The sequence below is a fragment of the Schistocerca nitens genome, chromosome 7 (assembly GCF_023898315.1).
Source record: "Schistocerca nitens isolate TAMUIC-IGC-003100 chromosome 7, iqSchNite1.1, whole genome shotgun sequence".
Classification (NCBI taxonomy): Eukaryota; Metazoa; Arthropoda; class Insecta; order Orthoptera; family Acrididae; genus Schistocerca; species Schistocerca nitens.
In genome coordinates this window covers 614,079,724-614,140,671 of record NC_064620.1, presented here as the reverse complement: position 1 = coordinate 614,140,671, position 60,948 = coordinate 614,079,724, and the positions used below count along the sequence as shown (strand labels likewise).

The following is a 60,948-nucleotide window of genomic DNA, read 5'->3' as shown; positions in this document are numbered from 1 at the left end:
CAAAAGAAAAATTCGGAGTAGGTATTAAAATCCATGGAGAAGAAATAAAAACTTTGAGATTTGCCGATGACATAGTAATTCTGTCAGAGACAGCAAAGGACTTAGAAGAGCAGTTGAACGGAATGGACAGTGTCTTGAAAGGAGGATATAACATGAACACCAACAAAAGCAAAACGAGGATAATGGAATGTAGTTGAATTAAACCGGGTGATGCTGAGGGAATTAGATTAGGAAATGAGACGCTTAAAGTAGTAAATACGTTTTGCTATTTGGGAAGCAAAATAACTGATGATGGTCGAAGTAGAGAGGATATAAAATGTAGACTGGCAATGGCAAGGAAAGCGTTTCTGAAGAAGAGAAATTTGTTAACATCGAGTATAGATTTAAGTGTCAGAAAGTCGTTTCTGGAAGTAATGGTATGGAGTGCAGCCATGTATGGAAGTGAAACGTGGACGATAAATAGCTTAGACAAGAAGAGAATAGAAGCTTTCGAAATGTGGTGCTACAGAAGAATGCTGAAGATTAGATGGGTAGATCACATAACTAATGAGGAGGTATTGAATAGAATTGGGGAGATGAGGAGTTTGTGGCACAACTTGACTAGAAGAAGGGATCAGTTGGTAGGACATGTTCTGAGGCATCAAGGGATCACCAATTTAGTATTGGAGGGCAGCATGGAGGGTAAAAATCATAGAGGGAGACCAAGAAATGAATACACTAAGCAAATTCAAAAGGATGTAGGCTGCAGTAGGTACTGGTAGATGAAGAAGCTTGCACAGGATAGAGTAGCATGGAGAGCTGCATCAAACCAGTCTCAGGACTGAAGACCACAACAACAACAACTTGTAACTTACACCTTATCATCAGCCACCTAGACTCTGTACACTGCCTGGCTGTGGCAAGTCCAGCAGATTACTGATAGAGATTCTGCACATGTTGCATTATGCCCTAGCAATCTAACAGGCTGTATGTAAATAATCATCCTTACAGTTACTGAGAAACCCTGATACATCAGATGGTTCCAGTGGCCTGAACAAAGCAACCTTCAGATTATGAGGTACTTATCATCTATATCCCAATCTCTTTCACATGTACAAGTAGAACAACAACTTTATCACCCACTGCACTGTGATGTTACCGCTTGCTGCATTTGTGATGTTGTGCTGTGCGCAGGTCAGATAACCTGAAATACACTGGAGATGACTCCAGCACTCCTGACACCAGTTGTAGTAGACCAAGAGTTCCGGTTAGTTTGTGTGCCAGAATGGATAGTGGTGAGGGGTCGAGGTGAGGATGCTGTCTAGTTAAGTCTTCCTCGAAGTAGTACTAACAAAACATGTTCTTCAGTTTGGCTCATGTCTCTACATATCAATGCTGCAGTGCACTGGTCATGCACTGTCTTGGCACGTGATCGGTCACTGTGTGTAGTGTGCTGACAGTGGCTGCCTGATCTGCAGCTACAATGTGCATCTGACACAAATGCCTAGCTCAGCAACACACAACCCAGCACAGCAGGCCATGCAACAAACTGGCAGCATCAACAGCACTATGTGGCTGGAATGTTTGCAAGGGAAGTCATCCTCTGGGGGAGAAGTTCCATCTCAACAATCGGCAGCGAGAGGTGCCACAGCATCCATACCAGTGGAGACATTGGGTATTTTCAGTGCACTGAACTCAAACCTCTATCTCCTTAGGCTAGAGGTTGCTGCTGCTGGTGCAGGAAAGAAGGACCCACTCAGTGGTACAGTACTAAGTCCCAGGACAGGGGTCAGTACGAGGAGATGATCCCATCATGGTGAAAGCCTGAAATGGCAGCAGCTGCTGGCTAGTCTACATCTCCTTGTGCCTAGCATGGCTCTGTTAGCCAACAGGCATTGTTGGACTTCTGATCCCTTATTGGAATTGGCAAGTTTATATACAAGTCAGAAATTCAGTTGCTGTGATGTACTGCTTCGGGCCACATACATGGCAACTATTTCATGAACTGAAGCTGTAGTACTTGTCTGGTCAGCCTGCTGAGGCAATGCAGTGCCCAGCCTGGTCCATCCCACAATGAATAAAGGTCCTTGTTGCTGCAAGCTGCATGCCAACATACTGTGCCTGCTGCATGCCTTTGGCTTCTGCAGTGCATTACCATTAGGCTTCCACATAGTCACCAAAAAACTGCTGACATGAAGGCACTGTGTTAGCCAATTTTGCCTACTTTAAGGTTCCTGTTGCCTTGTATGATTATTTTATGAATAAGTTAATGTAACTGAAATAACTAAAGTATTTATTTAGCAAAGTGAGAAGTTAAAATACTGTACAAAGTTGATATCAGTGCAACAAACACATTGAAATTCTTACACTCATTTCTCAGCATATTTATTATTAATTGCATTTTTCCCTAGCAATAAAAACTTGTATTAGTTGCAATGTGATTTACACAAAATGAACGAAAGAATATAAATAATTTTCACCTAAACTTTACTCAACTTCATGGAAGATACAAACCCAGAACCTTCTCTTCCATGGACAGTGCTCCTAAAGCTGTGAGGACAAGTTGTGATATGTGCCAGCAAGAATCACTAGACAAGAGCATTGCCTATAAAAGATGGGGTTCTATGTTTGAGTCCAGATCCAACACAGAGTTTTAATTTTCCAGGAAATTTCATAGCAACACACACAATGCTACAGGCTGAAGATTCATTTGAGAAACAATCCCCTACTCTGTGGCTTACCCATTTCTCTTCAGTGTACTTTCTTCCAACAGTGCTAATCTTACAAGGGATGCAGAAGAATTTCTGTGAAGTCTGGATTATAAGAGAGAGGTGCTGGCAGAAATGAAGCGGTAATGGTGGGTTATGAATTGTGCTTGGGTAGGTCAGTCAGTAAGAGCATCAGCTACTGAATTCAGAGTTCTGCATTCCGATGCTGTTCTAGTGCAGAGTTTTGATTTGCTAGTTTAATTAACCACACAATTTTTGATTTCAATGACGTCATCAACAACAAAGCTAAATGTTTTGTGATCAGGGCTGGAGTAATGCCCAAGCAACACAAAAGGTCACTCGGTTCATCAAAATGATGTGGGCACCAGAGGCATTCCTAGTGAAAAATTTGTACACATGGTGTATCACAATTAACAGCAAAACAAGCAATTTTCACAGTTACTAGATTTAGTGTAAATGAAAAATATGATGCATTTATTTCAACAATTAAGTACCATTTTAATGTAGCATTTCCCAAAGTAAATAGACAAAAAAGGCAGCAAGATCAAAAACCAGTGAAATACTAGAACAACTAAGAAAGCTTCAGGATGTGATAAGGATGGGTGAATCTGAAAACTATAAAATGTTAAAAAAGAAGTATAGAAAAACAATAAGAGAAGCCAAAGCAAGAGCAATTGACACCACCATAACGAACTCAAAGAACAAGGCAAAGGCAACTTGGAACGCAATCAATGCTGAAAGAAAGGAAAAAGATGGGTCAAACACAGAAGAAGGTATTAGATCAATTAAAATAGACAACACAGTTGTCACAGATGGTATGGATATAGCAAACATACTGAATAATAACTATATCAGTGTAGTAGAAAACTTAAAATTGGAAAGAAATAGTCAAAAACAGATGGGCATTAAGGTACCAAAAAGATCATGCAGTACTATGTTCTTAAGACCAGTCATGGAAGATGAATTGCGGAAAACTATACAGAAACTGAAGTCCAAGAAATCAGCTGGTGGTGATGAAATATCAAATCATGTAATAAAGCTGATAAGTGAGGAGATAATAACACCACTGCTGAACATAGCAAACTGTTCTTTCAGAGATGCAGTTTTCCAGAAGAACTGAAGATAACGAAGGTAATGCCAGTGTACAAGAAAGGGTATAAAGATGATCCCAACAACTACAGACCAGTTTCACTGATATCAGGTTTCTCAAAAATCCCAGAAATGCTTATGTATACCGATTAGCTAACTATTTGGACAAACATAACATTCTCATACATTCACAACATGGTTTCAGAAAGGGTAAATCTACAGAATCAGCAATTGCCAGTCTAACAGAATACATTTTACAGTCCTTAGATGAGAAAAAGGTTGTCTCTGCAATGTTTCTGGATCTCTCAAAGGCATTTGACACCATTGGCCATGAAATGCTGATACAAAAATTAACCAACTATGGCATTCGAGGGCAACCAGGTGAATGGATAAAATCATACTTGTGCAACCGCAAGCAGTATGTATCATTAGGAAACTCATACCAATCAGAAACCAAATCCATCAAATATGGAGTGCCGCAGGGTTCGGTAATGGGGCCAATGTTATTTAATGTGTTTGTTAATGATATAGGTGTTGAGGAGGAAGAAAAGAAAAATATTATATGCTGATAACATGACAATACTAAATAGTGACCAAAATATAGAACACTTGAGAGAAGAGCATACATATCTGCAAATATCACAGCTCAATGGCTGTTGGAAAATGAACTCGTTATAAATCTAAAAAAAACTATGTATGCAGTGTTTAAAAACAAGGAAAAGGCTGTAGACATGGATTTAGAGGTTGATGGAACAAGGCTGGAAGAAGTAGAATCGGCTAGATTCTTAGGTATTCTTGTAGACAATGAACTGGGGGGGGGGGGGGGGAAGCAACAACAACATATTAATAATGTCTGTAAGAAACTGAGCTCCGTCATATTCCTAATGATGCAGCTATCACAGTATTCAGACAATAACCTTCTGTGTACAGTGTATCATGGACTTTTTGAACCATTCTTACAGCGTGGAGTGACTGTGTGGGGAAACTCAAACAAACAAGAGACAAAACGAGTGTTCACATTACAAAAAAATTAGCAATTAGGACCATTTTAAGAAGAAAGACCTCTGAAACGTGCAGAAACTGTTTCAAGAATTTAGGTATCTTAACTTTTTCATCATTGTATATATACAAAACAGTAATGTTCATCACAAAAGGTAGTGAGGACTGGATTACAAATGCTAGTGTACACACCCACAATACAAGAAGGAAGAATGAAGTATGGAGCATACCCCACTGACTGGCAATGCTAGAAAAAGGACCCCAGTACTCTGGTTTCAGACTACTAAGAAGTCTGCCTAAAAACCTGCAAGATAGTGTACTTCACAATTACTTTCCAAAGAAACTAAAAGACTATCTCATTGAAAAAGAGTTTTACAGTGTTGCAGAATACTTATGCCATTAAATTTGTATATATTGTTATTCATTAGCAATGATGTAAAAATGTAAGCTAAAGGTGTAGAAAAATGAATGTTAATACTCTGACATGTCCTATATTACACATACATTTACTGTACACAATGTAATCTTACAGGATCAAATAAAATTCAATTAAATTAAATTCAAGGTTTATTTTTAAAGATCTAACCAAAGCACATGGAATGGCAACTATTGTGTTACGGAAGGAGGGAAAGGGGTGGGGCACAAACTAATGTGTTGCTTGTGTGGAAAAATGTTCCAAATTGACCCTGTTTAAGCTCGTTTGTTTTCTCAAACAGAAATGGAATTCATAGTCCTGAACTCACTTTAGTCATGATAATGGCACTTGCTAAATCCATTTTCAAACTTGGGTAATAGTCTCTGCAGTATGCTGTATGAGTAGGCCTGCCCCAGTCTTGTCATGAAACTAACATTATTTCTCGCTGGAGCTATTCACTGCTAAGCATAACTTATAATTTTTTTGCCAAGTCCCTTGGGAGATTAACTCTGAAAAGTTTACAAATACTGAAGAACTTAAGAATACTGATGATTCTATAATTGTGAATGCAGCTGAGTTGCCACCCGAATCACTATGATACTCTGATTTGCTGCTTGCATTTATGCTAAAATACCCATCAACTGTCGTTTTCCCTCACAGCCTTCTGCCTACGGGCTGTCCCATCTCCCTGATGTCCAATGTCCCAAGTCTACATCAGAACACGTTACCAATACAATACAAATTACTCAAATGAAGTATCTTTTGACCAGAGTAATTGTGGCACAGCATTCACTTCATGAAAACAAGAAATGCAAGACTAATTGATAGATTTTGTGTTAATTGGCAGATGAGATTAACTGTTTTTTTAAAGTTACTCATAACAATGCAAATTTATAATAGAAACGGAAACATATGTAAATTGTTTGATAACTATGTATGTGTAATGTTTCCCTTACAGGAAATATTTCCTCTGTCTTTTTGAGCATTCAGAGTAGTGTTATCTCTCACCGTTCTCTCTCCTTTTACAAATTTAATTCTAATCTTATTGTTTATCAATTTTTCTAAATGAATGTATCTGTATTCTAACTTTCCTTTCTAAAGTGTATCATGATACTATAGTGCTTCAAGCTTGACATACTGTAGTGTGTCAATATGTTTCTTCCTACTACTTGATTACAAACAATTAATTGCGTAATTACAATACTTGATGCTTTTTGTGCCAGTCTGGTTTACAGTATTGGTATTCTAAGTAGAATTGCTAGATTTTTACTACCTACTATCCAATGATAACTTGATTTTTGAAATTTGGTACTTACCCTTTTTTATGTTATCAATTTTACAACTACTAGTGCACTTTCCCGTCTTTCATGCAAATATCTTTCAACACAGTTTTTGTACCAAGAAGTCATTATCACCAGTAATTTTGATTCTGCATTCTTTATAAGCTGGTGAACTTGTTTATTATTTAGAATGTTGGTAACCTTTCTTTAAAATTCTGCCATTGTGTCAGGATGCAAGATGCAAGCAATTATCCATATTCAGTTACTATTATCCATCAGATTGTCCACTACATTGCTTCTATTGTCATTGCAGATGTCCTCAGGATGCAGTTTTTCTGCAGATGTGGTCATAAACTCCAGACACACATACTCTCTTCCTCCATGTCAAAATATTCACCAGCATTCATGCCCATGACAGAACATGCCCTACAAACTGCCCAATTCAATTCCCACCCATGCAGTGACTCTGTCCAACACCTCTTTTCATGGGGTGCAACAAATCAAAACTGACAATTGATAAATAATAGCAAAATGAAAAACAAAAGCACTAGGGCTTACTAATGTATGAGCCAACCTATTAATAATGTGTTGTATTTTGTTTGTTCTGTGCTGTAAATGAGACTGATATACCCTCATCATAGTCTCATATACAGTACTGTGAATCAGAGTGATATACACTCATCATATTCTTGTATACGTGGTAAAGATATCTATTGACATGCTTTATTGAAAAGTTTACACTGTTATTGGTTTGGTTATTGATTTTGATGCCCTTTTCTTACGTGGTAATGAAAAATTCTTGATGGAATACTTATATTACTAAACTGTTGTCCTGGAACCAGCACCACTTGCAGGTTACATATCTAATGGTTTCCAGCACAACAAAAATTTAATTTTCAAAATTTCACATAATTATTGGCAGAATTTAAAAATTTAAAATGTATTCATAATCTATTCATTAAGAGGTATAATTTCATGTGAAAAATGTACCACACTGAGACAAATATTTCAGCCAGAAACAGTGTGTTTGTCTAGAGGCAAGGCAACGTAACTGACAGCACATAGAACCTGGACTACAATCACCCAGTGTTTGAGAACAAGAACACTTAGAGACTTCTAACAAACTTTACTCTTAATTTCAGACTTTCAAAAAACTTTTTCTCACTGACCACCCCCTCCCCCCTTCCCCCACAAAATGATGAGAGGAAAAGGTTTATTGCTTACTACATTTTTGCTTTTAATGTAATAAAACTTCACCATCAGACATGATGTTTTAATTTATTACTTCTTTACCACCTATTCTATTCACAGCACAGCTTTCAGACTGTATCCATATAGACTACTGAATTCACCCTGTAAAATTATATCATTGTATGACACACAATTCTAGAGATATGACAACATTAACATTGAGATGTGTGAAAAACTGGCTTTTACTTAAGATAGAGCACAAATCACCTAGAGTATATTCAGCCAATATTTCATAACAGGAGCACTTAGTGACTTTTAACAAATTTAAGGATAATTTCCAACCTTTCCTAACTTTTTCTCACATATATGCTAAAGGTCAGATACTTAACACATTAACAAATGGTGTATCTCCATAGGATCTTGTTCAGAAAAAGTCATTCTGTAAATTGTAGTTTAGCTACCAACCACAAAGATAGCAGCACAAGTTTTTACAGTCAATAGATCCATCTATCCATCTGTTAGCAGACAGCACAAGTGGTGGATTTGGAAGTTACACCACTAGAGATGTTAACAGTTTTGTTGATATACTGAGTACAATTGTTGGTGTTTTTTGTTCAAAACACAGAATTTTATTTGTTTATACGGTTAGTTCAAGTCTAGTGTGGTCTACCATGGACTCCAGTGATGAAGAGAGTGTTGGTGAGCCAAGTATTTTGACAGGTAATGGATCCAAAGATGAACATTTACATCAGATCTAGTGCTGCAGGTAAGATTTATTTATTTCTTTTATTTTTTATTAATTACTCTTAACTATTGTAAGTTTAATGTGTTTACAAGCTTTCATTGCATAGAAGGTTTGTATATTAGGTATTAAATATGAGCCAAAACATGTTATATGGTCAGAAATACAGCCAAGCATGTGTGTAGCTTAGGTTGTACACCTGGGCATCTATGATGCCATAACAGCAACTAAACGTAAACAAAAAAAGAACAATAAAACCTATAGGCCTATTGTGAGTGGTTGTGGCAGAGAGGCTGGTGGAGGGGGCTGGTTTGGGGGGAGGGCACCGATAGGAATGAACTACATGAGTGGGGGGACAGGAGGCTGACATTTTCGGGTCATAAATTATAGTAACTAAGAATAGGCCAAAAACATTCGAACACCTCGGTAAACATAAATGCAGGTTCACTGCTCAGCTGCCATTGTGGATCATAAATTATGTTAACTGAAATGACAGCTATGTGCAATTAATTAGATCCTGTATCAGCAAAACTAAGAACCCAAGTGAATGGTTTGTTCACATAAGGACCATTAAGGTATGCTAGGGCAAGTGGCCTGCTTGTTTAAATAAGAAGAACAATGAACCCAATGTCCCAGCACGTCCTTCACTCATACTTACCAAAATTCTTGCAATGTATTCCTGAACAACCTTAGAAGGTTTCCTGGTGGAATTCTGGTTCATCATATATACACTTCTCTGTGAGATACATTTTAAGTGTTTTTTTTAAAATTTTAATTGCATCTATTTTGTTAATTAAGTATGGTAGCTTGTTAAAATTTTTGTTTGCTTGCTTGTTCTGGTACACTCACTGTTAGTTTGAGATTTCACTGTGTTGTGCAATTATATTCCTTTCCTCTTGTTGCATGATCATATATGTCTTTGTTAAGGAGTTGTTTATTAGTATCTCTCAGTATATACTGTGATACATATAGTAACAACAGTGTCATAATATTATGCTGTACAAAAGCCTGCCTACAAGACTGTGTGGGTAGTATTTTTGCTATACATCTGTGTTGTGCTGAAGCAACCTTTCAGTGAATTGCCCACCCATAATCTTAAAGGGAGCTGTCTGATGCGATATTTTAAAGCTACTTGACCAGAGATTCGTCTGCTGAAGGGTTACCTACTGGGCTTGGGAAGGAAGAGAGTGGTCTAGCCCATGGTTGTGATGTAGTGGCGAGGGCGAGGGAGTGGGGGATAGGGGTTGGTGCTCTCAGCATTGCTCTCACAAACAGAAGGGAGCATTTTCCATGGATCTGAACCATTGCCACATCCCATGATGAACTAGGTTGAAAACTGCTGCCCCATTAGGCACGACGGTAGTGAAAGAAAGGATCCATTGGTTTCCTTACCTCAAAATGCCCCTTTCCTCCTTCCCTCTCTTCCTCCCAGACATGTACTGAGGTCACCAAACCACAGTGCCCTTTCTGGAACAAAGGATCCATTGTTCTAGTATGCTGAGGTCACTGGACCCCATCCACCAAACATGTGGTGACCCCCCTGGGCCAATAGTTATCAAGTTCCCCCTCATCTCCCTTTTTTTTACTATCCAAATAGTCTGAGTTCCATTTGAGGTCTGTACCATGAAAGGATAACCACGAAACATGATAATCATGAAACAGGAGCAGACGTTGCTGATAACAAGAAGAGTAAATAATTGCCATTTGTTATCAGAACTGTTAAAAATTATTATTATATTGTACATATGTGCCAGACTTACCTATTGTTTTTGTCCCAATAGAGCAATGTGTCTCTGATGCAGTACTAGTGGAAATGCTGGAGCAGAACATGCAGGTTTCAAAAAACTACTGTGTGCCCCACCACAATAACCCACAGGAGGACTTCTGTGTTTATTGGACCATTTTGTACTATCACAGCCACAGCAACAGCCACTGGAACTACATCATTTAAGTGGTTTCACGACACTGCTATTCATCAATACCTACAATCTGACTGCTAGAGCAGGTCTAAATGTGTGACTGTAGGCTTGGAGCCTTGAAGTGACTATGATGTATTAACTGAAGTGGAGGTTGTCTAATAGCTTGGTACTAGAGATGGTATATGTGGTATGAGACTATCTATGTGGTATGATGGAATACATTGAGAGGAAGATGGTTACCTAGTATGACCTGTCACTTTCTCCTATTTATGTCATAATGTTTGAAAGGAAGCCGCCATAGTCGATGTGGATGAAGAAGCAATGTAGGAAATAGACGACATTGGACAAATGGCTGCTGAAGACACCAGGTAAAGCTGATTCTTCCCAGGCTCCCAATACATGGAAACGGACCAACTTGAATAAATGGATAGTGAAAAATACCAAACCCACTCTGTCAACTGATATATCTTTTTTAGGGATAAATGTAAAAGTGGTTATGGTAGGGTGACACGTCCATCAAGTGTTCAACAATCCAAACTCACTTTCAAATTAATTCAGCAGAACTTTCAAAGTCTTGGCAATAAGCACAACGAGTTGGATGCCATTGCAGCAATTGATAACCCTGATGTTTTAGTTATAAGTGAATACTGGTACACAGATGAGCTTATTAGTGTATGTAAGCCACTTTCCATGATCTTTTGCTCTGCCTTCAGTAGAAAAGATAAACGTGGTGGTGGGGTAGCTATCTTTGCAGCGAGTGGTAGTAATTATAGTGTAATAGATGTAAGTGCTTTCAGCATTGAGGGTGTAATAGAACTAGCAGCAGTTAATTATAAGTGGGGGAAAGAGAAATTAATTATTATAGGCCTGTACAGACCTCCATCTGGTTGCCTAGATAGTTTCTTTGATGTTCTTAATGACCTGCTTGTTGACATTGACAGTAAACACTGCAATAAAAATGGCTGGGTTAACATAATACTAACTGGAGATATAAACATTGACTTGCTGCCCAATGACTCTGTATCTAAAAAACTAATGCTAATATTAGCTCAATTTAGCTTAACATTTCTGATAAACGAGCCCACTAGAGAGGTCAATAGTGTAAAATCACGCATTGGCAACATTATGACTAACATGTCCCACTTTACATGCAGTGCATCAGTTCTGAAGCTTGTCATTTCTGACCACCACACAGTACAGGTATTCATAGAAGCTGAAAATCTTCATGTAAATAGAAAAGAGAAACAATATGTGACAAAAAGAATCACCAATGATGACAATGTTAAAGATTTCAACAGTTTGCTGAAAAGCTTACAATGGGGTGAAAAAAACAGCATTACTTTCAGTGATTTTTTATCAGATTTTTATTATTGCTTCAATGTCTCATGTCCAAAAACGACCTTTACAGAAAATGACTGCAAAAAGATACAAAAAAAAAAAAAAATAACTGGATAAATCATGGAGTGAAAACAGCAAGAGAGAAACTTATACTTTTCGAATATGCAATGATAAATAATAACAATAATAATAGACTAAAGTTGAAATTTAAGAACTATCAGGATTACTATAAAGATCTTCTGCTAGAAACTAAAAGTAAATATGTAGCCACAATGTTAAGAAAGAAAGGGTTATAAATACAAAATCAAATGGGGGTAATGCAGGAGTAGGTTTAATAATGAATAAAAAAATAGGAGTGCGAGTTAGCTACTACAAACAGCATAGTGAACACATTATTGTGGCCAAGATAGACACAAAGCCCATGCCTACTACAGTAGTACAAGTTTATATGCCAACTAGCTCTGCAGATGATGAAGAAATAGATGAAATGTATGACGAGATAAAAGAAATTATTCAGGTAGTGAAGGGAGATGAAAATTTAATAGTCATGGGTGACTGGAATTTGTTAGTAGGAAAAGGGAGTGAAGGAAACATAGTAGGTGAATATGGATTGGGGGGAAGAAATGAAAGAGGAAGCCGCCTTGTAGAATTTTGCACAGAGCATGACTTAATCATAGCTAACACTTGGTTCAAGAATCATAAAAGAAGGTTGTATACCTGGAAGAATCTTGGAGATACTAAAAGGTATCAGATATATTATATAATGGTAAGACAGAGATTTAGGAACCAGGTTTTAAATTGTAAGTCATTTCCAGGGGCAGATGTGGACTCTGACCACAATCTATTGGTTATGAACTGTAGATTAAAACCGAAGAAACTGCAAAATGGTGGGAATTTAAGGAGATGGGACATGGATAAACTGACTAAACCAGAGCTTGTACAGAGTTTTAGGGAGAGCATAAGGGACAATTGACAAGAATGGGGGAAAGAAATACAGTAGAAGAAGAATGGGTAGCTCTGAGCGATGAAGTAGTGACGGCAGCAGACGATCAAGTAGGTAAAAAGACGAGGGCTAGTAGAAATCCTTGGGTAACAGAAGAAATATTGAATTTAATTGATGAAAGGAGAAAATATAAAAATGCAGTAAATGAAGCAGGCAAAAAGGAATACAAATGTCTCAAAAATGAGATTGATAGGAAGTGCAAAATGGCTAAGCAGGGATGGCTAGAGGACAAATGTAAGTATGTAGAGGCTTGTCTCACTAGGGGTAAGATAGATACTGCCTACAGGAAAATTAAAGAGACCTTTGGAGAGAAGAGAACCTCATGTATGAATATCAAGAGCTCAGATGGAAACCCAGTTCTAAGCAAAGAAGGGAAAACAGAAAGGTGGAAGGAGTATATAGAGGGTTTATACAAGGGCGACGTGCTTGAGGACAATATTATGGAAATGGAAGAGGATGTACATGAAGACGAAATGTGAGATAAGATACTGCGTGAAGAGTTTGACAGAGCACTGAAAGAGCTGAGTCGAAACAAGGCCCCGGGAGTAGACAACATTCCATTAGAACTACTGATGGCCTTGGGAGAGCCAGTCATGACAAAACTCTAACATCTGGTTAGCAAGATGTATGAGACAGGCGAAATACCCTCAGACTTCAAGAAGAATATAATAATTCCAATCCCAAAGAAAGCAGGTGTTGACAGATGTGAAAATTACCGAACTATCAGTTTAATAAGTCACAGCTGCAAAATACTAACACCAATTCTTTACAGACGAATGGAAAAACTGGTAGAAGCCAACCTCGGGGAAGATCAGTTTGGATTCCATAGAAATGTTGGAACACGTGAGGCAATACTAACCTTACGACTTATCTTAGAAGAAAGATTAAGAAAAGGCAAACCTACGTTTCTAGCATTTGTAGACTTAGAGAAAGCTTTTGACAATGTTAACTGGAATACTCTCTTTCAAATTCTGAAGGTGGCAGGGGTAAAATACAGGGAGCAAAAGGCTATTTACAATTTGTACAGAAACCAGATGGCAGTTATAAGAGTCGAGGGGCATGAAAGGGAAGCAGTGGTTGGGAAAGTAGTGAGACAGGGTTGTAGCCTCTCCCAGGTGTTATTCAATCTGTATATTGAGCAAGCAGTAAAGGAAACAAAAGAAAAATTCGGAGTAGGTATTAAAATTCATGGAGAAGAAGTAAAAACTTTGAGGTTCGCTGATGACATTGTAATTCTGTCAGAGACAGCAAAGGACTTGGAAGAGCAGTTGAACGGAATGGACAGTGTCTTGAAAGGAGGATATAAGATGAACATCAACAAAAGCAAAACGAGGATAATGGAATGTAGTGAAATTAAATCTGGTGATGCTGAGGGAATTAGATTAGGAAATGAGACACTTAAAGTAGTAAAGGAGTTTTGCTATTTAGGGAGTAAAATAACTGATGATGGTCGAAGTAGAGAGGATATAAAATGTAGACTGGCAATGGCAAGGAAATTGTTTCTGAAGAAGAGAAATTTGCTAATGTCAAGTATAGATTTAAGTGTCAGGAAGTCGTTTCTGAAAGTATTTGTATGGAGTGTAGCCATGTATGGAAGTGAAACATGGATGATAACTAGTTTGGACAAGAAGAGAATAGAAGCTTTCGAAATGTGGTGCTACAGAAGAATGCTGAAGATAAGGTGGGTAGATCACGTAACTAATGATGAGGTATTGAATAGCGTTGGGGAGAAGAGAAGTTTGTGGCACAACTTGACTAGAAGAAGGGATCAGTTGGTAGGACATGTTTTGAGGCATCAAGGGATCACAAATTTAGCATTGGAGGGCAGTGTGGAGGGTAAAAATCGTAGAGGGAGACCAAGAGATGAATACACGAAGCAGATTCAGAAGGATGTAGGTTGCAGTAGGTACTGGGAGATGAAGAAGCTTGCTCAGGATAGAGCAGCATGGAGAGCTGCATCAAACCAGTCTCAGGACTGAAGACCACAACAACAACAACAACAACATGTTAAGAAACTCTACTAACACAGGTTTAGCTGTTTGGAAATTAATAAATAGCTTTAGGGATTGTAAGGACAGATCAACAAGTGATTTTACTAAAAACCATAAAGGGCATATCATGAAATGTCAATGTCAGATTGCAAATGTTTTTAATGAGTACTTTTCTTTTGTTGGAAAATCTGTCAATGACCATTTTAAGAATCTTCAACATAGATATAGGGGCATTCCAATCAAACAAAGCATATACTTGGCCCCAACCAATAATAAGGAAGTCAAAAACATAGTAATGTCATTAAAAAATACAAAATCAACTGGCTATGATGGATTGTCTATCAGTATACTGAAAAGATGCATAGACAACATATCTGATGCCATGGCCACAGCAGTAAATGATGTAATTGCTTCAGGTTGTTTCCCAGATAGTCTAAAGACAGCACAAGTAACCCCGATTTACAAGAAAGGTGATAAATCTAAAATTGAAAACTACCGCCCCATCTCAATCTTACCTGCATTTTCTAAGGTAGTTGAGAAAGTTATTTATATTAGACTAATGACATTCCTGAGTAAACACAATTTAATATTTGAAAATCAGAATGGCTTTATGAGAAACAAGTCAACATCAGTAGCAGCAGCACAATTAATAGACAAAATAATAACGGCCATAGAGAACAAGGAGTATGTAACTGGAGTGTTCCTTGATCAAGAAAAAGCTTTTGATTGTGTCAACATCACCATATTACTTGACAAGCTGTGGAACCTGGGTATCAGAGGAACTGGCTATGAGCTAATAAAATCGTATATGAGCAATAGAAAACAATTTGTCTTACTTAAAACAAACAGTGGGTCTTACAAATCTAAAATTACTGATATCAAATATGGAGTGCCTCAAGGTTCTGTCTTGGGACCCCTTCTTTTCTTGATTTATGTTAATGATATGCAGTATTGTTCTCCTAACTGTACAAAAATATTGTATGCAGATGACACATCAATAGTGTGTAAACACAAAGACTATGAGAGTCTGGAGGTACTGAGCAACAATGTAACTAATGAAATAGTCAAGTATTTTATTGAAAGCCATCTAAATGTAAGTGCTTCAAAGACTGCAATGATGGAATTTAACACAAGGAAACAAATAGAATTTGAGATGAAATTATCCATAGGAAATGACATTGTAAAAAGGGAAAAATGGACAAAGTTCTTGGGAAATACAATCCAGGACAGCCTCAAATGGGACATGCATATTGATTCCTTAGCATGTAAGCTGTCAAAGAATGTGTTTGCTATAAATATTGTAAGGACATGTGTGTACTAAAAACTGCTTATCATGCCCTATTCTCATCAAACTTAAACTATGCTGTAGAAATATGGGGTGCAACAACTCAAGCCAACCTAAGTACATTATTAATACTACAGAAAAAAGTTATCAGAATTATTTGTGGTGCCAAACCTCGAGAATCATGTCGGAATCTGTTCCCAAAATTATGTGTGCTTACCATTATAGGTGTATACATATTGAAAGTTATATTGCTTGTGAAAACAATAAATCCAAATATCAACTGTGACCTGCACCAGTACGATACAAGGCAATAGTTCAGATACCATGTAAATAGCCACAGAACAGCTTTATACAAAAAAAAATGCACTTCATGCTGGGCTGAAGCTAGCCAATGCCCTAACAAAAAGTCTCACAACCCTTCCTACTAACAAATTAAAAGATCAGCTAAAAAGAATTCTAATTGAAAACCCTTTTCATTCCCTAGACGAATATTATATCTGTATGAAAAGTGCTTCATAAGTATGTCAAGCTCATAGTTTTAAGTAACCTACAACTAATATAATGTTGATAAAAACAGTATTTGTAATATTGTGATTGTATGCTACCAAATGTAAAATCCATCAAAATGTAAAATTTATTAATACAAACAAATCTTTAGTTTGTAATTTATAAACCGATGTATTCAGAAGAATAATCTGTATGATGTCCTGAAACTGTATTATTTCTAGGGATTGTATTTGATTATTCAAAGTTGAATAAATATTATTATGATTATTAACTTCAGGAGACACATGCATATAAATTAAATATTCAGGTGTCATCAACTTGCTGTACATTAGAGATCGCCACTAACAGGTTACATCATTGGTGTCTGGATATCAAAGCTGTATACTATGCCTTTGTAGACTATTTATGCAATAGTAGCATATATATGAGGTGATTATAACAATGTATCAATACCTGTATACCTCCTACAAAGTCTACAACAGTTGACCCCATAAGCAGAGAATCTGTAGAAGGGGAATATACAGACTGAATACACATGTATGATGCTACTCCTATAGAGTTGAACATGATTCTGACTGAATTTAATGCCTACGATGAACAATTATTAGCAAAACATTTTAGAACTGAATGAGATATGATGTAATTGGATATATAAAAAATCTACTCATCAAGTTACGGCAGCAGAACACACATACAAAAAAACGTTTTACTTAAGCAAACTTTTGGAGCCAGTAGCTTCTTCTTCTGGCAGAAGCATTGAAGTGGAAAGAAGAGAGCTGAAGGGAAAGGAAACAGGGAGGTTTAGGAAAAGTAATAGAGTTTGGAAAAGTCACCCAGAACCCCAGGTCAGGGGAGAATGACCGGACAGCATGGGAACTGTTGACAAATCATCAAATCCCATTTTAGAAACAAATCATTTATTAAGCATCACAAAGTACAACAATATGATATGAAACACCAACTGTACATATCAAAACATAGCCAGAGATCATCACAACTACTCCAAAAATGAACCAAAGAATTTATGAGACATGTGACAGATAACTTTGAAAGAATATGAAAGATACATGCATATACATATATATAACAACAATGAAACATTAATACTTTCATACTCTCCCACAATGTTATATATATATTTAATGAAGTAGACACTACACCAACAAGTTCCTTCATCATTTGTAACTTTGTGAATGGTACCCCTTTTGTCGGAATGTCTGCTGCCTGTCCACCATTTGGTACGTAGTTCACTTCAGTCTTCCTCTCTCTAACCAGCTGATCAATGTAATGATACCTTGTCTCTATGTGTTTTGATCATTCATAAAACTCAGATCCATTAATAAATTTGATAGCACTTTGGTTATCAATTTGTAAAACAGGAACTGATGACTCATCATCAGCTCCAATTTCTCTCAGAAGTTCGTCTAGCCATACAATTGATTTGCAAACTTCACTTGCAGCCACATATTCCGCCTCCATTGAAGAAAGAGCAACACACTGCTGTAATTTACTTTTCCACACAGCTGGCCACCCGTGGAACTTGAGCAGGATGCCACTTGTTGATCGTCTAGTGCTTCTGTCCCTACCGTGGTCATCGTCACTATAGGCTTCAATACTACAGTCTTTATCCTTCGTAAATTTAATGCCATCTGTAATTCTTGATTTAAGATGCCTAAATATTCGTTTGAGTAATGTAAAGTGCGCCTGAGTTGGTGAGTCTTGAACTCTTGAGGCAACATTAACAGCATATGACAAATCTGGTCTTGTGCCTTGTGTTAAATACATCAAACTTCCAACCATTTCTCGATACAGTCCAGTGTTATTAAAAGGAGGTGACTCACCTGGTGTCCATCCTGGTTCAATGGGTAAAGACAATGGTTTTGCATCCATCATATCGTGTTTCTCCAAAATCCTCTTCACATATGCAGATTGATTTATTTGAATACAGTTGTCAAACCTCTTGATTTGTAAACCCAAGAAGTAATCAACTTTTTCTACACTGATTTGAAAACATTTACCCAACTGTTCAATGAACTTAGCTGTGGTATCAGTAGAGCCCATAGCCAATCCATAAACAACATCAAACAATAATACCAGGTTTTCACCATAAAACATACATGGATCCAAACTGCTCTCCCATAAGTTACATTCAGTAAGAAACCCAACAAGACATTCATACCAGCATTTTTAAGCTTGCTTTAAACCATATAGACTCTTCAATAACTTACACACCCATCCTGTACCATCATCAAATTCCTCTGGTTGACTCATGTAGATTTCTTCCTTCAAAATACCATTGAGAAATGCTGTCCTTACTTACATCAAATTGCCTTATACACCAATCATGTTGAATTGCAACACTCAAAAGGCATCTCATTGCCACAGATCTTGCAACAGGGCTAAATGTGTCAACATAATCTACTCTAAACCATCAAGTGTATCCTCTTGCCACCAGTCAAGCCTAATATCAAACAACCTCATTATTTGCATTTAATTTTGTAGCAATGACCCATCAATTTCCAATCATGTTGTTTGGTTTAATTTTGTAAACTAATTCCCATGGTACATTTTTCTTTAGGGCATCCGCCTCTTCCTCCATTGCATTCTTCCATTCTTCAGAATTCTCTGACTGCAATGCTTCTTTATAGCTTCTTGGTGGCTCACAAAGAAACATCATTCTTGGTTGATTAACTGAATCATCACAGTAACAAGATTGTTTCTCCAAATTTCGCCATTCACATAAATTGTGGCTTCTTCTTTCCTCATTTCTTGTTTCCAAATTACTTCTAACTTCACCCTCAGCGTCATATGACTGGTTGTCAACACTTTCATCACTTGTAGCAACATCTTGGTTCATGCAGTCCTCTTCAAAATCAACATCTTCATGCTCAGTCTCCATAATATCTGCATTCTTATCTATAACTGATATTTCAACAATCCTTTTAGACTTTTGAGTACTGATAAGAGGTTGAACTTTAAATCTCTGCAAACACACATGCACCTTTTTTTAGGAAAATAAACACGGTATCCACAATCATTATAAACAACCACATATCCTTGAAGATTTAGCATCAAACTTCTTCTGTTTCTGTATAGGAAGCCAAGCATAGCATTCAGTTCCAAATATCACCAAGTTATCGAAACAACCTCCTTTGTTCCAAAATATTTCAATTGGAGTTTTACCTTTAATTTTTGTGGGACCCATCCGATTCGAAGTGTGTGTTGGAGCCAGAACAGCCTCACCCCACAATGCTTTTGGCAGATGTTGAGCAGAGCAAAGCCAAGAACATGCCATCTCACACAAGATTCTATTTTCCCATTCAGCAATTCCATTCTGTTGAGGCATATATGGTGCTGTGATTGAATGTTTCAGTCTAACTGAGCCAGCAAATTTTTGCACATCTTTATTATGGAACTTCTCGCCACCATTCTAATATTTCAACAATATCTTTCACAGTAACATCAACCTGAGTCTTTATCATTTTAATGAACAGTGGCAACTTTTGTTTAATTTCATCTCTGTGTCACAAAAATTATGTGAGTCACTAACTTCCTGCCTTACTTGCCTGTGAGTGGCAGCAGCAGTGCATATTGATAAGTGCACTGTCGTACTATCTCTGCAGCAACCAATAGTATTTCTGGGTCATTGTGTGTCTGGCAGTCTCTTCGCGACGGTCCTGCAGTTCAGTCAGGACGCAGCAGCACTTAAGTTGGGGGACAGCACCACTGAGGTGCTGACAGCTAGTGCTCACCAACTGCTGGCGACACACATGAACTGTCCGACGGAAAGAGATTGGAGCAGGACGACCATTGGTTGGTCGTCTCAACGGCCAATGTATATTTGCTCCTCTCACCATTTCTGGGTCTGGGCAGTTGGTCGATTGGCGTGGAGCAATGAGCAAGTCTCCATGGCGTGTGTCTGGCCAGGGCCTGACAGCATCCACATGCAGTCAGAGTGTGAGGGCTGTTCCCATTGCTATGAGGTCCATGGCTCACTGATCCCAGACACAAAAGATAAGTTATCCTGTCGCTTGGTCCATTGACTGTCTGTTGGTTGGGTTCTCATTGGATCTTCAATGGTTGGCCCGACTGCCTGTCTCACTTAAGTGAGCATTAGTGTTTGAATTCCAGGCCGATCCTCAAACATCTGAGCGCTTTTGGGTGTACTGGCTCTTTTTTTTAAAAAAATTGTTCATGTTATTTGTACTTGTATGGTTTCTAGCCTTTTTTATTAATTAGCGTTGGTTTGCTCTTAGGTCCTTCAGCCTACTTTAAAGAACTGTTTCACGTAAGACCTTGACCTTTAAAAGGTTTTAATGTTGTTGAATTTTAAGTGTTGGCCGTCAGCCGATTATGAGTTTGAGTTGTGCTCTTAAGGCCTTCAGCCTAGTTCAAAGAACTATTTCACGTAAGGCCTTTAGCATTTTAAAATTTTTAATGCTGTTGAATTTTAAGTCTTAGACCTTCAGCCAATTTTGAGTTTGAGTTGTTTCTAAGGCCTTCAGTCTAAGTTAAATAACTGTTTCATATAAGGCCTTTGGTATTTAAAAAAAAAGTAATGTTATGGAGTTTTTAAGTGTTAGGCCTTCAGCCGATTTCAATTTAACTTGTTACTTCAGCCTAACTAAAGAACTGTTTTGAGATAAGGCTTGCCTTTTTAAATTTCTGATTATGCTTCCGTTTTAAGTTATTGGCCTTCAGCTGTTTTTAAATTAAAGTGGCTTTCAGCTGGTAATTAAGTCCCAAAGATTAAAGCTGTGTGTTTAAAAAATTTACTTTGGTATCTTGTAATGTTTGATCAAATAATAAAGTTGTATGTTCGAGTGTAACTGACTGCCCCTTACTTTGGCCCCTTTCCACAATTTATACTATCTGTCTTGTCCTATGGAATTACTGGGACGTTTCAGTATGTTACTCTAAAACTGGAAAAATAATCCTTAAAAACGGCAAAGTATCGATGACCCTGCAGATCATTTTCTTCCATAAGACCACAAACATCTGCACACTAACTGTCCAGGTTTAGTGGGTTTCTGCACTCTTTCACCAAACGTCATCCAGTGATGTTTACCATTGACACACCCTGCACAAAAACTGTTATCAGTTGTAGTCTCTGCACCATGATCCTTCAAAAATTTGTGCACATAGCATTTATATTGATGACCCATTTTTTCATGCCAGCTCTGTAAAGTGTAATCAGTTTCAGTAACAACACAAGACTTTTCTTGACGAACAACCTTCACAGCCAAACGATAAAGCTCATTTTCACAGCAGGATGTGGCAATAGCAATTGCAATATTGTTTTTGAAAAATGTCCATGATTTGCCATCATTTTTGATTATTTGTTCTATTCCTGCAGCTTTCTTAACAGAAAACAAGTTACAGGATCCATCAGGGCAAAATCAAACATCTTCAAAATATCGTTCTGTCCAATGAACACCTTTACATTAATTCGGCCTGTACCAAATGCTTCAGTATGTACACCATTCATGGCACTATCCATCTTCCTCGGAGTTTCAAATTGTTCATACTTAGTGTACCAATCACGCCAATTTGTTATGTGATGTGTTGCACCACTGTCAATGTACCACTCATCACAGTCCAGTGTATTCACATCTACTGAAAAACTGTTTGTCTCACCACCGATACTGTTTCCACTGATTTTGAAGTATCTGTGTAGCTGCGGCTTCTTGAATTATCCACAGATGTTACATTAGTTAACAACATATCACAATCTTCTCTTTTGTCTACATTACTACATTCATTTAATCGACAGCCCTCTTTCTTACATTTAAAACAAATCAACCCAGTCTCACACTGTTTTGATAAGTGACCTACTTTGGCACACAAAAAGAATTTTCTGTGTTCATTCCTTTTATAATGAGGCGAATCTGCTTCAGAGGGGGTTTGTTTGCGCTTCTGTTGCAGTTCGTTAATCTTCATTTTCGACATCACTGCTGTAGCAACACTTTTGTCATCACGATCTGTTATTCTTAGTTCATAATTGAAACACCATTTTTGTAATTTATTCCATGTCTTTTGTTCAGTAGGTAGATCATGCCACATAATATAAATGTGATCAAACTCTTTTGGCAAAGTTTGCAAAAATGGTGCACAAAGGTCACCACTGTCAATCAGCTTGTCCAACAACGAAAGCTGAGTTTGTACATCATCAAATTTGGCTAGATGACCTTGTACCGGTTTACCTCCAGATGCTTCCCACACAATGTTATGGAATTTATGTCTAAGCAGGTCAATGTTTTCAGCTGAGTGCAAATTACAGATCTTGTGTAGCTTATCCCAAACCACTTTAGCAGTCTTGCATTCCCCAACACGAAGTAAAGGCTTGGTGTCAAGTGACAGAATTAGCCTTTTCCTTGCCTTTGCATTAGCCTTTGTCCACTTTTTGCAAGTTCGGTTTCGCAACTCTGTCTGCTTCCTTCTGGCCTAATCAGTTCACCACTTACGACATGAAAGATTTCGTCGCACTCTAAAATAGTTGTCATAATAATTCTCCAGCCCCCCCCCCCCCCCCCCGCAGTATTGTGCGCCAGTGAGTTTATCTATTTGTTGTCTTTCGTCGGCCATTGACTCGTCTTTGCACTTCTGTATCATTGAGTAATTCTTTTCCGAAATAGGCACAACTGTCGCACTTCATGCAAAATTTATCAGCCACGCACATCTGCTACCATGTTGACAAATCATCAAATGCCGTTTTAGAAACGAATCATTTATTAAGCATCAGACAGTACAACAATATGATACGAAACACCAACTGCACATATCAAAACATAGCCAGAGACCATCACAACTACTCCAAAAATGACCAAAGAATTTATGAAACATGTGCAGACAATCTTCAAAGAATATGAATGATACATATGTATACATATATATATAACAACATTGAAACATTATTACTTTCACAAGAACGAAAGACTGATTGCTGGGGATTGCATCAGATGAGATTTGAAAACCTAAGAGCTTAAAGGGAGAAGACAGGGTACTATGCAAAAGAGATTACAGGTAAAACATTGCACATGAAAAGAGTGAAAAGCGAAGTGCATTGTATGTAAGAGAAGTGGGAGGGGGATGGTGGAAAGTAGACAGGTCAGAAAATGACAGATGTAAAAAACTAAAGAGAGTTAAGGAAATGCTGAGACAGAAGAAATTAATGTAAATTAATCACAGAATGGTTGCACTCGGTCTGTGAGACCAACTAGTGTTTGTTTCACTGAATTTATATTTTCATAGTTGCTAATTTGACTTGAGCACTCTACTAGCTTCTTGTAACATCAAAGAGAAAATGTTCACATAGTGAATGAGGTTTTGCTTTGTTTTGCAGGTCTGTCAGACCCAGCCCGACCATTTACTTTACTAATTTCTGCCAGTGTGCTCCCATTTTTATTTTGATGTAGACCTGTCAGTGAGTTACTTTGCCAACTATTTGTGATGTCCTAAAACCGAATTATCATTGTCAATAGTATACAATTTAAAATGGCAAGAGAAAGTCTTTCGTACAGTGAAATTTAAAGTATTTCATATGATTAATAAGAGTGAAGTAGATGATGATGTAGACCCAGACTTCGAAATAAACAGTAATCATGACAGTAACAGTGAAATAAGTGGTTGTGAAGAGGAAGGTGTTCAGCCTTCTGCTAGCACTGATGCACCTACTGTTGCTGATTCAGGTACAACTCCTGTAACATGCTCAGGTATGTCGACTATGTGCATTTGTAAAGGAAGGAATGGAGCAACTAAATGGAGAAAAACTTGTTTCCCGCAAAATGTTCTAACAAGACATCACAACATCATTACCACGCATTTGCCGGGAAGCATTCGAGCTGCGATGGATGTATATTTACTGTGTGAGTCATGGCAGCTATTTTTTTTTAGCAATCCATTGATTGATTTAGTTCTTAAATCAACCAATATCTATATTGATTCAGTTCGAAACAAATAGACAACTGGCCCAAATATGGCTAGGCCTACAACTTTTGATAAACTGAAGGCATATTTTGTACTACTTTACTTGCTGGAACATTGCATGGCGGTAAAATGAATATTGAAGACCTTTGGAGTACAGATAGCACTGGAATAGAAATCTTTCGAGCAAGTATGTCACTGACAAGATTCAGAATTTTGACTCATTGTAGCAGGTTAGACAACATCCATACACAAGATAATCTTGCTGCCATAAGATCCAGTTTCATGTGTTTGTCTCCAACTGCAATGCACATTATGCTCCATCAGAAAACGTTACTTTGGACAAAATGCTCGCATCATTCAGAGGGAAGCGCAGGTTCAATATCTACAGGATGATTGATTATAATTACATTTCCAAAAAGCTGTAGAAATAACGTCACTGGTCAGAACGACGTCAAACTGCAACAGAATATTATCTCAGAAGGGGGAAAAGTATGGCAGAAGAAAAGGATAGATAGCGCTGTATGTGTCAGAATACGTAAATGAAAACACCTGTCATGTGCACAACCCACTGAAGTTGGTACAAACACGCCAGGTACACGGCTTTTCCTCCTTTGGCGTCTGCAACGTTCGCCATGACTGTCTCAATGCAGGATCGCGCTCTGCTCGTAAAGCTGTATTGACAAGAATGATGACTGTGCACATATCACTCTGCAGAAATTCCGGACACTGAAGGTTAGAAAAAAGGCGTTGGGCCGATGACTGCAGTGGGTCTGGAGAAAATGTTTCAGAAATTCGAAAAGATCATTCTTTTGGTGTGCAACGTGGTAGAGGGAGGAAACAATTAATTCGACGTCAGTGGAAGCAGTGCAGGAGGAGACGAGTGGTGGTGTGCAAACATGTAGTGCACGGGGAATTGCCCGAACATTGGACAGACCCATGAGTATGTTGTGTAAAATCCTACGAAACATCCTTCTTTGCTATCCATTCAAAATTACCCATGTGCATGAGTTGCTTTCTGTTGAACTACCGCCGGCCGCGGTGGTCTCGCGGTTCTAGGCGCGCAGTCCGGAACCGTGCGACTGCTACGGTCGCAGGTTCGAATCCTGCCTCGGGCATGGCTGTTTGTGATGTCCTTAGGTTAGTTAGGTTTAAGTAGTTCTAACTTCTAGGGGACTAATGACCACAGCAGTTGAGTCCCATAGTGCTCAGAGCCATTTGAACCATTTTGTTGAACTACCAGCAACAGAGAGATTTGCTTTAAAATTTCTTGCTCACATGGAAGTGGACTATGATTGGCCATCTGACAGGATATGTCGATACACAGAATTGTCGAATATGAGCAACGGAAAATCCACACGTGAATCAACCAGTACCAGCATCCTGAAAAGATTACTGTGTGGTGCAGGTTTACGGCATAGGGCCATATTTTTTCGATGAGACATGTGCTTCCGGTCCAGTTACCTGTACTGTCACTGGCAAGCGCTATGAGTGTCTTTTGCCAACCACATCATTGGATGTGTGGATGAGATCATTTTTATGCAAGATGGCGCACCACCGCACGTTGCAATTCCAGTTAAGCACCTGCTGAAGCGCCATTTCGGAAATGATAGAATTATCAGCCGCCACTTCCCTACAGACTTCCTGGCCGTCCGATCACTTGATCTCAGTCTGTGTGACTTCGGGCTGTGGGGCTATCTGAAAGATATTGTGTTCAGTATTCCGACTGCGAAATTAGCTGTAATTAAGGCACACATTGCACAACACATTCTGAACACGACCCTGGAAACACTTTGATCAGTTGTGGAACTTTATGATTCTCGATTTCAACTTGTTGCAGAAAACGGTGGACAGTATACTGAACATGTTTTGCGCCAGTCACACGGAAATTAATAACTCGATTCGATTTTGATTCATGCTTTTTATGAGGTTTTTGGCCAAAGGACAATTAAAAACCGATGTCTCCCATCCGATGTGATATGACCTTGTTGTGGTGGATGGGCTTACGTAATTAACTGTATCACACCTATACACCCATGCACACTGAGCAGTACAGTTTGTTTAACGTCAAACGTACACCTTAGGCATTGTTGTATGATTCATTTGTCATCTGTAGTCGACCACTATTAAATTATGATGCTTACAGCGCCATCTATTGATACGTTTCGTAATTTTTTTTTTTTTAGTCATACGTTTTCCCACCTTCTCCAATAATATTCCATTGCAATTTGACGTCATTATGACGATTGGTGTTATTTCTACAGCGGTTTGAAAGTTTAATTATGATCACCCTGTATATCCCAGATAAACCTGCTAAGTATGGGATCACAGTTTCCATTCTGGCATGTTCTAAAACATACTATGTAAAACATCTGGAAGTGTATGCAGTTGCACAACCACAAGAGCCGTACAAATTCAGTAATAAGACAGGCGTTGTTGTTTTGCATCTTTTAGACCCAGTAAAAGGATCTGGAAGAAATCTGACAACAGATAATTTTTTACTTCTTACCCAATCGTCAGAAAAGCACTACAAGAATGGTACATTGAAAAAAATGTGAAATTCCAGTTGAGTTTTTATCCAAAAAATGTAAAAAAAGAAGAGTACTCAAGTATGTTTGGATTTGAGGAAGATGTCACATTATTCTCATATGTACCAAAACGAAAGAAATCAATACTGCCTATTTCGTCAGTGCATTAATATGACGAAACTAAAAGTCACAGTGGCGAAAAGAAAGAAACAACTATAATAACGTACTACAACAAAATAAAGGGCTTCGTAGATGACGTCGATGCTATATGAGGTCAATATACTGTTGCTAGAGGAACAAGATGGTGGCTTTTCCGCTTCTTTTCTCAGTTACTGAACATTGCAGCCCTCAATGGGTACAAGCAAACAAAAACGTTTCAGTTAGAAGAGAATACCGCAGATCCCTGGGAAAGTCTCTCATAACACCATATTTGACAATGTGTGCAACCCAGCCAAACCTCCCGTGCGAAATTCGCCTCTAACCTCTCCGGCACCAAAGAACAAAGAATAGATGAAGATTCACAACCAGGAAAAAGGGGAAGATGCTACAAACGCAAGGACAGCAAAACTAAATACTTTTGTAAGGTTCAAAAGCAGATTTCCCAGTCTGCTACATCCAATTCTGGTACTGCTGATCCCTCCAAAAAACAACTTTAGAGCAAATCATTTGTCACTCAGTATTATCCCTCTCTTAAATGTATTAATCAGATACTTCGACATGACCATGACTTCCTAAAATCATGCTCCGAAATGAGACCCATTATGTCTGAGATTTTGCCCACCACACATAGAATAGCTTTTCATCGCCCTCCCAATCTCCGCAATATCCTTGTCAGGCTCTGTGCTCCTTCTGCATCCATCTCCCTATCCTATGGCTTCTACCCTGTGACCATCCCCATTGCATGGCTTACCCTATGCACCCTTGTTCCATCACCTATACCAACCATGTAACTGGCAAAACATATGCTATCAAAATGAGAGCTGCATGTGGAATGATACATGTCATATACCAGCTGTTATGTAAATTCTGTTTGGTCTTTTACATTAGCATGACTACCACGTTGTCAGTAAGGATGAATGGGCAAATTCAGAGTTTGTATACCAGCAACACACAATATTCTGCTGCAGAGCATGCTGTACAACATGACAGTCGTAACCTCGGTGACTGTGTCACTACACGTGCCATCTGGATTCTTCCCCTAGACACCAGTTTTCAGAACTCTGCAGATTGGAACTAGAGCTACAACATGTCCTTGGTTCTTGCCATCCACCTGGCCTTACTTTCGTTAATTTCTTCCGTCTCAGAATCTCTTCTCAGTTACTACTCCTTTCTTCACTCCATTGCAGTTTTCTATGTCTTTCGTATCCTGATCTAGTGTCGGTACTTAACAGTTACTGCTGACTAGTTGCTCTTCTATACAGCAGTCCATGGGAACAAATCAGTTGCGACCTTGTCTGATATTGCTCGTAACTTAGGCACTTGGATTATGCACAGCTCTGTTAAAAAGAATAGCTTGATGTAGTCATAGGGTCGAGGTGCACACGTGTGCTTTCGTGTCCTGCAGCTAGTTCGCTGCAAATAATAACTTTTAGCTGTGATCCTGCAATCAAATAGTCTATGCATTGGCCAGAACTGCGAGTTAATAACATACACAGAGATATAAAATAATAGATAAAAGAATAATTTGATAAAAGGGTTCTATTCTTATGTTTGTAACTGATGAAGACGACAGAGAATTATGTTGAATAATGTTTATTGAAGAGAGAACATCTCAAACGGGAAAAGGTCTTACGATATTCAGTGAAAGTACAGACAAAAAAATAACCTTACCAAATGCAGTAACTTTACGTTGAAAGCAATACGAGAATAATAGTAAGATCCCCAAACTAAATAGTTATCAAAGATATGCGAAAACTGAGACCATTTCGTGATCACAACACATGTAGTGGCGGATTTACATATAGGCCCATTAGGCATGAGCCTAGGGGCAGCACCTTAGGGGCGACATTTTTTGCTCTGTACTCGTGTTAACCTTTTACGTTTTAAAATAACTGCGATTACAAACGACAAAATTAATAATATTGTTAGACAACTTGCTAGTTTAAATAAGCCTTAAGAACGAAATTCGACAATACAAGCATGGAAATATACATAGTTTACTTGGTGACTAAATGGAAATTTAACACTGGGTTTCTGTCTGGTACCATCTTCATGGTTGTTCAAAATATTTTGAAGTAAGCTGTCAGGACGGCAGTCTACAATACAATATCTGAAACATTATTATTCCTGAATGTTGTTGGCTTCTTCTTAAACTTACCATATTTTCTCCATGAAAATACCGGGATAAACTAATCAGCAGTTTCTTAAATACTGTAACATGTGTAGGCCTCAGAATGTAAAATCTGGCTCTACTTAAGTTTCCTGCAGAAATTATGGGGAAGTATCAAGTCAACCCTCCATTACTGTAATTAATGTGAAAGCTCTGTGATCTGAGCTTTGATTTAATGACACCCATTTAACAAAACGTGTTGATACTGGAAATGTTTTATATTGTTAAACACATGTTTATACGAAAAGAACACAAGCTGAATATCTAATAATGTGTGAAATACACCTCACCACAGTTTAAATATTTTATTTATTTATTTACTTGGTTACTTTTTTTGGTGAAAAAAGAAGAAGAAACCAACTTTTGTTTGTCTCCTTTATTTGCTGCAGCTTGCACGATATCAAAGTTCCCGCTCTGTACAATCAAATAGTATGTGGCATTGCAAATTTTATATTAAACTTCTTAACAAACCCTTTTTTTCTTCGAGGAAAGATTTTTTTTTAAATGTTGGAATACAAGGTGCATTTGCGTCTAGGCATAACAGCAGTCTTCACACAAATGACAACACACCACATCAACTGCCAACAAGACCACTTAAACTTTCTAGTCTTCTATGCCCACAGAAACTGCTAAAATGTTATAAGAATAAGTGGGATAAGAGTCGATCCAGCACACCTCACTGCAAGAAACTGCAAAAATTATTTGCTTTTTAAATTAGAAAGACAGTGTCGGGAATATTCAGAACATATTTGCATCCCAGCTAAAATTCCAGCGACGTAGGAAACAGAAGCCAAAAAAGGGACTGTCCCGTTTTCTTTACAAGACGAATTCCAGCCAGCAGGTGTGCTTCTACTGTTCACTGACAACAGAGAAACAGTTGCCAATGAAATTAAATTAATCTGCATTGTTGTAATTTCATAGCACAGTTACATCGAATAGTTCGAGTTGGTCAGTTTATCGATCCGTGTTTGAAGGAAAAATATTTGTGCTCATGTGCGGTTTTGTACGATTGCAACTGGGTATAGTCTTTCTTTCTTTCCCTATACAAATTTTTGTTTTGTTTTGACTGTTGGCTGACAATTTTGTAAGTGCCATAACATGAATAACAGTGAAAAAAACAAATGTGCAAAATTAAGTGGGACGGCATTTCGGTTATTGTTGAAGGAAAGCGGGAACGAGAAGCCGATGTTCTAAAAACGCTTGGAAAGTAGATAAATTTTTCGCAAAAATTCTGATGGCTCGACTTCGAGTTTAAGTAGTACACATGGTATTTCTGGCACTGCAGCTGTTGTAAAAAGAATAAATACAGACGAAACAAAAGTTAAAAATGAAGAAAAGTAAGTTGTTCATGATTTCGAGTTTCACGAAAAACTAAGTGTCGGGTCAGACATTACAAAAAGAAATCACCTCGTTAGTGATGATCCTGCAGAGTGTTGTGTCAGTGAATCAACAATCTACATTCCCTTACAAAGTGGCATTAATCAAAATTGTAACGGTGATTTTTCTAATTCAAGATCAGTAGGCGATAAAACCAGATATTCGAACAAAAACGTATTTTAGCGTAAACTTTTAAACAACCAGATATTCGAACAGAAACGTATTTTAGCGTAAACTTTTAAATGGTGGATAAAACTTTGCGTGATTTTCTAGTATACTCCTGTAGCACCGGTATTGTTTTTTGTACAGCATGTAAATTTTTTGGAGGTAAAGCCACAATTGCTACTAATGGTATTGCAGATTGGAAAAATATTTCTAATGTTTTATCTCATCATGAGAATTCACTTGAACATAAAAATTCTAAGTTATCACTCATAGCAATAAGAAAGTCACTTGGAACAATAGATAACCATTTTGAATCATATGTTACGACAGAAAAAATGTACTGGGGCAGTATGTTGAAAATGGTGTTTGCAGTTGTGGAGAAGGTAACAAATCGTGGACTTCCCCTACGTGGACATGTTGAAAGATTCTATTCATTACATAATGGTCAATTTATGATGTTTCTTGAAATTATAGCCGAGTTTGATCTTTTCCTTGCAGAGAACACTGAATGATATGGAAATCCAGGGCAGGGATTTATTTATTTATTTATTTATTTATTTATTATCATCCCAATGATCACATTTGTGATATAGGATTTGTCAGGGTACATTTTAACAACTATATAATATCTTTACAAAATTTGTATCTGTGCTGAATTCATATTAATCTATCTTATGTTTAATACAATATACAACTAATAAGTGTTTTTATAACATAATTTATTATGCACTGATGTAATTTCATTTGTCACATTAACTTAAACATATATTTTATACAGTTACGCAGAGATATTCACTTATGCTGTAATAGCATTTGTCAAGCATGTGGTTCTTTAGAACAGTTTTAAATTTATCCTCATTTTCCAGCTCTTTGATATGTTTTGGTAGTGCATTAAAAAGTTTGATGCCTTGATTACATACATGTTTCTGGCTTCGGGTCCTTGTTACAGCTTGTACGTGGAGATCTTTACATTGCCGTGTGTCGTAATTATGGAAGTCTGTATTGGTTTTCATTTTGTCCTGATTTCTTTTGTTCACCAACAGACATTTCAGAATGTATAATGATGGATTTGTTAAAATTTTCAATGCTTTAAAAAGGGGTCTACAATATGTTTGAGGTGGGCTGTGGGTCATTATCCGAATAGCACGTTTTTGCAATTTGAAAATCTTATTTAGACGACAATTTGTTTTTCCCCAGAATACTATCCCATAGGATGCAATGGACTGAAAATAGCCAAAATATACTAATCTGGTACAGTCATTACTACAAACTCTTGAAATTATTCTAAGCACAAAACATGCTGAATTTAGTTTTAGTGCTAAGTTCACCACATAGTCCTTCCAATTAATCTTCTCATCAATGTGCATACCCAGGAATTTTGCACACTGTACTCTTTCAAGTTGTTTGCCCTCCATGGTGGGATTTAGGTCGTCCTGTTCACTTATTTTTCCATATTGCACATAATTAGTTTTTTTGCATTCAGTGTTAGCTTGTTAGCACTAAACCATTTTTGTATATCTTGTAGGACATGGTCCACAGTACTGTGCAATGACTGCTTCATATCACTAACTATTAAACTACTATCATCAGCAAATAACATGATTCTAGCTTTTCTCTCTGACACCTGAATATCATTAATGTAAATGAGGAACAGCAAGGGGCCTAATACACTTCCTTGGGGTACTCCTACTGTGACCTCCCTTGGATCTGATCTTAGTTTAATTTTTTGATTAATATTTGGTGCTGTAATTTCAACCACCTGCATCCTCTTTTCCAGATAAGACTCAAACCACTTTTTTACCGGTCCTCTGATACCTATAGCTTCAAGCTTTTTCAAAAGTATGCTGTGGTCAACAGTGTCAAAGGCTTTTGACAAATCTAGATTTATCCCAACTACACTATTTCCCTCTTCCAATTTAGTGATTATTTCTTTTGTGTATTCTAGTACAGCTGTTTCGGTACTTCTCCCAGCTTGAAATCCATGCTGATTACTGTTTATCAGATTGTGCATATTAAGATAATGTGTGACTCTATATTTCATTAGTATCTCTAAAACTTTAGAGAATGTTGGGAGGAGTGAGACAGGTCTGTAGTTTTCTATTTTAAGTTTATCACCCTTTTTCAACAGGGGAATGACTTTAGAAATTGACAAGTTTGCTATGTGCGCCAATGGTTTCGCTATCTGATTAGCTGTTTTCTTTACTTATATTATTGGCACCTTATCTACTCCAGCTGACATCTTGGACTTCAGACTTTTAATCACTTTTAAAACTTCCTTTTCGTTTGTTGGAACTGCCATCATACTGCTGGCTGCCTTGGGTGCTTCCATCTTAATCCGCTCCCCAAGATTCCTGCTTAATGTCTGGGGTACATTTAAAAAGTAATTATTTATATAATTAGGCATGGCATATTTATCTACCATTTTATTCTCCTCATCTTTTAGAATAATTTCCTTGTCTTTGGTAGGTACCCCGGTTTCTTTTCTCACAACTTCCCATGCTATTTTAGTTTTATTTCTGGACTGTTTTATTTCCATATTATTACTTAATAACTTTGCATTTGCAATTACTCTGCGGTATATTTTCCTATACCTCTTTACATATTCTATAAAATCAATATTTGTACACTTCCTCAACTCTGAATTCAGTTTTTTCATGTTTTCACATGATTTCTTAATTCCAAGAGTCATCCAAGAACTTGACTTTATCTATCCAGTAGACTTGACTATGGTCAGTTTCTTTGGAAAACACATCTCAAAGTTCATCATATAAATCGATGCAAATACATTATATGCCTTATCTGTACTTGACTGTTTCATAACATCTAACCAATTTTCATTTTATAAGATACTTATAAACTGATGACAGCTGTCCACAGAGAAGTTTCTTTTGTAAATATTATTTACACCTTTATCTTCCTTTGACCTTAAAGGGATTTCAATGGTGAGAGCATTGTGGTCAGACAATCCTAAATCTATGTTTGTTACCTCTATGTCAGTTTCTGACATATTTGAGAAAATGTTATCTATGAGGCTATTGGAGGTGTTTGTTATTGTAGTTGAATTGTTTATGTGTGGTGACATGTTGAAACTCTTTAATATGTCCAAAAATTACCTTTTTTGTTGACTTTCAACTAGAAGATTAATATTGAAATCACCACAAAGAATAATCACAGTTTCTTTATTGTAAATAGTATTTAGCAACAATTCTAATTTATCGAAAAAGACTTCTATGTTTCCACATGGTGACCTATACACTGTTATGACTATGACTTTTTTCATCAGGCCATATAGCTGGACAGCACCTGCTTCAAAAAACTTTTCAATACTTAAGTTCTCTGCTTCACATCTCTTTTTAAATTCTAACTCTTGTCTAAGGTAAATACCGACTCCACCACCTTTTGAAATTTTCCTACTATAATTATTTGCCAGTTTACATGGATTAATATGAATACTACTAATTTCTTGGTCCTTACACCAATGTTTTGTAATACACAAGACATCAGGTTGGGTGTTACTTACTGCTATTTCAAGTTCACAATATTTGTTCTTGAGGCACTGCACATTTAGAGTCATAATCTTTAGAACAGGGAAGTGAACACTGGTGGTATTTCTCCTTTCGTTTAACACTGTTATCTTGGAGTTTTCATTATGGCTGGATACCAAAAATCCTGTTGTACCACAGGTTTCTTGTTTCTGTTGCTTTTCCTACTTGAAGTGGATGATGCTGATTGATTGTTTATACTAGCTGTGGGAGCTGATGACATTTTAATATTTACAATAGCAGATGATGATGTTTTTAGTGCTTCAGCAAATGTTGCTCTTGTTAAGGTTTTCATTTCTTCTGCTTCTGTCCTCATTTGGAGTGGGATTTTAGGGAACTTTTCTACTATTATGCGGCTTATTTCTTCTAGTATCTTTTCACCCATCACCTTTTTTCCATAATAGTTCCTGTGCTGTCCATGCCTCGTGAAATGATTTCTCACTGAGCTGTTTGCATCCACAAAAGTTGCACACTTAAAAGCACAGCAGATCTTCCTGAATTTATTATTTGTTGACTTTATTTCTTTGTGTACACATGATTCCTCGATTAGATCATGTCTATGTGGCACACTTACAACGAGAACCTTTAAATTTAGATCTGACAGCTTTTTTAGAGTTGTTTGAATTGCCCTTGTCGCTAGTTGGCTTTCATTTTTGTATATGTCATTTGCTCCACCTATTAGCACACAGCATGTTCCAGTCTTAACTAAGTTTTCACAATTATTTACTATTTCATTAAGGGGAGCACCAGGTTTGACAATGGCTGTTACTCTGAATTGCGACTGCCGATCATTTATTATTTGTGCCACAGCCTTTGCATGACTATCACCTAATACACAGACTTGACATCTGTTGTTCTCCAGGTGACCACGTTCCGTCGTTTTTATAGTACACTTTGGAGAAACATTTCTCTCGTTAGAACACACGGATGATCTAGATTCACTTTCACTTGTCTTATTTTTTGAGTTCACATTTCGTCCTGTCGTGTCTTTATTACCCGTTTTTCTTTGCACTCTATTTACTGACGATGTCATACCGCCAGGAAGATTTCGTTTACTGCTAACAGAAGTTTTGTTTGAAACGAAAATTGCCGGTATGTTTTCATTACACTCGTTTTTTAAATCGTCATAATTCCGCTGCTTTATCAGTTCCTCTAACTTATTTACGTAACGATTTGCAAGCACAAGGTCTTGCTGAAGCGATGTAGTAACACTTTCTTCTATGCAGTTATCGTATCTTGACAAAGCTACCATTAGTAGATGGCAGCATTCCATGCCACAGTCACATTTCGCGTCCCATTCTTCCGTTGCCGCGAAACACTTTGTATGAATCCATTTTTGCGACACTGCACATAACTTGATACCTTTCGTGATGTAGTTATTGCACTTTATACAATTTATACTCGATATGTAACCGTTTACCATGGAACTATTTATACACACTACTACACGCAAGCCATCTTGCTGTTAAATGTACAAGTTATCTTTCTTCTACAATCTGTAAGCAGTGGGACAATGTTCTTACGGGTGCATTTTGTTAGTGTGGGTTGCCTACATCAGGGGCAAGTATGCACTCACAGGCAAATCTATTGTTCTCCTTTGATTGACAGGTACTTAACTTATTGTTCTTCTTTGACTGACAGGCACTTAACCTATTGTTCCCCCTCCCACTCCCCAAACCGTTCCCCCCCTTACTGCTACAGGTACACGTTTAGGTCTGAGTTATTGGAATACACCTCTCTCATTCTTATAAATTTGATTGAGTACTTAATTAAACTGATCAGTTAATTAACCTCTCCCACCTGGTAAATTCCCTCCCTCCTCCTTCACCTCACATCCACCAGAAAAAGCAGGAAGTTCAAATTCCATTAGGACAATGCAACACACTTCTACTAACCTAAGAAAATGGCGAGAAAATAGGTCACTTGGGCTACCTCCACTAACCTAAATCGTCCAACTGCCGCCTCTTCCTAGGAACTGGCAGGAAGTTTGAATTTTGGAGGGAAGATAGGTCAGTAGGGCTATCTCTACTAACCTAAGAAAATGGCAGGAAAGGAAGGACAGGTGGGCTATTTCCACTAACCCAAGTCATCTGACTGCCACCTCGTCCTAGGAAATGGGGGGAAGAGAACTTGACCTGTGCTGGACGTAAGTATTTATTTTGCATGCACTATTTACTTAAACAATTAGAGGCAGTACCACCATCAAGTGTAGTCGCCATAGGGTCCAGGGTTGAACTGACATAGTACACAGTATTGCCACCATAAGGCAATGTCATGCATTCTGTCATGTAATCCAAGATGGTGGTCTGGGGTGGGGGGAAATGGTGGAAACAGTGTGGTCGCCATGGGGTCCAGAGTCCAACTGACCTAGTACACAGTACCACCACCAGAGGGCGCTGTAGCCCATTCATGCCATAAGCCAAGATGACTGTCTGGAGGGGGAAATGACTCAGCCTGCATTGGGCTGCTGGAGAGAGGAGGAAGTTTACTTTATTTATTTTGGAACAATTTATTTAGGGATGGATTTTAGATAGTATATTTATCACATTGATACAAAACAAACGCTCTGACATTTTTGGGGTCATGTCATGCAGCCTACAGACCTGTAAATTACTCATAAATTACTGAAATAAAGCTCTGCAGATACGCAAACAACTCTTAAATTCCCGAAATAATTTCAGTACACAGCACACAGACGATGAAACTCTTCATAAATAATGCAGAACACTGTTGTGCAGACATGAAATCAACTTGTAAACTGTCCAAATAATGCATAGCATAGCCTACAGACCTGCTTGCAAATTAATGCAACAGACATGCAAACAATGTGCGCAGGCACCGTTCACCAGCCCCTGTCCACTGGACCGCACATGCTCCCAGAAGTCGAGATGCACTAGCAGCCCCTGCAAAGGGACGTGGCCATCAGCTGCCAAGCCACACACATGTGCCCATGAATGTCCCTCAAGATGAGGCAGTGGCATCCATTTCATACTTGACACCTGAGAAATTCCTCTCGAAATACGTGATCATCTAGGCACCATTGCTGATGCGATCAGATGGGAGCGAGGACCTATTTGCAGAGCGGAGGCGCTGCAACAGCTCATATGCGGTGACGCCACTGTGAGCCGCCGCTGGACACAAGCCAGTGTGAGCCATCACTCTCATGCCGCTGCTGCCTTCAGCGGGCAGGGGAGAGTTGGGTCTATTTTGGGGTATACAGTTAGAGTTCTTCAAGTGTTATACTGATGTCACAGAACTGCAAGGCGCGGTCACGCCAGTCCCATATGCAAGATGCCTCTGGGCATCTGGCGGATGAGTGATGTCACTCTCACTAGAGATGGATGGTCTGTTTCAACTTGTCTTTGAACACTTGCTTTCTCAGAACTTTCCGTACATACCTTGCCACCATCTTGTTTGAATCAGTTTGTAGACACTCCTACATCCCAACACAAAGGATGTCTTGTGAATGAATAGAGCATTATGATTGTATTTTGTAGACATCACCATATCGCATCGACTATTAAACCCTGCAAGGTGGCCTACAGATCGTCAAATACAGAAAGACTCTTACTCAATTACACTGCTCTCCCACTGAGGATAGGAGCTTGAATATTAGAGTGTGAAACAGATCTGCAACCCAGCAATATGTCACTGCATACCATGCTGATGTAATAGACATACAATTCGTATCCTGTACCAAACAAAATCAGCCCTTTTACATCATTCGTACATATACCATGAAGGCAGACAGCACCATATACATTCCTTGCAGCACTACATATTTCCCTACGAGGTCAGTGGTCACCCAACCCCAGCGGGTGACTAGAGCATCCTCAGTGGACCAAAGTTACTCTTAGGACTGTTCTACATATTTGGACTCGTTTCCCCCAGGAAATTATTTCTCTACAAACTGGATACTTTAGCTAGATGGAGCGTGCTGTAAACCACTGACTAACTAGAAACTTGATTTACCAGATTCCAGAAAAAAAAGAGAAAACTGATATTTTCACTTGCAAATACCGATGTCGGTGATGTAGCAGATTCCAAATCATCCCTATAATTTACAAGGTCAACAAAGGTGTTTCTCATGTCTAGATAACTGGCCAACGGGTCTTTCAGAAGCTGGATGCACCACAGTAACTAAATAAAGGCGCGAACTGTGCAGAAGCAGTCAACCAAACTATTGACATGGGAGGGAATAATGGTCGAGCAGAAACACACCTCCATATTCAATCTTCTCAAATTTCCATGCGATCATGAAAGCTATCCAACACGTACTAAGTATTAGTTCGCCATTCGGTCGCCTAGAGGACAACATGGAAAAGGGGACCACACTGTGGTTCAGGTTGAAAAAAGTCGATTTTCGGTTTTCATCGTATTTCGATAGATTAAGGTTTTATTTAAGTACTCTGAAAAGGATTTTGGTGAAAAAAATTTAAAGAGCATTTTCCTACCACGTGTGTTTATGTGCCACACCCACTTTTCTGTCACCCACTTTTCTGCATATACACTCCTGGAAATGGAAAAAAGAACACATTGACACCGGTGTGTCAGACCCACCATACTTGCTCCGGACACTGCGAGAGGGCTGTACAAGCAATGATCACACGCACGGCACAGCGGACACACCAGGAACCGCGGTGTTGGCCGTCGAATGGCGCTAGCTGCGCAGCATTTGTGCACCGCTGCCGTCAGTGTCAGCCAGTTTGCCATGGCATACGGAGCTCCATCGCAGTCTTTAACACTGGTAGCATGCCGCGACAGCGTGGACGTGAACCGTATGTGCAGTTGACGGACTTTGAGCGAGGGCATATAGTGGGCATGCGGGAGGCCGGGTGGACGTACCGCCGAATTGCTCAACACGTGGGGCGTGAGGTCTCCACAGTACATCGATGTTGTCGCCAGTGGTCGGCGGAAGGTGCACGTGCCCGTCGACCTGGGACCGGACCGCAGCGACGCACGGATGCACGCCAAGACCGTAGGATCCTACGCAGTGCTGTAGGGGACCGCACCGCCACTTCCCAGCAAATTAGGGACACTGTTGCTCCTGGGGTATCGGCGAGGACCATTCGCAACCGTCTCCATGAAGCTGGGCTACGGTCCCGCACACCGTTAGGCCGTCTTCCGCTCACGCCCCAACATCGTGCAGCCCGCCTCCAGTGGTGTCGCGACAGGCGTGAATGGAGGGACGAATGGAGACGTGTCGTCTTCAGCGATGAGAGTCGCTTCTGCCTTGGTGCCAATGATGGTCGTATGCGTGTGTGGCGCCGTGCAGGTGAGCGCCACAGTCAGGACTGCATACGACCGAGGCACACAGGGCCAACACCCGGCATCATGGTGTGGGGAGCGATCTCCTACACTGGCCGTACACCACTGGTGATCGTCGAGGAGACACTGAATAGTGCACGGTACATCCAAACCGTCATCGAACCCATCGTTCTACCATTCCTAGACCGGCAAGGGAACTTGCTGTTCCAGCAGGACAATGCACGTCCGCATGTATCCCGTGCCACCCAACGTGCTCTAGAAGGTGTAAGTCAACTACCCTGGCCAGCAAGATCTCCGGATCTGTCCCCCATTGAGCATGTTTGGGACTGGATGAAGCGTCGTCTCACGCGGTCTGCACGTCCAGCACGAACGCTGGTCCAACTGAGGCGCCAGGTGGAAATGGCATGGCAAGCTGTTCCACAGGACTACATCCAGCATCTCTACGATCGTCTCCATGGGAGAATAGCAGCCTGCATTGCTGCGAAAGGTGGATATACACTGTACTAGTGCCGACATTGTGCATGCTCTGTTGCCTGTGTCTATGTGCCTGTGGTTCTGTCAGTGTGATCATGTGATGTATCTGACCCCAGGAATGTGTCAATAAAGTTTCCTCCTTCCTGGGACAATGAATTCACGGTGTTCTTATTTCAATTTCCAGGAGTGTATTTCAGATCTTTATATCCCCTACATTGCACGTTAGGGATATTTTTTACTCTCGAGTTTGTTGGCTATCCTTGAAATGCAACGGTCAGTATTCTTTTGTTTCTGCTTTTAGTAAACAACACACTTTCAAACATGTGGTTGGTTTTGTTCAAGTGTGATTGCGAGTAGTTGTTATACTTAAGTTTTTAGTGTGGTGAACTCTAAGCCATATGGAGATGCCATTATTAGCAAAATAGAATCTGTAGGCCATGTTCAAATACGTTTGGGAACAAGGCAGAGAAAACTAACTGTTGCTATGAGAGGAAAAAAATTAGAAGATGGAAAAGTGTTGACCAGACAGGGTCGGTCAACTGAAACTGAAATAGAAAACTTGCAGATATACTACGAGCAGACAATAAAGAAAATCTGGAGGCAATGAAGAGAGATGTTTGGGCCATATTTTTCCGTAAGTCCTCTACTGATGATAAGCCATGTCATGTATTTTGTCCATCAGGAGAAAATTCGTGGTGCAAATACAATAGGGCTCAGACAACTGGAGAATCTTATTGCCCTGCTGCTGTTATTAGAGCAATTATACCTATTTTCAGGACTTGGCTCATCCTGACCCTCTAAGGAAATGTCTGCATGGGCAGACACAGAACCCAAATGAATGTTTCAACAGCATAATTTCGAATTGCCTTACTAAAACTTGTTTGTAGACATGCATACAATGAAACTAGGAATTCATGATGCTGTTATTACATTCAGTTGTGGTAATATTGGAAAGTGTTGGGTACTGAAAAAGCTGGAAGTTAATCCTGGTGAAAATACGATCACTGGGCTGCAACATTGCGATAAAATGAGGATAGCCAATGCAGACAGGTCAGCATCTAATATGGTCAAGAAAGCAAGACAAACATCCAGGAAGGTGAAAAAGAAGCAGGAGGACCTGCTAGAGGCCAAAGAAGAGCCATCATATGCAGCAGAACAGTTTTAATTAGCTGTAAGTAACAAATTTCAAAAGCTTTTTCTTTAAAGTTAATTTCCTGCAAACTAAAGTTTTCAGTACATATACCCCATTATATCATAAACTATCATAGATAAATGAATGAAATTCTCAGAGACTCTACCTAACATAAAAAGCTACCTCTGGTACTACATCCATTAATATTCCCACATTAGGAAGTTCACAAAAAATATTTTCTGCAGAAAAACTTAATATTTTTTGTTAGTAAATTTAAAAAAGTATTTCTTAAAAGCTAAAAGTGGATAAAGTAGATTTTAGTACATTTGACTCTATTAGCATCATGTAACATACAGTAAAAATGTTAAGGTCCTGCATCAAATACTTGCCTAAATTAACATGGGTTAGATACGCAGGGTGTGGTCCCCTTATGTCATCTACATTTCTACACTCCAACAGGCCACTCCATTCAGACAGCTCCTACCATTAATGGGAAACGTGAATGCTGCCCGCACAGGTCACCGGCGCTGCACGCCAAGCACGCACAGGTAGAATCATCATACCAAGAAATTGGTCACAGATATATTTTACCCTTTACTTACAACTAAAGGTTACAATCGTGGTCTCAGTTAAACGACGTTCGACAATGAGCAAAGTATCAGAAATACACCCTGTTGACAGCTGTGGCTCTGGAAATAGAAATGTCGGTATCATTCTTATGATGTGACATACTCCTCCCTTTGCTATCACAGTACTCGACATCAAATCCGTACCTTCCTTACGAATGGACATAGTCATTTCCTTTGCACATGTCAGAACACAAACACATATATTATAAGCCTGATGCTCAACGGGAACCTATCACGCACCCCCTACTACTAAGAATAATACTTTGTCAATAACTGATCGCTGGCTATACGAAATAATACTGACCAAAAATCAACGATGGGTGGACATGTCTCATAAGTTTTTCTTGCGAGTGCTACCACTGTGTCTTAGAAAGAGAGGTTTAATCGTCTTACAATTCTCCAGATGTTTAAAATACCCGATCCCAACAACTACTGTATGTTACTGTCACAAGCGGTCTTGGTTCTACATGAGCTCACAAGTATCCGTGTTAAAAGCTGTACCAGCTTAATAAATCCACGTATAGCTTTACCTACGAATTCCATGGTTTTTCCAGACAGGTACCGAGACGGTGATCGTAGAAGTGTGTATTATCAGACCAGCAGTCCAGTTACATGTAGCCCACGATGCAACCTCGTCATAATATCGCTGAATTTTGAAAGTGATTCGGCTAAGGAACGTTGTATGAAACCGGTATTTGCAACCCCCTCACACCGCCGCCACTAGATATTTCTCCAATGTTTGTAACGTATTCTGTCTCGATCCAGCGTCAGTGGTTCTGCAACATATCCACCGAGTTATAGTCGATGACTAATTGAGAAGGATTACAAACAGTAGTAGATGGTGTGCTGATTGAGGTCGTATGAGATGTACACTAGCGATTCAGATCTCTAGTGTTACGCTATCTGCTAGAAATGATGTCTATGACTTAGAATCAAGTTTCTCCATTCAACCACATACCTGCGTTGGATCCCAGGGAGGAGTCCTCTAATGATTACAGCCACAAGTGAATCATAGTTCTGGCACTCTCGTATCTCGAAACGAGAAAAAAATGTCCAATAAACGTGGGCTCTAAAGTGCGTACCTTAACAGCTATGAACACTTGCTCAGTAGAGGAGATGTGTTGCACATCAGCGAAGATGAACGAATGGTCATGGCTCCTCAGGTACGCAGTTTAGAGCCCACGTTTATTGGACATTTTTTCTCGTTTTGGTCCACACAAGAACCGGTACATGTATTCAACTGTCAGAGGTATGAGAACGGTTTTCATTTACAACTTTCGACTGATTCGTTTCTGGTACAGGGATCCTTACTTCAAGTTAATACGTTTATCGTTCTCCTTCAACCTAGAAAGTCTGTAACATCGTCAAGGAATCATCCCGTGTATACGTACATTTACAGACGCCTGAGCTTATAACTTTGATGCTCTGTAGTCTCGTTGAATGACGTTTGCGGACATGTGTTCCTATTCAAAATACGATGTACTCACTCCCCTCTACAAGTCCTAGAAATCTGTAACGGGAATTTCCGACCACCCTGTATATTGATGGAATTAATTGAAGTACCTGCGTGTCTTCCGCTTGGCTCAGAACAATTTGTACATGGGAACAAGCATGTGACAGCAAGAGGTATCCGAGAAAACATCGACATGGAAGCGAAGGGAACCAGGGAAACAGTCACTTTTTTCCGTTGAGGTAGCATTCTCCTGCATGTCCATTGAGGTAACACTGATACATGCGAGTTGACTACTGTATCTGACGCTTTTCAGCAAGACAGAGGACCATCTGCCTCTAAAATTACTTGCATCTGCGTTAAAGGATGACATAAAGTTGATGAATTGGTCGATTGAGATGGAGTTGTAACTAGGTACGATTTAATGGTTGACTGATGATGCATATGCATTCTAGAGAGAGAGAGAGGGAGGAAGAAGTTGCTGCAGGCCATTTGACCATTTTTTTACCCTGATGTTCCTTCAGGATGCATCAGTTGTGTGACATAGCCTGCGTTCAACTTGTATACATCCGCTTGTTCTGTGTGGGTCTTAGAGCAGTGTCTACTTGCGGTCGTTAACAGTAAACGTCTCGGTCATCAGAGAACTTCCATTTCACGTGTGATGAAACATGACAAATTCCTCTAAACCAACCAGGATTTATGCGATTTATTCCCCTGTCGCATGTTAAGTGTAAAATCGATACTTCAGTTTCATAACTAAGTTAGCGATAGGTGTTTGTCAGACACTGCTATCCCCTGTGTACACATCTGCTTGACAGATGCGCTGTTTACAGAGTTAGTGGCGGCATGACTTGTAATTTCACATGTCGGACATCGCTGCTATGCATTTATCTGTTTCCTTGTAAGAGGTATTCTCCATTACTAACGATCATTTTATGTAGGACTGATGTGGGCATAGTATAATTTCTGAAGCGTCATCGGATGTGGACAGTGGATGCTATACATCTCTGGAAAGCTATATTATGCATGTATCACAGAGAGCCACTGTTTTAAGCAAGTAGTTTTCTCGTTTTACGGTTGGATACCATAGTTTATTGTAGAGAAATTTGCAAGAAGGATGTATATCATGCGCTGGAAATATATTTCTTACATTGGAATATTAACAGCGCTGTATTCCACACGGCTGATAGGTCGGAAACTTAAGCGATCTAACATTATAGCCTGTTTTAAATGCGGAACGTTGTAGCCTTAGGTGTGTGGGTATTTATGTTCTGTCTTACCAATACCTTCCAGATACTGATCCTAGACTCTCCATACTTTAGAGTTGATAGGGTAGTCGATTTACATAAAATGCTTCGAACTCCATCCGTCTGGAGCTCCATCATGCATAAAAATCACTCGTTTCTTGTTCTTCTTAACCATCTGCTATTAAATCACAACACATTCAAATCTGTTACTATACACCGATAAGGGGTGCTAACATCCTCGACATGGGAGCATCTGCAGAAATCTTGTGTACTTGGATGGGTGAGGACTCATATAGCTCCATTCATTCATGATATGTGGAATGTAGCTGTCTACTTCCAGTCAGCTGTAGATTAAATTGGTAGTGATGCTGCAGGGCGGGCTGGTCAAAGACAGTGCCAGGGGGACTTTCAGTCTCTAATTTTATCCTAAGACTGTGAGAATGCTCTGTGACTCCCATCCACATAGAGATAGATCGTAAATTATGCACTATGCTCGAGGTGCCTGAAGTATTTAGAGCGCTGTCTGGTATAGTTTGATGATGTATGTGTTTGACAATTAACAATGATTGGACGTACTGCACAGTCCACTATCTACATTCGCAATGATACTCGCAAAGTGCAGAAAGGGTGGTTTAGCTATGATTCTGAAATTGGGAAACATGCTGTCACATCATTGGTCGGTGTTGAAATTACTATAAAATTGCTAAAACTGTCCACACTGTCAACTGTAATGCTTATTATTTCAGTACATCGGTGGTGTCTTTTCCATCCCACCCACCCACTGACATGCTGTTGGTTACGACATAATGATTGACTGACAATGCCTGTTTGAGTTGGAGAAAGAGTTTTGTGGATGGGTGACCGAAACAGTGACCGCATACATGAGTGTAATATGGGGAATCAGTCGAAATGGACTGCAGAGCCATCAGTTATTCAGACACTGTGGCATATGAGTTTAAATGTAGAGGTAGCTCAGTTGATCTATCTTCCCTCCAAAATTCAAACTTCCCACCAGGGGGTTTGTCAGGGGGGGGGGGGGGTGGCGGCACTTTCCAGCCTTCTTGGGTAACGGTACTCATGTCATCAGCTGACATCACGGCAGCCATCTCGAATGACGTCAATCGCGTCACACTGTGAGGTCTAGTTTTCTGCGAGAGGCCGTGGATCAGAACTTGTTAATGTCAGTTTAGAACCTAACAGACCTCGAAGTCATGGCATAAATACAAAATGTATGGCAGTGTACAAAGCGTGTTAAAAAATCAGTGTTTAAAACAATGATACATGGTCACAGGGAGAGTCTCTTGCGACTTACAGTATAGTCTGCGGGATACGGTCATCCTCCTACAGTACAGGTGATGAAACTTTAAACTGGTCTGTGCAGTTGATTAATACCTGTATATGTAATAGGACTGTCACATGTGCTCAATGCCAGTATGCAGATGGTATTTGTTTTCTATATATGGGAGGAGAGAGATGAGGTAAAAATCTTACCGAGTTCTATATCGGATGAAGTTAGTGGTGCTTTTATATTTCGTAATTTTTCTCTTTTGGATGGTACAGAAAAACGATCACAGCATGTTGGGTTGATAGACGAGAATGGGACCTAAAGAACGTGGATCTGCTGCGGACTATAGTATCTGTATGTAGTTTGGGGACGCACCACAATGCGCCCATTTCCATCGAATGGTCAAAACATGGTCCTGTCGCACTAACTCAGGTTGCTCTGTTTCTACACGGGTTGCAGAAGGTGGTGAATATGGCTTCCTCTGACTTCTACCCAGTTCCGACTTAAAATGGGACGATCACATGCGCAAAGCTGCGGAAATGGCAGCAGTCGCAAGATGTGTAGGGACTGACTAAAACTACGTTGGAAATTTACAGTAACAGACAGGTTCGAGAAAGGTGACTCGTATAGAGATATGAGAAAGACAGAAATGATTCACTTGTGGCTGTAAGGTGACTCGTTTCGAGATATGAGAGTACCAGAAATATGATTCACTTGTGGCTGTAATCATTAGAGGACTCCTCCATGGGATCCAACGCAAGTATGTGGTTGAATGGAAAGACTTGACTCCAAATCATAGACATCATATCTAGCAGATAGCGTAAAACTAGAGATCTGAATCGCTAGTGTACATCTCATACGACCTCAGTCAGCACACCATCTACTACTGTTTGTAATCCTTCTCAATTAGTCATCGACTATAACTCGGTGGATATGTTGCAGAACCACTGACGCTGGATCGAGACAGAATACGTTACAAATATTGGAGAGATATCTAGTGGCGGCGGTGTGAGGGGGTTGCAAATAGCGGTTTCATACAACGTTCCTTAGCCGAATCACTTTCAAAATTCAGCGATATTACGACGAGGTTGCATCGTGGGCTACATGTAACCGGACTGCTGGTCTGATAATACACACTTCTACGATCATCGTCTCGGTACCTGTCTGGAAAAACCATGGAATTCGTAGGTAAAGCTATACGTGGATTTATTAAGCTGGTATAGCTTTTAACACGGATACTTGTGTGCTCATGTAGAACCAAGACCACTTGTGACAGTAACATACAGTAGTTGTTGGGATCGGATATTTTAAACATCTGGAGAATTCTAAGACGATTAAACCTCTCTTTCTAAGACACAGTGGTAGCACTCGCAAAAAAAAAAAAAAAAAAAAAAAACCACTAATGAGACATGTCCACCCATCGTTGATTTTTGGTCAGTATTATTTCGTATAGCCAGTGATCAGTTATTGACAAAGTATTCCGTATAGCCAGTGATCAGTTATTGACAAAGTATTATTCTTAGTGGTAGGAGTTGCGTGATAGGTTCACCTTGAGTATCACGCTTATAAAGTATTTGTTTGTGTACCGACATGTGCAAAGGGAATGACTATGTCCACTCATAAGGAAGGTATGGATTTGACATTGAGTACTGTGACAGCAAAGGGAGGAGTATGTCACATCATAAGAATGCTACTGATATTTCTATTTCCAGAGCCACAGCCGTCAATAGGGTGTATTTCTGATACTTTGCTCATTGTCGAATTTCGTTTAACTGAGACCATGTTCGTAACATTTAGCTCTAGGTACAGGGTACAATATATTTGTGACCGATTTCTTGGGATGATGATTCTATCTGTGCATGCCTTGTGCGCAACGCCGGTGACCTGTGCAGGGATGATTCACGTTTCCAATTAACGGTAGGAGATGTTCGAATAGAGTGGCCTGTTGGAGTGTAGAAATGTAGATGACTTAACCCTGTTGTCCTCTAGACGATCGAATGGCGAACTAATATTTAGTATGTGTTGGATAGCTTTCGTGAGTGCGTGTATATTTGAGAAGATTGAATATGGAGGTGTGTTTGTGTTCGACCGTTATTCCCTCCCATGTAAATTGTTTGGTTGACTGCTTCTGCATGTTTCGCACCTTTAATTAGTTGAGAGAAGATCGATTGTGCTGTGTACATCTAACATGTGGAAAACCTGTTTGCTGGTTCTCTAGACTTGAGAAACAACTTAGTTGACCTTGTAAATTATAGGGATGATTTGGATTCTTCTACATCACAGACATAGGTATTCGAGATTGGAAATATCAGTTTTCTCTATTTTTTTCGAGTTTCCGCGTAAATGTGTTCGCAGACGTGACAAGTTTCTAGTTAGTCAGTGGTTTACAGCATGCTCCACCTAGATGAAGTTGCAGGTGGGTAGAGAAATAATTTCCAGTCTATATCTTCTGAATTATGTTGCACAAGCGATCGGTAGGATACTGCTGTGCGCTTGATATCGAGAAGTACCGCGAAAATGGTATAATATTACGGCAAACCAAGCGAAAATACATGTGTTCTTGTAATCCCAGAGTCCAGAGATCGGTGTAGAAAAGCAATGAAGCAAGCAAGCAGGTGCGGACCAGAAACAGCAACACGTTTGTGCTGATGGGGGAATGAGCCTGAATTTCTAGAACAGTTCTACGAGTGACTTCAGTCCGCTGAGTTCACTCTGGTCACCCGTCAGGGGTGGATGGCCGCCAACTTCGCAGGGAAATATCTAGTGCTGCAAGGAGTGTATACGGTGCTGTCTGCCTTCATGGCCTATGTACGAATAATGTAAAAAGGCTGATTTTGTATGGGACAGGATACGAATTGTATGTATACTGCATCGAACAAGGTACGCGGTGATATATTGCTGGGTTGGAGATCTGTTTCACGCTCTAATATTCAATCTCCTGTCCTCAGTGGGAGAGCAGTGTCATTGAGTAAGAGTCTTTCTGTATTTGACGATCTGTAGGCCACTTTTTCAGGGTTTAATTGTCGGTGCAATATGGTGATCTGTACAGAATACAATCATAATACTCTATTCATTCACAAGACATCCTTTGTGCTGGGACTTAGGATTGTCTACAAACTGATTCGAACAAGATTGAGGCAAGGTATCTACAGTAAGTTCTGAGAAAGCAAGTGTTCAAAGACAAGTTGAAACAGACCATCCATCTCTGGTGAGGATGACATCATTCACAAGCCACTGTGGCATTAGGACATCTCCAGACCTGCAGGTGTAGGATACCAGAAGTTCCGGCCACTTTTTCTCTTCTGTAAGACAGTGCTTCGAATTCTGTTTGCGTAATTGTTCTAATTTCCCACCGTTTGTGGTTAGAGAGTGCTCTCTTTCCAAACAACAAGAATGCTTTTATGACTAACAGTGTTTTCACAAGCGTGCACAGGCTTTTAGTGGTGAGAACATCTAACATTTCTGAGACGTATATTGATAGCAGGACAAACATTTCACACGCTCTGTCAGCCCCGCTGGGTATGTGTGCACGGCTAGATGCAGCTCGCATGTCCCATTAGGATCGCTAGGAACAATGCACCCTGTAGTATTCTGTGACGTCAGTATCCACAGCTATCATGTCAGCAATGGTAAACATATGTGCTGCCCAGAGGCGTCTCGCATATGGGACTGGCGTCAGCATCCCTCGGAGTTCTGTGACGTCAGCATAACACTCGCAGAACTCTAACCGTACACCCGAGATTAGACCTAACTATCATCTGCTCCCTGAAGGCAGCAGCGGCGTGAGTGCGATGACTCGCACTTGCTTGCATCCGGTGGGAGCTCGTGCAGGCGTCGACACCTGCACGCCATTGGAGCATTTGCGCTCTGCAAATATGACTTTGCTCCCATCTGGCCACGCCAGCAATGATGCCTAGGTTGTCACATATTTCGAGAGGAATTTCTCAGGTGTCAAGTATGAAAGGGATGCCGCTGCCTCATGCTTGAGGGACCCAAACAGGCACCTGTGTGTGGCTTGGCAGCTGACAGCCATGTCACTTTGCAGGGGCTGCCGGTGCATCCCAACTTCTGGGAGCGTGTGTGGTCCAGTGGACAGGGGGCGGTGGACAGTGCCTGTGCACGTTGTTTGTGTGTCTGTTGCATTATTTTGCAAGCAGGTCTGTAGGCTATGCTATGCGTTATTTGGACAGTGTATGAGTTGATTTCTTGTCTGCACACCAGTGTACTGCGCAATTTAGGAGAAGTTTGCATGTTGTTGTGCTGTGTACTGAAATTATTTCGGGAATTTAGGAGTTGTTTGCGTTTCTGCAGAGCTTTATTTCGGTAATTTACGAGTTGTTTACAGGTCTGTAGGCTGCGTGACGTGACCCCAAGCATGTCAGAGGGTTTGTTTTGTATCAATGTGATACATATACTATCTAAAATCCATCCCTAAATAAATTGTTCCAAAATAAATAAAATACACTGCCTCCTCTCTCCAGCAGCCCAGTGCAGGCCTAGTCATTTCCTGCTCCAGAGAGTTATCTTGGGTTATGGCACGAAACAGACTACAGTGCTCTCTGGTCAGGGTACTGTGTACTAGGTCAGTTGGACTCTGCACCACATGCAGACCACACTGTTTCCCGCCATTCCCCTCCACCCCAGACACCATCTTGGATTACATCACAGAACAGACAGCAGCACCCTGTGGTGGCAGTACTGTGTACTCGGTCAGTTCTACTCTGGACCCCATGGTGACTACACTTTATAGTGTCCCCAGTGCTATATTACGAAAAGACTGAAAAATGGTAATTATAAAGAAGAGACATTTAAAAATTGAATAATATATATATATATTTAATAATGTACCCATAAAATAATAATTTGTCTGTATAAGTTTCGAGTGCAAAGAAATATAACAAAATGATCTAAAGAGACGACAAGATACGCTCTTTTGTTAATTATTTTAGTGTCTTTTCTTCTTCTCTTGTCTTGATTGCGTATAGATGGACATCTTGCGTGTACTGGAAAATGTAAGCATATTTGTTCTAATTAAGCAAATAATATATTGATTTAATATTATTGTGCACTTTTAATTTGTAAGAGGTGATACTGATTTCATATTGGCCTTCCTTCGAATTAACCTACATTCGAGTAATTTATAGTTCAACAATCGCAGCGGCCGATGCAGCCAACGACGCTATTTCGTGGTGATATTAACTTATAAAAAATTTGCGGAAGCGAAAAACTCGCCCCGTATTAACATAATATTCATTTTTCTCCACAGCCGCACAAAGGTGCAGAAAATATGTAGCTTTACGATTCTTATTTTCAGTACCATAGCTGAGAGCCAGAGCCAGGACTCCGACTACGAGGCAATGGTTAACGGAGGTAAGAAAAAATACTCTCGTGCGTGTGTGGGCCGCAATTGTAATTAATAATTAAAGATTTTTTGCTTTGAAGTGAACTGACTAGCCGAGGAAATTAATATGAAAAGTTTATTCCAATGTTCAACTTGTATGCTCATGTTTTAAGATTCAGTGAGTGTAACATTCATTAACATAACAAATAATTTAAGATTAATATTGTTAAAAAGGAGAACTTCTCAAAAGCATTTAACCGTAAATAAAAATTGAATGAAATATCATTTTTATTAAGTCCCACCACGTAATAATAATAATAATAATAATAATAATAATAATAATAATAATAGATAAAATTGCGATGGCCAACAGATGCGAGAACTTGATGGTGGTACTGCCTCTAATTGTTTAATTAAACAGTGCATGCAAAATAAATACTTATGTCCAGCACAGGTCAAGTCGTATTCCTGCCATTTCCTAGGACGAGGTGGCAGTCGGATGACTTGGGTTAGTGGAGGTAGCCCAACTATACTTTCTTTCCTGCCACTTTCTTAGGTTAGTAGAGATAGCCCAATTGACCTATCTTCCCTCCAAAATTTGAACTTGCTGCCAGTTCCTAGGTAGAGGTGGCTGTCAGATGTCTTAGGTTAGTGGAGGTAGCCCAAGTGACCTATGTTCCCACCATTTTCTTAGGTTAGTAGAGGTGTGTTGCATTGTCCTGATGGAACTTGTATTTCTTGCCATTTTCTGAGGGATGGGAGGGGAAGGAGGAGGGGATTTACCAGAGGGGGAGAGGTTAATTGATTGACCAATTTATTTAAGTACTCAATTAAATTGATAAGCATGAGAGTGGTGTATTTCAATAACTCAAACCTGAAAGTATACGTGTAGCAGCGAGGGAGGAGGTGTTTGGGGAGTGGGAGGGGGTGGGGAACAATAGCTTAAGTGCCTGTCAATCAAAAGGAAGGATCCTTTTAGCAAAACAACAGGTCAAATACCTGTCAGTCAAAGGAGAACAATATGTACCTGTCAATCAAAGGAGAACAATAGGTTAAGTACCTGTCAATCAAAGGAGAACAATAGTCTTCCCCCTGAGTGCATACCTGCCCCTGATGTAGGCAAACCACACTAACAAAATGCACCCATATGAGCTTTGTCCCACTACTTCTGTGATATAATAGAGCTTCTTTCTGAATGAATAAAAAGAATTATCATAAGTGAAATAAAACAATCCAAATATTTCTCTATAATAGTAGATTCTACTATGGACATTTCATATACTGAACAATTATGTTTCATATGAAGATATTTGAACGAGAGTGGTGAACCTGTTGAACGTTTCCTTCTACTTTTACTTAACCCGGGACACAAGTCCGAAAACTTAGCTGAGGCTGTACTAAAAGTCCTGTCTACAAATTCTATTGATATTACTGACTGTAGAGGCCAGTCATATGACAATGCAAGCAATTTGTCAGGAACCTAAACTAGTTAGCAGGCACGCATTAAAGAACAAAATCCGAAACTGCATCATGTGCCTTGTGCAACACGTTCTTTGAACTTAGTCGGCACTAGTGCAGCAAGCTGTTGTCGGGAAGCACGTTCATTTTTCAATGTAGTGCAAAACCTTTTTAATGTTTTCTCTGCTTCTACACAGCTCTGTGATAAACTTCTTTCTTTCATGAAACCAGGAAGCAAAACGGTAAAAAGTTTATCAGAAACACGTTGGTCAGCAAGAGAGGAAGCGTGTGTAAGTCTATATGAAAACTGGGAGGGCGTTATCAATGCCCGTACACATATTGCCATTAATACGTTTGAAAAACTACTTGTGGGAAATGAGGCTTTAGCTTTATTGAATCAACTCAGTAGACTAGAAACAGTATTCATGATGACAGTTTGGAAGGACATGCTCCAGAGATTTAATAGTGTAAATCTGAAATTGCAAAGTGTAAATATTGATATTAAAATATTGCATGAATTATATGAATCACTTGTATGATTTATTGCATCTATTCGTGGCATGTTCGACTGCAATTAAAATAAATCCATAGAGATTGTGACTGATATAGACTATGAATGCACCTATGAAAGATGATGAAAACGGAAACTTCATGACGACGAAGAAGCAGACTTTGAAGAAGTTTTTCTGACTGGAAGAGAAAAATTTAAAATCGAAACATTTCTCTCAGTACTCGACAACTTGTACGCCGAATTAGTGAGGAGGAAGGAAAGCTATAGGACACTGTTGGACTCCTTCACAGTTTTCAGTAACCTTAAGGACAGTTCACCTGACGATATTGCTGAACCAGCAGCAAAACTCCAAGAGTCATATGACACAGATTTAGGGCCTTCCTTCTCGAGTGAACGTGTACATTTCGCGGAACTTTGGTACTCTTATAAAGAGAGGTAACAGTCCGTGTTTCCGAATGTTGAGATTGCTCTTAGAATATTTCTATGTATGGCACATATAAATTGTTCAGCAGAACGCTCGCATTCGGCTCTTAAAGGACTGAAATCGTACCTACGTTCTACGTTGTCTGAGTAGAGATAGAACGCCTTGTCCATTCTTCACATCGAAGCCGACCTCCTAACTGATAACCGTCTGAACTATGAAGATATGATCAACGAGTTTTCTGCCGTCAAAGCCATACGCAAACTTTGATGACTGGTGAGTATGTTTATTTACACATATTAGTTTTAAAAATTTAACATTATAATGTGATTTTTATTATAACTTAGAGCACCTACATTGGATTTACGGAGTAAATATTACCTGTTTATTTTACAGTTGCCAATGGCAGATCGCGGAAATAAATTCGTTTACGTTCAGACGTGACCGAAGGCGCCCGACAATACTATACAATTCCCAAATGACCCAGGCCGCTCGTCGCTGTACAGTCAAGTCATACTGATAATATAGCATATTACAACTGATGCATATTCTTGGCGTCTGCTGAAATGTATAGTTATCACGGAAATATACGTTATCGGAGAGTACGCGCAGATGAAAAATTGCTAATAAGTAACGTAGTTCAGTTCTGTCGACAAATACACAAAAGCTTTGCTAACACCGTTAGAAAGAGCCATGGTGAGAGCAGTAGCTGCACTACGAAACTGTTCGTAAGACAACTTTTTTATTTTAATTTTCAACGGTTTCGTGTAAAAGAACATATCAAAAGTGAATGTATGACAAAAATCCCTTGTCTCTTACACGCTCTGCTGAATTTTTAGGCCATAAAAGAAAAATTATTTTCATTGTGTTCATTTCTGTTGTCTTTCAACAGTATCGAAGGAAATTGACGGCGATCCGAAATGTGAAATGATTTGGGTGAAGGTCACGGTTAAAGCAGGCTCAGACATGGTAATTGGATGTCTCTATAGGCCCCCTGGCTCAGCAGCTGTTGTGGCTGAGCACCTGAAGGATAATTTGGAAAATGTATCTAGTAGATTTCCCCACCATGTTATAGTTCTCGGTGGAGATTTTAATTTGCCGGATATAGACTGGGAGACTCAAACGTTCATAACGGGTGGCAGGGACAAAGAATCCAGTGAAATTTTTTTAAGTGCTTTATCTGAAAACTACCTTGAGCAGTTAAACAGAGAACCGACTCGTGGCGATAACATATTAGACCTTCTAGTGACAAACAGACCCGAACTATTTGAAACAGTTAACGCAGAACAATGAATCAGCGATCATAAAGCGGTTACGGCATCGATGATTTCAGCCGTAAATAGATATATTAAAAAGGGTAGGAAGGTTTTTCTGTTTAGCAAAAGTGACAAAAAGCAGATTTCAGAGTACCTGACGGCTCAACACAAAAGTTTTGTCTCAAGTACAGATAGTGTTGAGGATCAGTGGACAAAGTTCAAAACCATCGTACAATATGCGTTAGATGAGTATGTGCCAAGCAAGATCATAAGAGATGGAAATGAGCCACCGTGGTACAACAACCGAGTTAGAAAATTGCTGCGGAAGCAAAGGGAACCTCACAGCAAACATAAACATAGCCAAAGCCTTGCAGACAAACAAAAATTACGCGAAGCGAAATGTAGTGTGAGGAGGGCTATGCGAGAGGCGTTCAATGAATTCGAAAGTAAAGTTCTATGTACGGACTTGGCAGAAAATCCTAAGAAATTTTGGTCTTATGTCAAAGCGGTAGGTGGATCAAAACAAAATGTCCAGACACTCTGTGACCAAGAGGAAAAGGGCACAGGTCATCCCCGTTTTCAAGAAGGGACGTCGAACAGATGTGCAGAACTATAGACTGAAACAGAGGATGACAGACTAAAGGCCGAAATACTAAATGTCTTTTTCCAAAGTTGTTTCACAGAGGAAGACTGCACTGTAGTTCCTTCTTTAGATTTTCGCACAGATGAAAAAATGGTAGATATCGAAATAGACGACAGAGGGATAGAGAAACAATTAAAATCGCTCAAAAGAGGAAAGGCCGCTGGACCTGATGGGATACCAGTTCGATTTTACACAGAGTACGCGAAGGAACTTGCCCCCCTTCTTGCAGCGGTGTACCGTAGGTCTGTAGAAGAGCGTAGCGTTCCAAAGGATTGGAAAAGGGCACAGGTCATCTCCGTTTTCAAGAAGGGGCGTCGAATAGATGTGCAGAACTATAGACCTATATCTCTAACGTCGATCAGTTGTAGATTTTTGGAACACGTATTATGTTCGAGTATAATGACTTTTCTGGAGACTAGAAATCTACTCTGTAGGAATTAGCATGGGTTTCCAAGAAGACGGTCGTGTGAATCCCAGCTCGCGCTATTCGTCCACGAGACTCAGAGGGCCATAGACACGGGTTCCCAGGTAGATGCCGTATTTCTTGACTTCCGCAAGGCGTTCGATACAGTTCCCCACAGTCGTTTAATGAACAAAGTAAGAGCATATGGACCATCAGACCAATTGTGTGATTGGATTGAAGAGTTCCTAGATAACAGAACGCAGCATGTCATTCTCAATGGAGAGAAGTCCTCCGAAGTAAGAGTGATTTCAGGTGTGCCGCAGGGGAGTGTCATAGGACCGTTGCTATTCACAATATACATAAATGACATGGTGGATGACATCGGAAGTTCACTGAGGCTTTTTGCAGATGATGCTGTGGTGTATCGAGAGGTTGTAACAATAGAAAATTGTACTGAAATGCAGGAGGATCTGCAGCGAATTGACGCATGGTGCAGGGAATGACAATTGAATCTCAATGTAGTAAGTGTAATGTGCTGCGAAAACATAGAAAGATAGATCCCTTATCATTTAGCTACAAAATAGCAGGTCAGCAACTGGAAGCAGTTAATTCCATAAATTATCTGGGAGTAGGCATTAGGAGTGATTTAAAATGGAATGATCATATAAAGTTAATCGTCGGTAAAGCAGATGCCAGACTGAGATTCATTCGAAGAATTCTAAGGAAATGCAATCCGAAAACAAAGGAAGTAGGTTACAGTACTCTTGTTCGCCCACTGCTTGAATACTGCTCAGCAGTGTGGGATCCGTACCAGATAGGGTTGATAGAAGAGATAGAGAAGATCCAACGGAGAGCAGCGCGCTTCGTTGCAGGATCATTTAGTAATCGCGAAAGCGTTACGGAGATGATAGATAAACTCCAGTGGAAGACTCTGCAGGAGAGACGCTCAGTAGCTTGGTACGGGCTTTTGTCGAAGTTTCGAGAACATACCTTCACCGAAGAGTCTAGCAGTATATTGCTCCCTCCTATGTATATCTCGCGAAGAGACCATGAGGATAAAATCAGAGAGATTAGAGCCCACACAGAAGCATACCGACAATCCTTTCCACGAACAATACGAGACTGGAATAGAAGGGAGAACCGATAGAGATACTCAGGGTACCCTCCGCCACACACCGTCAGGTGGATTGCGGAGTATGGATGTAGATGTAGATGTAGAAAGTGTTAACACAATGAAGTTTGTTGTATCAGCTGCCGTACACCAGGTACAGTTTAGGAACCATATTACATTTTGATTGAGCGCGACTAGACCGCTGAAGCGTCCTCCAGAACAACGAATAGCAGAGTACGGAAACAGCTCAAGGAGTTGCCACCCAAAACGGCCATTATGGAGTGATCGGTAATAGTTATTACTTGAAACATGTTTTCTTGGGGCGGGGGGGGGGCACACATAATATGGTGTGCCTAGGGGTTCAAAATTTTTAAATTCGCCACTGAATACACGAGAGATCCACCAGGTCAAAATAGTTCAGAGTTCAACGCGATGATCCACAAACTAATAAATGCAATGCAAAGAATAGTGACTCATACTATGTCTGTCCTCAATTCCATAAACGAAATGGAAATATTTGGAGTCTTACCCTGGAGCACATTCAGACCTCTCGAAACGTAAAGTCCTTCCAGAAATTCGTCCACCTCCCAGAATCAAAGATCTCCAGGATCGAATTACACACGTTACTACAGGCTGGTCTGCCTCCTTCAATGTCTCGATTTAAAGTCATTGAGCGCTTCACTTGGAAAGTCCCCACCTCCACTTGACTCCAGTAGTGTTCCGCCACTGTCCAGCTCTCATTGGCTGAAGGCCATCTCCACCAAGAATACGTCGTTCTCAAGCTCTACAGACATGACTAATATATTACAACACTATTTAAATAAAGAAATATCATAAACATTCTGTTATACTTAGATTATTCACAATGCTTATAAATAAAGGTTTGTTCATTAGTACATAAGCCAGCATTCTTGCGCAAGTGCGTTTATGTCATGTGTCAAGAGGTTGTCACTAAAAATTAATTAAACAATTATTTATGCTGGATTGTCAGAAGTGTCTTCTATCACTAATTTCAGTTGTGGGTCTGGTAACGAACGCATGGTTAAATTAGAACAGTTTTTTAATGTGACTTGCAATCAACATTTAAATAAAGTTACTGGCAAAATAGTAAACTGTTCATTAAGTAATAACGCAAGTATAACAGTACATGAGGTATTGATGCTCTGTAGAGAATACGATGTTTTGACAAACATTTGCATAGTGAAAAAGCTATGAAAGACGTGATAAATCAATAAATAAAATAGATGCAGGTATGTAGCTTTCAAGGATGATAGCTACAGTGCATGCTATCATCTGATACTGTTTGTTGAAATCACATTAAGCGGTTAAAAGTTGTTAATTCAGAGGTTCAATGTGTAAATGTTTATTCACGGTGAAATATTAGCTTCTGCAGTTGTAAATGTAGTGTCCTGCGGTCGACAAGAAAGAAGTGACAGTCAGTTTCAATGCACTTTATTACAATTGAAGAAAAAACGCCTTTTTGGCATACACTAAGTTTTAAACACAGAAAAAAAAGAACCACAACTTGTGGTAGCAAAACAGATAAGGGAACAAGACAATGGAAGAAAATACTGACCAAAACTACTCTACAAAATACAATGTGCTACTACAAGACTACAGCGAGTGAACACAAGGCTAGGGGCGGTGTAAGTATTGGCTGGAGCTGTTCCTAGCGGCTGGTAAACACTGCCGGTCTGATTCTTTTTCTTTATTGTGATTTCATTCCCCTGCCCCATATGGGCAGGGGAGGGCTGTCAGCGGAACAATCCGCCGCTCTTCAGCTGAGTGACATGACAGCTAATACAAGAAGAAAATTACACATATAAAGGCGATAAAAAGGTGGACATAAAATAGAGTAAGGGGAGATAATGGCGGTAAAAATATACTGACACAGAGACGTTCATGGGGGGACACTTAAAAAAGTCGACATAAAGTTAAAAAAAAGGTGGCGATTCGTAGAGCACAAAAAGGGCCACTGGAGTCACATGCACAGGTGAAAAGTTGGCCACAGTATTAAAAACACTCCAGGACACGACACTTTAAAACCACTTGAAGAGAAGAAGCACACACGATGAAGAATAAACCTGCCAGGAGGGACCTGCAGAAGGAGAGGCCTGAGAGGATGGAAAAGGAGGGGAGAGCAAGGTGCAGCAGGGGAGGTGGTGGGATGAAAAGAGAAGGGGTGTCAGGTGGTGCACCAAGAGGCAGGAGACAGGTGGGACAGGAGATGAAGAGGGAAGGCAGGAGGGAGTGCAGAGACACTGAAGGGGAGCACAGGAAAGGGAGAAGGTGTAGGAGACGGAGCCCTGTGGAGGAGGCAGGAGGAAGGTGGGGTTAGAGTTGGTAGGAGAGGTAGACGTCAGGGCGAAGCTCATCATCCGGGAGGGGTAGGTGCAGGAAGTTGTGTTGGAAAAGGAGGTGGAGGGTTTGGAGGTGGAGAGAGGGTGGGACACAATGTTAAAGGTGCAGCAATGGGCTGAGGGGCCTGTCTACTGTTTTTTTTTTCCCTTTGTTGTATTTCAATTCCCCATTATGCGCTGCTCTCCAGTCAAAACACATAGAACGAACAATAGAAGACATTTAAAAATAACAAAGGAGAAAATGTGGTGAACATAGATACAAAAAAGGGGGAACGTCATGGAAGAAAATAGACAAAAAAGGGGCCGACTGTAAAATGGAGATAAAAACCGTAAAAAAGTAGCACACACAAAAAAACCACACTCTGGGACAATTAAAAGAAACAAGGCGCAGTATGACCAGAGCAGAAAAGTATCAATGGATGGCAGAGCACATAACAAACACTGACAGTGACACTACGTACAAGGCCAGCACACAATTAAAATCACACTTCTCGACGCACAGGAGAGACAGCACTAAACACAACACTGACGTGGCACGATGATCAAAACGGAGGATCTGCCAGGCCCAAGGAGATGAGGGAGAAGGGAAGAAGGGAGGGAGGGGAAGAGAGGTAGGGAGATGGGCGGCGGCGCCCCAGAGAGGGCCCAGTAGGGAGGGATGTGGGGGGAAAGAGGCGAGGAGGGGGGCAGGGGCTCTGGGGGGAGTGGGAAGGAGGAAAATCCGCTCTAGGGAGAGGGAGGGGAGAGGAAAAACGGGGGCCCTGGGGAGGGAGGGAACAAGACCAGGTTATAGTTGGCAGGAAGGGTATATGTCACGGCGAAGTTCATCATCCGGTAGGGGGAGGTGCTGGAAATTGCCCTGATGATGGAGATGCCCGTCTACGGTCTAGACGTGCTTACAAAACCAGGTCGGCGGAGTGCTACAGCAGTCATATGAGTTACGATTGGTGGAACACTGTCACATGTTGTCTGGCGAGGTCGTTCCGTGTTTATTTGGGAAGTCTGTTAGTGTTTATATTCGCTGGCGATATTTCTCTCCGCGCTGATGAAAGGGGTTTAGCAACCCATCTTGCGTGTCGGTTCTGCGGGCCCTCTAACAACAAGGGGCCGCTACGACAGTTCAGATACTGAGATACTGTTGTCTATGGACGGGCCTCATTTTTCAGAGGTCGCAGATGTATTCAGATTTGCACCAATATATGACTGTGAGTTATTGTCGAATTTCAGAGAGCTGTAACTCAGCCAACTTTAAGATTCTCTGACACTCTACCATTTCTTGGAGCATCTCCTGCAAAAAGGGCATGTGGGTAACAATTGTCAAAATTTTCCCCACATTCGGTCCTTTGCTAACGCACTCGCTTGGAGCACCAGTTGCCCCCAGTTGCCCCCACCGCACAACTTTGCAAACAAATTCACATTACCTTGTACCAATTCTACGCAGCCGACTAGCTCGTCTGCATATGCGTAACGTTACAACCGTCTGTTTTTCGCCGTCTCCTTCCCAGCTCTGTTACACTTAGATTTTTACTCTTCTAAAGTCGTGCACGATCTTTTAGCAGATCTCTGTCCCGCATACTACCCTGTCTAGTGTCTACCACCTTCAAGCTCTCGGGTATTCCAATTTCGTC

At 39.8% G+C, this 60,948-nt stretch overlaps 1 protein-coding gene across 1 annotated transcript; it reads right to left on the bottom strand.

Moving 5' to 3' along the window:
- Positions 1 to 17,781: 17,781 nt before the first annotated feature.
- LOC126195781 (uncharacterized) lies at positions 17,782 to 18,528 on the bottom strand. The gene has a single exon (XM_049934414.1). The coding sequence runs from the start codon at positions 18,526 to 18,528 to the stop codon at positions 17,782 to 17,784; it is 747 nt and encodes a 248-aa protein (XP_049790371.1).
- Between the last annotated feature and the right edge of the window lie 42,420 nt (positions 18,529 to 60,948).

Excerpts from the sequence above, each read along its gene's own strand:
- LOC126195781 (XM_049934414.1), bottom strand. The coding sequence starts at position 18,528 with ATGGGCTCTACTGATACCACAGCTAAGTTCATTGAACAGTTGGGTAAA.